The 54587-nt window shown below is 38.8% G+C and overlaps 8 protein-coding genes and 1 non-coding gene across 9 annotated transcripts; 5 read left to right on the top strand and 4 right to left on the bottom strand.

The window, feature by feature from the left end:
- The first annotated feature begins 2967 nt into the window (after positions 1-2967).
- Positions 2968-5756, top strand: LOC101302596 (WRKY transcription factor 6-like). Its single transcript, XM_004289130.1, has 6 exons — positions 2968-3067; positions 3122-3360; positions 3585-3683; positions 3806-4339; positions 4418-4531; positions 4649-5756. The coding sequence occupies exons 1-6, from the start codon at positions 2968-2970 to the stop codon at positions 5309-5311; spliced, it is 1749 nt and encodes a 582-aa protein (XP_004289178.1). The 3' UTR covers positions 5312-5756.
- Positions 5757-7078: 1322 nt separating this feature from the next.
- Positions 7079-11700, top strand: LOC101296033 (aspartic proteinase A1-like). The gene is made up of 13 exons (XM_004287910.1): positions 7079-7674; positions 7772-7832; positions 7977-8071; positions 8146-8258; positions 8480-8648; positions 8727-8766; positions 8898-8962; positions 9283-9396; positions 9545-9609; positions 9735-9897; positions 9974-10093; positions 11055-11143; positions 11464-11700. The coding sequence occupies exons 1-13, from the start codon at positions 7306-7308 to the stop codon at positions 11546-11548; spliced, it is 1548 nt and encodes a 515-aa protein (XP_004287958.1). The 5' UTR covers positions 7079-7305; the 3' UTR covers positions 11549-11700.
- An 8849-nt stretch (positions 11701-20549) lies between these two features.
- On the top strand, positions 20550-21845 carry LOC101302307 (mitogen-activated protein kinase kinase kinase A-like). The gene has a single exon (XM_004289129.1). The coding sequence runs from the start codon at positions 20598-20600 to the stop codon at positions 21843-21845; it is 1248 nt and encodes a 415-aa protein (XP_004289177.1). The 5' UTR covers positions 20550-20597.
- A 1407-nt stretch (positions 21846-23252) lies between these two features.
- LOC101302015 (disease resistance response protein 206-like) lies at positions 23253-23786 on the bottom strand. The gene has a single exon (XM_004289128.1). The coding sequence runs from the start codon at positions 23784-23786 to the stop codon at positions 23253-23255; it is 534 nt and encodes a 177-aa protein (XP_004289176.1).
- Positions 23787-24822: 1036 nt separating this feature from the next.
- LOC101295748 lies at positions 24823-26320 on the top strand. Its single transcript, XR_183715.1, has 4 exons — positions 24823-25155; positions 25366-25440; positions 25612-25686; positions 26023-26320. It is a non-coding gene; the product is annotated as an uncharacterized LOC101295748 (transcript).
- A 3484-nt stretch (positions 26321-29804) lies between these two features.
- On the bottom strand, positions 29805-30239 carry LOC101301726 (disease resistance response protein 206-like). Its single transcript, XM_004289127.1, has one exon. It carries the CDS (start codon positions 30237-30239, stop codon positions 29805-29807), a length of 435 nt encoding a protein of 144 aa, XP_004289175.1.
- A 4521-nt stretch (positions 30240-34760) lies between these two features.
- On the bottom strand, positions 34761-37009 carry LOC101295452. The gene is made up of 2 exons (XM_004287909.1): positions 36592-37009; positions 34761-35363 (listed from the first exon to the last, which is right to left on the bottom strand). Exons 1-2 carry the CDS (start codon positions 36872-36874, stop codon positions 34990-34992), a joined length of 657 nt encoding a protein of 218 aa, XP_004287957.1. The 5' UTR covers positions 36875-37009; the 3' UTR covers positions 34761-34989.
- A 1816-nt stretch (positions 37010-38825) lies between these two features.
- Positions 38826-43763, top strand: LOC101295165 (dihydrolipoyllysine-residue succinyltransferase component of 2-oxoglutarate dehydrogenase complex 2, mitochondrial-like). Its single transcript, XM_004287908.1, has 15 exons — positions 38826-38920; positions 39297-39359; positions 39554-39631; positions 39754-39814; positions 39900-39924; positions 40679-40746; positions 40853-40927; positions 41101-41156; positions 41284-41328; positions 41455-41730; positions 41809-41903; positions 42303-42393; positions 42557-42667; positions 42957-43151; positions 43254-43763. Exons 2-15 carry the CDS (start codon positions 39324-39326, stop codon positions 43443-43445), a joined length of 1404 nt encoding a protein of 467 aa, XP_004287956.1. The 5' UTR covers positions 38826-38920; positions 39297-39323; the 3' UTR covers positions 43446-43763.
- Positions 43764-44037: 274 nt separating this feature from the next.
- On the bottom strand, positions 44038-48754 carry LOC101301435 (ATP-dependent helicase rhp16-like). The gene is made up of 15 exons (XM_004289126.1): positions 48740-48754; positions 47670-48611; positions 47366-47488; positions 47209-47282; positions 46939-47002; positions 46679-46825; positions 46513-46598; positions 46159-46228; positions 45953-46078; positions 45250-45480; positions 44956-45060; positions 44727-44879; positions 44522-44610; positions 44354-44434; positions 44038-44273 (listed from the first exon to the last, which is right to left on the bottom strand). Exons 1-15 carry the CDS (start codon positions 48752-48754, stop codon positions 44201-44203), a joined length of 2379 nt encoding a protein of 792 aa, XP_004289174.1. The 3' UTR covers positions 44038-44200.
- Positions 48755-54587: the final 5833 nt, after the last annotated feature.

Raw genomic sequence — 54587 nt, 5'->3', positions numbered from 1 at the left:
GAGAGAGAGAGGGAGAGAAAGAGAATTGGTGTAAAGGAGAGGAGGGCATTTTAGGTACATCGTAAAAGTAAAATAACAGATTTAGCCTTAAAAGTGGACTTATATGAGTAAAACTGTTATGGTGGACTTATGTAGGAGAAAATGTTCAGAATGTGACTTATATGAAATTTTCTATAAAAACAAAGATCATTATATTAAACAAGAAAATAAATAAACAAAAAAATTAAAACATAAAGATGATTGAGGAGAACTAAACTAAAATTAACCTCTCAGGTTTCTTTACAGTTGACGGTGATCTCGTGCAATTGTTCGGGTAAATGGCTAGTGTTAATTAAACGATAAAACATAAACTATGATGTGGCGCGCACCCAGCATTAAAGAGTGTACCAGCTTTTCAAATAACTTTTCTTTTCTTTTTCTTCTCTCTTCTTATTTGAATAACTTTCCTTAGGTTTCATGGTTTTTCTTTTTCGGCGAAGAGAAAAAGCTTTTGAAGGAAAAAGAAAATTACAGCCTCCAATCAGTCACTAAGGTGTCCTCAACCGTTTCTTATTTATGTTTCAACCTTTCGCATGCACACCTACTATTGATGATGACAATTGTACACACGATTTTTTTTTTTTTGCACGGACTCACCCAAGACCAAGAGAGTTGCTTAATACCTTACCATCTCGACCACTTCAGCTCTTGGTGTTTGGGTTAAAGAAGAAGGCAATTAGATAGAACTATGGTTTTTTTTTTTTTTAATTTTTTTTTATAAAAGAGAAATGCATTTATAACCAATTTAGATACAATTACATGATATAAGTATGGGAAAGTCAAAATGACAATTCACAACCTATGCAAAAGGCAGGGAACAAAAAAACGACTCACTGCTAACCAGCTATGTTACATGTACGGATGTACCTTTCACGACAATTCATACTTATAACAAGAAATGGAAGATTAACTATGTTAAGGGGAAAAATGAGAAACTAAGGAGCAATTACCGCTAATGAATATGCAATATAGATCAAAATGAAAACGACATGTACTAAGAAAGGCGTCCATTTCGTAACTTAATCCGTTTAACTCGATTTTGTTCCAATAAGTTGAACAAAACAAAACAACTTTCTTTAAATTTTACTAGTGCAAAAGAAGATTGCTCTACTTAGATGGTTGCAGGGACTATTTGATTTCTTTTCATTATTTCGATTCATCATATGAGAACATTGGGACATTTGAAAGAAATGTGAAGGGTTTACTAATACAAATCTCCGAAGACATACAAATCTTTTATTGGCCAGCTCCGAAGACATACAAATCTCCTTGTTGTTTACCTGTTTCGGTTTAAACTCCAGCTAATCTAAATTTGATCTCCAAAAATCAATTTAAAGTTTTTATTTGTCCGTTTCTTCGACCTCCATCCTCTTTCAACCACCATGGAGATCTGAGATTTTTTCTTCTTCTTTTTGGTAAGGAGATGATGAACCCTAGATTTGAGTTTTTTTTTATTATATTTTTTTTTTATCTTGTTTGGTTTTACTTAATTCATTTTTTTTAAGTTGGATTTACTTAAGTTAAATACAGTAATTGTTTTACCCTATTATGACATGTTAAAAAATACTACATGCCAACTTCCTATTGGCCAAGGAGGACCACTAGACATGATGATGTGGTCCTCCTGGAGGACAGAAAAATTTCTCGTACGCTTACATAGGTCTTTAAAGAGAACGTCCTCAGTTATAGGAGGAGTCTCGATCTTCATTCAAAAATCATCAATTTGTGCATAAGTAGCAAGGTAGCTAGACGATGAGCCACACAGTTTGCTTTCCTAACAAAAGAGTTTCTAGAATGTTTATTGTACTAAGCGAGTGATCTTAATTTAGTGAACTACCATGGAGATCTAATTTTTTTTCTTTTCAGTAAGGAGATGAGATGAACCCCCTATATCTTTTGTTTTTTTTTTTCCGTTTGATCTTGTTTGGTTTTACTTTAGTTTTTTTAAAGAAAAAGTTGGATTTACTTAAGTTAAATACAGTAATTGACTAATTGTTTTATCTTATTATGACATGTCAAAAAATACTACATGACGACTTCCTATTGGCCAAGGAAGACCACTAGAGATGTTGATGTGGTCCTCCTGGAGGACAGAAAAATTTCTCGTAAGCATACTCGAGATAATTGTTATGCACCCCTCGTATAATATCATCAACAAATAAAAGTCCTATATTTTAGTAAAACAATGAAACAATGGTTGAATTTCTTTCCATTTTCTGATACAACACGTCAAATCCCAAATTAATAATTAAAAGTATCACAAATAAACTTCAAATTTGTTTTGAATTTTCAAATACTATGATCCTGCTCTAAATTCCAATTTAAGTATTCACCATTCTCATTCATAATATTTATTTATTTTTTGATAAATTCTCATTCATAATATAAATTCCCAGCAAAGTCTTTTAGGATATATACTCTTGGACCAAACCAAATATAGCCCCATTTTGAAATTTTTCACCATGAAGATAACTTGTGATAGCTCAAGGATCACTCATTTATAGTCATCACTCATGTGATTCCTCTTAGAAAGCAAATATCCAACTTGCTTGCTACCCATTAATACCTCTCCTAACTTCCCCTCATCTTTATCATTTTCCATTTCTCTTTTGTTTCTCTCTAGCTTAATCCAATACAATATTCAACACACCATACACAACTAGTCATGAAGCAAGAAACTACAACATAGTAGTAGTAGTCTCTTGCTGATCCTGACTGAAATTCTTTTTACTTTTTTGTTGGGTTTGGGTTTTTGTTTTTGTTTTTGTTTTTGGTTTGGGGTGGTCTTCTTCTCCAAAGTCCAACCTCCCTCTTTTATTGCCTAGTCATCTGCACTCTCTTTCTCAACACTCCCACAGACTCTTACACCTACACACATTCACCTCTTCATTCTTCTCTCTCTAGTCTTACTCCTTCCCCTATAATTTTATGGCCAAAGGAGGTGGACTCTCCATTGATTCAGATCCAATTGCCTACTTGTCTCTCCACAAACCCATAGTCCTCAACTCCTTCCAAGATCACTACCCTCGTCCCACCTCTACCACCTACCACCACCTCTCTTCTTCTTCCATGGACAACCCTCCTCCTCCTCCTCCGCCGCCGCCCCAGACTCTGCAACTCTCAGTCAACCTCAACTGCACCGACGACCGCGAAAACGACACCCTCCTCAGCTCGCCGCCGCAGTCGGACGACAACCAGCGCAAGGTCGTAGACGAGCGGGACTTCTTCGCCGATAACAACAACAAGGCTGCCGCCGAGGAAGCTTCCGCTGACAAAATGGACTTCGACGACGGCCCTTCCGGCATGGATTTCAACCTTAACGTGAGCCACCACCCTTTTTTTTTGGGCTCTAAACAAGTGGGGGCCATTGTTATGGACCCCCGAGCCTTTTAGCTTTCTGGGTTTTCTAAAGCCTGAAGCTTTTGGGTTTCTGAGACTAACCCCATTTGTTTATTTGTTTGATGAACATGCACATGTTTTTATATTATAATTTTTATATCACTGTATTGGTTTTAGCTGATTCATCTGTTTGTGAGGTTTTGCAGACTGGGTTGAATCTTCTTATAACAAACACCAGCAGTGATCAGTCGGTTGTGGATGATGGCATTTCGTCGAGCTTGGAGGATAAAAGAGCTAAAAGTGAGGTAAATACCAACGTGAAAAAAGACAAAGAAAAAACCTTTGAGTCTTTAATTTATGTCAATGGTGGATGAGAAATTCTGGGTTTTTGTTAATTTGCTAATTTTCGATTTCACTTTGTTTGCAGCTGGCGGTTCTTCAAGCTGAGCTGGAGAGGATGAACAGCGAGAATCAAAGGTTAAGAGGGATGCTTAGTCAGGTTACTACCAATTACAATGCTCTACAAGTGCATTTGCTGAGTTTGATGCAAAACCAGAAGGCTGACAACGGTGCGGAAGTGGAAGAAAAGAAGGTTAATACTGGCAATGGATCGCAGGTAGTGGTTCCGAGGCAGTTTATGGATCTTGGTTTGGCTGCAAATGGGGATGCCGAAGAGCCGTCACAGTCTTCGTCGGATGAGAGAAGCCGGGAACGGTCTGGATCAGGAGACGATGGGAAGACTGGTGCGGGGCATGTTGGTGATGAGGGGCATGCGTTTGATCAGGTGAAGAAGGAATTCGGTAGGGGGATTAGTGGGAGAGAGGAGAGTCCTGATCAACAAACGCAGAGTTGGGGACCTAACAAAGTTCCGAGGCTCAATTCTCCAAAGGAGGTTGATCAAGCTGAGGCTACAATGAGGAAGGCTCGGGTTTCTGTAAGAGCTCGATCAGAGGCGACCATGGTTAGTCTAATTTCGATTGAAATGTTAGCTTGATATTCAACCAAAATGTTTGTTAATGAAGAAATTTGTTGGTTTCAGATCACTGATGGATGTCAATGGCGCAAGTATGGGCAAAAGATGGCGAAAGGAAACCCATGTCCTCGAGCTTATTACAGATGCACCATGGCTGCTGGTTGCCCAGTTCGAAAGCAAGTAAGCACTTCTTTTTTTTTGTACTAACAAGGTTGTTTTTCTTGTTTGAGCTTATGATGATATGCTGTTACATTGCGAATTTATTAATTAAGTTGAATTACTATATTGATCAAACAGGTACAAAGATGTGCGGACGATAGGACAATCCTGGTCACAACATATGAAGGCAATCACAACCACCCATTGCCACCAGCCGCCATGGCAATGGCATCAACCACATCATCGGCAGCCCGGATGTTGCTCTCCGGGTCTATGCCAAGCGCCGATGGCCTAATGGACTCTAGCTTCCTCACAAGGACCATCCTCCCATGCTCCTCAAGCATGGCTACAATCTCAGCCTCAGCTCCATTTCCTACTGTCACATTGGACTTAACACAGTCTCCAAACCCGTTACAGTTCCCAAGGCCACCAGGTCAATTTAACATCCCATTCCCGAACCCGTCTCAGACCAACGGACCTGCCTCGTTGCTGCCCCAAATCTTCGGTCAGGCGCTCTACAACCAGTCTAAGTTCTCCGGCCTTCAAATGTCACAGGACATGGACCGTAATGCCCAACCCCAGCAAGCTCAGCAAGGACAGCAGCAGAACTCATTGGCAGATACTGTCAGTGCGGCCACTGCCGCTATCGCAGCTGATCCAACCTTCACTGCAGCTCTAGCAGCCGCCATCACCTCCATCCTTGGAAATGCTCATCCAAACGACATTGGTAACAATTCTACCAACAACAACACAAACAACAACAATAGCAATGGAAACAACAGCAGCAAATTGCAGCAGTAAGATTAGCAAATCCAGTTTTCCAAGGATCTAAAGAAAGCCACTTTTCTTTGTTCCTTTTAGGTTTTTCTTTCTCTTTGTTTTTTGGGGGAGGGGGGATGAAAAGAAAGTGAGAAATATACATGTTTTTTTTTTTTTTGGGATTGGAGGGGATAAATGTTAAACATGGGTTTCCAATCTTTTGTTATTCTAATAATATGTCCAAATTATATGTCATTACAAAGTGTTGAGGAAAAAAACAATGGAAGAGCTAAGAATGCAAGTTGGTTTTCCAGTTCTTGTTTGTATGCGGAAATGGAGGGGTTGGAGTTTTGGCAGCCATTGTTTATATATGTCAAGGTTCCATGTTTTCCTATAAAGAGCAAACAGGAGCCTTTAGATGGGAAAGAACAAAGGAAAAGATAAGGGAAAATAGGGATTTGGGGAAAAGAACAAAAGGGAATTAGGGTTTATATTCCTTCCTTTTGCTTGGAGTTATATGAATGGCGGTCAATCGAAGAGTCAACAAAAACGTCTGGGAGTGGGAGTGACCTCAAACAGGGATGGGATTAGTTTGACACGTTAAGAAGAAAGAAAGAAAAAGACTTCTTGGTTTTTGCTGGTCACAGTTTTTTCTTTTTTCGGTTTCTTTTCATGTCACGTTTGACATCATCTTTTGCCATTTTCGAGCACCTGAAAGGGTCTTTAGTTTCACAGATTTGGCGTCCCATTTTCGTAGTCACATCGTTCTGCATTGATGCACTGATGGCTCTGATATGAATGATTGGATTGTGAACGGTGTTTGGAGTTCAGAGTTGATGTTTGACAGTGAGAGATGGACACTGGCAGGAGTGGTTTGTTAGTTAAAATTATTGTAGCATTATTTGGAACACTAAGAAATCCAACCCCTAAATCTTGTTACGCATTTTCTTCAAAAATTTACTTGGTTCGTTGGGACATTATGTTGAACACATTATGTAGGTTTGTATCATCAAGATCACAAAATGTTCGACCTTGTCTAGTTATCTCATATGTGTGGTTTACATATGGAGTCTATGTAAATGTAGTTAGTTCCAGGCTATTTGATATGGCTTATACGGGTACTCTTATGTCGGCTAAGTTAGATTTCGGTTTCAGTTGGTAAATATCTTTATTATTTCTATCAAATAATCAAGAGATCCGAACTCAACATCTTCAAAGATCAACGTGATGCAAATCCAAACCCTAGTGCACAATTTTTTCTTCTTCTAATCCTTTCAACTCACTCACTTTTATATATGTCGGTGAGTCGTAACATGTACCTGTAACCCAACGGCACGATGAACACGATCCAGCAACTTATTTATGGGCCTGTTTCGTGGGCCTTTTATAACCTTTCAGACTCACATAAAGGCGCCAGTATCTAAGTTTCAAACTAGACTGGTAGGTGACACGGTGACGTGGGCCAGCGACGGGAACTCGCGGTTGCCTCCAACCCAACTCCCACACTCCCTAACCTAAAACCCAATAGAAACACGAAACGTCACCATCTCACATCTGCAACAAAATCTAAACCGTTCGATCAACTAGCTTTGACCACATCAGGAGTGTGACTACCTACACCGCAACGTAGAGGAACCTCCCTCGCTTCTATACTTGTCCTGTGACTTAAATTTTCCTCGTTATTTCAGTGTTCGTCTTCTCCCAGGAGCCCAACTCTGATCAACTCTGAATGTAAGTCAATTTCCTAATTCCAGTTTTGTCCAAATTTTACTTTTGTGTTTCAATTTCATGTCTTGTGGTTCTATTCATACACAAATTCCATGTGAATAGGTTACTTTTTGTTTTGTTTTTAGTAATTAGGGCAATCTAGGCTTGGTTGGGTTGCTGTGTAAATTGTGGAAAAGATTAAAGAACAGAAATTTGAAGCTTGATCATGTTATTGTTGAGACCCTTTTGAATTTTAAAAGTCAAAAACTTTGTTGGGTAATTTTAAGGAGTGATACAAATTTGGCTGGTTTGTTTTGCAGTGCTGAAAAATGGGTACCAAAATTAGGGTTTGTTTGGTGACTCTGTTTCAGTTTCTGCTACTGACCCATGTGGTGCTTTCCACATCCAATGATGGGTTGGTCAGAATTGGACTTAAAAAGGTGAAATTGGATCAGACATCTCAAATTCATAGGGATACTAATGCTCAGAATGCACAAGGAAGTGTTAGAGCTCCTTTGAAGGAGTATCGTCTCCGTGGGGATTATTCTGGGGACACTGATATTGTTGAACTGAAGAACTATATGGATGCTCAGTATTTTGGGGAGATTGGTATCGGCACACCTGTCCAGAAGTTTACTGTTATATTTGATACCGGAAGTTCTAACCTTTGGGTGCCCTCGGCAAAGTGTTACTTCTCGGTAATTTTATTGAGTGGTTATGTTGGATAGGAGTTGTATGTAATGTAACTTGTGAAAATGCAGTTTTGTTGAAATCAGTTTTGATTTGGAATTGCAGGTTGCTTGCTTTTTTCACTCCAAGTATAAGTCTAGTCAATCAAGTTCACACACAAAGAATGGTATGTTTTCCTGTTCCTCGGTCTACTGCATTCACATCCTGATGGTATTCACAAGGGATGGGGATGGCCAATCCCTTGAGTCGTTCAAATATCCATAGTACATTGCGAGTTTAGCACTAAATTCCACTATAATTTCTCGTGTAGGAACATCTGCGGCAATACAGTATGGAACTGGCGCAATTGCAGGTTTTTTCAGCCAGGACCATGTCACAGTTGGGAATCTTGTTGTTAAGGATCAAGTAAGTTTTGACAGAATTCACATCAGTGAGTTCCAGGGTTGGGGATTTAACCTTTGCTATTACTACTGGTTTAGGATTTTATTGAGGCAACCAAGGAGCCTGGCATCACATTTGTGGCAGCTAAGTTTGATGGCATACTTGGACTTGGATACCAAGAGATCTCAGTTGGAGGTGCTGTTCCCGTCTGGTAAGTCACTGATGCTTAGCTCTTAATAGAGCAAGTCAGTTGATTGAATCTCTAAACTCAAAGTCTTAAAATATGCCATTATTTTTCTTTTTAATAACTAAATACTTTATTAACATAACCAATTATGTCAAGCGTGAATGATCTTTTTACTGTTTTCCCTCCTCTTGCAAGCCCTCGATGCTAGTTTGTTGGTTGTTTGACAGTACTTTGCTTTATAACAGGTATAATATGGTCAGTCAAGGTCTTGTTAAAGAACCAGTATTTTCATTCTGGTTAAATCGCAACACTGAAGGGGAAGAAGGGGGTGAGATTGTATTTGGTGGGATGGATTCTAACCACTATGTGGGTGAGCATACATATGTCCCAGTGACTCAAAAAGGCTATTGGCAGGTAAAATATGACCGTTGATTCCACTTGATGTAATCTTTGTTTTTCTTCTGGTCACTAATCATTTCTTATTATTTGTAGTTTGATATGGGGGATGTGCTAATTGGTGGTGAATCATCTGGTATTGATACTCTCCTTATTTTTTTTTTTTTTTTTTTTGTGGTCAGAACGTTACCATGCTGAAACAATAGATAGTTTATATACTCTTAGCCTGCTTGTTATGTATTGAAAAATTGGCATGCCATTCCGCAGGACTTTGCGCTAGTGGTTGTTCAGCAATTGCTGATTCAGGAACTTCCTTATTGGCTGGGCCAACGGTATGTTGTTCAAAAAAATTACATCCATATTCGTTTTTCCTTCAGTAATTAGAATAAGGTAAGGAAGTTTTTACATTATCAAGAAGCATGACAGGAGACATACACAGATCATCTCTGACTTTCCAATGGGATGTGAATTTTCTGCCTGTCAGTTACATATGTACAAGTTACAAGGTTTATGGTTTCCATTTTCATAACTTTATAACCGTTTCAATTATGTAGTTATAACAATCTATTGGAAACCATTTTAAGTCTTATTTTACTTAGCCATATGTCTATAGAAATTCTTGATTAATGTCATTGTAACACCTCGTTTTCAGACCATTATCACTCAAATAAATCATGCAATTGGAGCATCTGGTATTGTAAGCCAAGAATGTAAGGCAATTGTTGACCAGTATGGGAAAATTATACTGGAAATGTTGCTGGCTCAGGTATATTACAATAATTCATATGAGTACTTAATTTTTATTCTCTTGTTTAAAAACCCAGTATTAATTTCTCATTTAAATATATAAGATCCAGTTTTCCATAAAACTCCTTGCAATTAATTTGATTTCTTCTATTGGGTACATGTTCTAGGTTAAACCCCAAAGAATCTGCTCTCAAATTGGTTTATGTACTTTTGACGGGACTCGTGGTGTGAGGTCAGATTCAGTTCAACCTATTTTCTTGATGTTGTTGTAGCGAAGATAGTAATAAAATATGACTATCATATCAACTTCGTCACTGCTCTTCTCATCTTTTTGTAAATGTGTCAATATCTTTACAGTATGGGCATCGAAACTGTGGTCGATCAGAATACAGAAACTAAATCTGATGGCGTGCATGATGCTGCATGTACTGCTTGTGAGATGGCAGTAGTATGGATACAGAATCAGCTAAGGCTAAATCTTAATCAGACAGAGGAGCAGATCTTGAACTATGCAAATGAGGTAATTAAACTCTTAATATAATCATGTTTCTGCGAGAAGTTCTTTATGGAAATTTCATGCTAATTTGCACTTGCAGCTCTGTGAACGACTGCCCAGTCCAAATGGTGAATCAGCTGTTCAATGTAACACTCTATCCTCCTTGCCCACTATATCATTTACCATTGGTGGTAAAGTATTTGACCTTGCTCCAGAGCAGGTACGGTGTCATGACCTTAACCATAAATAATTTAATCTTTCTTTGGAGTGCCTTGCTGATTACAGAAAAGATTTCCAGCTTTTCCTCTTTTTTCCTATATTTTATTGTTGGAGGTTCATTGCTGTAGTATCTGGAAATCTAGTATTCACATATCTAATCAGCTGTTGCAATCGATACATCCATATATGCTGCAAAATATGAACTTAGAGTCTTATAAAATCCCATCTGAGTTTTGGTCTTAATGAATATAGAACAGTATTGATGCTGAATTTACCAAAATGATCCCGAGATTGTGTGGAAATTGACACACACACACACACACATATTTCTGAGGATACGGATGATCAAATACATTGAAGTTATGATGGCTGCCCAACAAACTCGATACTAGTTGTAGAAGGTCAACTTGTGTTTTGCCATAAAGTGGCTTCTATTGAGCCTTAAAAGTTCATAGGGTCCATCTACCACCCAAGTTAGAATGAGCAGTAATAACTGCTTCAGTTAGGAATGAATGGTTATAGCTAAGGTTGCAGACTCAACAATTACTCCTTGCTGTTTTGGTATCAGAACAGACTTAACAATGAATTCACACCATGAAAAAACTTACTTTCTGGGAACTGTCTCAACTTTCAAGCTGTCACTTGTGATGATGACTTCTCTGCCTGTAATTTGTTATACACTATTTAATGTGACGTACATTTAGTTGCGATGTTTTACATTAAATTAGGGCCAGATTAGCTTCAAGTTGTTATATACTCCCTCTTGTTTTTTGTATGTATCTCTACAACGATGCGCTCAAGCTGAAGGAAATTCATACTACGATTATATTAACCTTTTAAAATTTAAAATTTTATTATATGCATCATTGCCCTTGTTGTCCTAATATTCACTCATTTAATTCACATATTACCACTCTGAGAATTTATTGTATATTTTTCTGAACGTTGGTTTTGTTGAACAGTATGTTCTCAAAATGGGTGAGGGAGCTGCAGCACAATGCCTTAGTGGATTTATAGCTCTAGATGTGGCTCCACCTCGAGGACCACTGTGGTATTTATCTCTGCCTACCTCTGCTTATAGCATCTTTTTGCTTTTATCTTCCAACTACATATGACATGGAAATAGTTTATGCAGTAACTGATATAAATCATTGTTGTTGCATAACTTGCTTTCATTATTTCTATATCAAGAAAAGTGGTTCTCACCCTTTATTGCATATATGATGATACAACTCAACATGGATGGAATATATTCCATTTAGTATATCACCAATGACAGTGGCGTTAAGGCCTTTTACTTTCAGAAGACTAGTATCACCTCTTCATCAAGATGATATGGGATGACCAACTAATATGGTGCTTATGTTGCAGGATTCTGGGAGATATTTTCATGGGTCAGTATCACACAGTGTTCGACTACGGGAACGCTAATGTTGGATTTGCAGTAGCAGCTTAGTTCTATATCTATCCTCTGTTTGCCTACCCTATGTAAAAAACCTGACATTACCAGAAAAAAAAAGCTTGATACAATGGAACTCAGTTAGTGTGATGAGCCGACGGCATGAGCCTTGTTATCTGTAAATAAATCAATCATGATTGTTAGCATCTTTACTAGAAAACTGGTTATTTGAATATCCGTTGCTTCATAATGTGATCAAAATCGACGCTTGGGGTGTTCTTATTCCAGTCACTATGACTTCTCCTACACTCTTTTGCATATCATTGTGTGAGCAATTGATATAATTGCCCCTGAAATTTGAGCACATAAACCAGCCTTTCTAGAAGCGATGTGATATGATTTCATTTTCAGTGAGGATTCGCCTACGTAGTAGAAAGAGTCGCATAAATAATGATGGCCTCTTTTAAGAGTCAAGTCTCTAACCAACAAGAGTTACAATTGACACCTTAACAAACGTGTTACGGGTGCTGAGGTTTTGTCTGTCTAATCACCACGAAGCACTTTCTATAACGGCACGTCCAAGCAAGCAAGGCGAACACAAGTACATCTCCATCCGTCTCTCTATTCTCTAGTCATTGAAATGCCGGCTAACAACCTTATCATGCTTAACCAAAGCAACACTCCATTTATTACTCAACAACCCTAAAACTAACTACAACCTACAATTCTTGTCAATGTTTCTTTTTTTTTGGCGGAGCGACTTATTAAAGAGTTGGCCGATTTTAGTTAAGGGGTTTCTCCGAATCAAATATTTCTTTTTCACGTTTCTTATAAAGACTCGGACTCTTTCCTAAGCAATCTATCTTCATCGTAGTTTATCATCATTGATCGAAACCGTTAATATTTTTGAATGAATAAACAAATTTGAAATCCTTTGGTCCTTTAACCATGTCATTACACAAAGAGAATTGTTCTTTTACTTTAAACTCATATTATTATGTGATCCATTGTGAAAGAAAGTGGGATGCTGCTTTTGTTAGTTCACTTCCCTACTCAAAATTCAAAATGCTTCCGAAGCCATTTTGCATGAGTGCGGCTTTGCTTCTTCACTCCTACTTTGCGTGAAACATGAGTGCATTAGATAAGTGGGATGGAAACTTTAAGAGCAATTTTCTTTCACTCAAAATATACAGTAGGCTAGTTAGATCCTTGGAAACTTCCATGCCGACCGACGCCAATCTTTAAAATCCATAAATTCTTTCAAGAGTTTAGAGCATCACAATTGGGCAATGGGGTATGAATTAAGATATAGTAATGGGACCAAACTTAACCAATGCAGTATACTGCAGACGAAAAATGGGAACAGATTCTTCAGTACCTTGTTGAGTACAGTTCAAATAAATTAGGAAAAGCTAGCCACCAAAACTGATGGAAGCTATATATAAATGAAGCAACGCACCTATATAGAGAATTGACATGTATGGCGTTTTCTTTTCTGGGTCTGAAAATGATATGCGATGATCATTAGGGTTCCAAGGAAGGAACTCGATCGAGGACCACGTATGTTACTCTTTTCTTTTAATTATTTCAGTTGCATCAAACGCACGTAACCCTTTTGCCACACTCGCAAACATGAAACATCCACATACAAAACGTGCATTTTTTATATACTGAGCTTCAGTAGTTCAAACAGTTCAACACCAACGTGTTCCATCTCCAATGGCTCATTTCAATCTTCTTTTGCTTCCATTTTTTTGAAGAAATTAAACACTTGCATTGATGGAAAGATTTTCCAGCGAAAGAAAATATCTTTGAAGTGACTTTTTGCATATTTTTATTTCATGATATCTAATTTAGTTATTTAAATGATTGTAGTCGTTTATTTTGTAGAACAAATCTGAAGTTATCATTTTGATAGTTTTAAATACAACAAACATGTTATAGTTTTCATGGTTTAGATGGGACACGTTATCTTGTGAATGACTAAGATTAAATGACATTAATACATATACATGGTACGTGGTCTCACTACTACCCATAAAGTTTCAACGTCATGACAAGTCATGACTAAGATTTTATTGCAGTTATTAAACGTCATTTCATGACGTTTAGAAAACGTCATGACAAGTCTCAAACACAACGTTTTTAAAACATCATAAATATATTTTTATTGACGTTTTCCAAACGTCATGGTCTCATTCATGACAATTATCAATCGTCATGGAAATACTTTTCATGACGTTTCGAAATCGTCATAAGATTGATAGATTGGATAAACGTCATAAAAAAGTAAGACGTACAATGACATTTGGTAAATGTCATAAACTTCAGACGAAATTTAGATTTATGATGTTTGCTTCCGAAAATGTCATAAAAAGAGTATACAATGACGTTTTCAGGCAAACGTCATGAATTTACTGTCATAGAAGCTTTTTTTGTAGCAGTATCTTCACATATAAATGATTATGAACTGCCAAAACTGCATCGTATACTTGCATTGCCGTGTATACAAGAATTTTTTAGTACAAGTTACCAAATGATGAACTTTTGTACATTTATTTATTTTTGCAAAGGGACTTTTGCAAATGTAATTGCATGAAACTAAAACACACCATTTTGAATTTTAAAACTTATCAAGTTATGGGTTGAATAAGTTCACTTGAACATTAGTTTTTTTGGGTTAGTTTTGTAGGTTTTTTGTTTCTTGCTTTTCTTTTTTGCAGCGTTTTTGATTGAGCAATGTATTGTAAATTGAGTTGTCCTCGGACATTATCCTAACTTGACCATGTACAATCGTTTGATTGAAATGAACGGAGCTTGACTCTATTTTTCGCTAAAAAAAAAACACTTATCAAGTTCTTAAGAGATATATTAAGAACATATCTAATGATTTATTAGGAAATATTTTACAAGCCACGCATAAGATTTGATTACCAACTAATCAAAATGTTCGAACAAATTCATCGACAAGAAGTAGAGGGAGGGCAAGTAAGTGGAACCCGGATCCTCTCCTCATGAGTTGGTCCTCATATTTCCTCATGAGAGGATTTTAGCCTTTTATTTTGAACCAATGGCTGAGATCTTCCTAGTTAATTTTAACCCCCTATTACCCAACTTACTCACTTACTCTCCCTCTTCTCCTCAAAATATCGGGCTGCTCGGGCTGCTCTCTCTCTCTCTGCCGTCGTCGCCCCGCACCCGCTGTAATATCCCACATCGGCCAAACAGAGAGGGGTTATGTGCTGTATATGTACATGCCCATCTCCAATTTAACACGAGGCCTTTTGGTGGCTCAACGGCTTCGGAGGGGATGGGTACTCCGAGGTTAAGCATGCTGATGCTAGAGCAATCCCAGGATGGGTGACCTACTGAGAAGCTGCTCATGAGCTGCCGGAAACAAAACCGTGAGGGCCGGTGGGCCCAAAGCGGACAATATCGTGTTACGGCGGAATGGGTCATGGGATGTGACAAATGGTATCAGAGCCACTCTGCTGTGTGGTGCGAGTGTGCCGACGAGGACGTCGGACTCCTAAGGGGGGTGGATTGTAATATCCCACATCGGCCAAACGGAGAGGGGTTATGTGCTGTATATGTACATGCCCACCTCCAATCTAACACGAGGTTTTTTGGTGGCTCAACGGCTTCGGAGGGGATGGGTACTCCGAGGTTAAGCATGCTGATGTTAGAGCAATCCCAGGATGGGTGACCTACTGGGAAGCTGCTCCTGAGCTGCCGGAAACAAAACCGTGAGGGCCGGTGGGCCCAAAGCGGACAATATCGTGTTACGGCGGAATGGGTCCTGGGATGTGACACCCGCCCTCTCTCTCGAATCCGCCGTCGCGAGCTCGGCCTCCTTCTGCAGTCGTCGCTCGCGATCTCTCTCTCTCTTCCGTCGTCGCTCGCGAGCCTCCCTCCGTCGGCGACGCTGGTGAACTTCCGGGGACCGAGGATTCCGGTCACGCGAGGCTGGTGTGGTGAGGTTCAGGCTTGATGGGTATTATTCGGAATTGGATAAGAAGTTGTGTATGATTGGGAAGAGTAGGTCCATGTATAATGCAGGTAACTTCGAGCCTAGTATTGTTCTTAAGCTTAATTATCCGAAATGGTCTAGTATTTATGACAGTTTGATCAGTGGGAGCTTAGAGAGTGTTGTTAGTGATAAGGATGATGGTGAGAATTATTTTGATGCTATTATGGTGTTGGCTTTTTCTGTGAAGCATAGTTATGGGTATACATTTGTTGGGGAAGATAGGATGAGTAGTTTTCCGAGTAGTGTTGAGAGTGGAGAGAGTATAGGTTTGAGTAATTTGAATGATTCGAACGGTGGTTTGTGTAGGTTGCTTGGTAACCGTCTCGAGAGATTTGAATTGGTGTATGTGAGTGAGTGTGGTTGGGGGTGTGAATTGTAATCCTCTTGGTGGGGATGTTGGATATGTACCGAGCTCGTTGGTTTTTTATGCGACTCGGTGTACAGAAGGGAGGAAAATGCAGATGCTGTTGGGGTTTTCAACTCTAGTGGAGATGAATACTTGAGATTTCCATTTGTACCTAGCACCACGTTGATTGCTGAAGATTGGACAGTACTTCAGTTTCTATGCCTAATATTCATGCAAAAGATGTAGTTAGTAGTCCTCTCTAGGGTCTGCAATAAAGATGTTTACCATTTCTTAATGACTATGATGCTCTTTGTAATGATTTTGATACTTCTTGCATGCCACCAAGTGTTTACTTTTCTTGCCTTGTTTAATTTGACAAGTTATCATGCTTGTGATGCTTGTAGTCTAAAACTTTGGGAGATAACGAGTCTGAACATACTGCTGAGTTCACTGGTGGGAATGTGAACCTCATCACCACCATAGAACAGTGGGATCGATGAACTTACTGTAAGTTGGTAACCAATTTGGTTAATTTAATAGAGTTGGTGCTATTGATGTTGATGGTTTGATGTGTCCAATACATTGATGCTGGTTTAGTGTCTATCATAAGTTGTTTAATGGTAGGTGATTCTAACATTCAGTTTTTATGGTGCAGGATTTCAGAACTTCATGGGATATCAAGGCCACTCCTACTTTCTTCTTCCTCCGAGATGGTCAGCAAGTTGACAAGCTTGTCGGAGCCAATAAGGTAGAGTTGCAAAAGAAGATAGTTGCCATTGTAGATTCAGCCCCATGTAAAAAATAACTACTATACTGGTCTATTAGTCATTCAAATATTAGTGAATCCAAGAAGATGTCAGATAGACTCATAGACCAATTTACTAGTGTTTCTGATCAAATATTATGTATTTTTTCAAATTTTCAATGAAGAAACCTTTCACAGTATGAATGATTGTGCTGCATTTTGATTGTTTCAGCTTTGAATTTATGAGAGAACTGATCAATAAAAAATATTGCAAGTAATGCAGGTAATTTAAAACTGAATAGAGATGGAGCAAAAACACAGAATGAGTTTTATTTCATCTGAAAATGACGCTATCATCTCAAATTTACCATTTTTCCCCTGTTGCACTAGATTGAACAAAATATTGTCATATGCTCATAGCCACTATACAAAATGTTGTCATAAGCTCATAGCTACTATACAAAATATACAAAATTTGCAAGACATAGACTCATAACTACTATACAAAATCTGCAAATTTGTCCCAACAGCTATACAAAATGCCACTACAAATCTGCCAATTTTCCCAACAGCTATACGAAATGACATTACAAATCTTGCCATATGTCCCAATATCTGCTCCCAAAATCTGCTTCAAAAGGCATCAAAGACATCTGGTTTGACATATTGGAATGATTCAGATGTAGTAATACCAGTAATATAATCAGATAACCAAAAAAAAAAGGTGGATATATATACAAACATGAAAGACGAAGGTCTCAGCACATCAAAAATTTTAGCAGATGAGCATGGCACCCCATCTATCGGCCAATCCATTCTAAAGAGAGAATTTGTTGCAGAATGTGCCCCAGACTCCACTGCACTTCTTGAAGATAAAAACAACAGCAGAAAAACAAACTTTCAGTTCTATCTGGGTTACCAATTTTAGATGAGTCGACCAATTTTAAATGGCGTAGCAAAAATGTATTCCAGAAGAGATATTTATTTCACAACCAAAAGTAAATTTTCAGAAACCTAAAAAGGAACTTAGTGTAAGATATCATAGACTAAATTAGGTAAAACAAGCAGGTTACAGGCTTCTGTAAAATATGAACAAAAGCAACACCAAGCATCCGATGAAAAAAAAATATAGTACCTGTAAGTGATATGAACATATGCGTTATAAAAGTTGAATGCGGCAATCTCAGAATCAAACTCCATGTAATATTTAGGTTTCAAATCTTCTTTTGATCTCTCCAAATTATTGTTGCTTTCTCCCACAAACTTTTCCATTCTTAAGACCTATATTCAACAATCACAAGAACATACACAAAAGTGAGATTCAATCTCAAAACTATAATTCCAATGCAATCAAATTAGATAAGAAACGCATAAACCCAGGCAACTGCAGATCGAACCTGAAACTCAGTATTGAAAAATTGAGAGCTTGGGATATGGTGGAGGACGTCGTGGAGAGAGAGAGGACTTGCTCGCGTAACCGGTGGAAGAGGTCGTCGCCGGCAGAGGGAGGCAGAGCGAGCGACGACGGAAGAGAGAGAGAGCGACGGCGGAGGGAGGCGGAGCGAGCGCCAGCGGAGGGAGGCAGAGTCGTCACCGGTGGAGGGAGGCTCGCTAGCGACGACGGAAGAGAGAGAGAGAGATCGCGAGCGACGACGGCGGAGGGAGGCCGAGCTCGCGACGGCGGATTCGAGAGAGAGGGAGGGTGCGGGGCGACGACGACAAAGAGAGAGAGAGAGAGTAGCCCGAGCAGCCCGATATTTTGAGGAGAAGAGAGAGAGTAAGTGAGTAAGTTGGGTAATAAGGGGTTAAAATTAACTAGGAAGATCTCAGCCATTGGTTCAAAATAAAAGGCTGAGATCCTCTCATGAGGAAATATGAGGACCAACTCATGAGGAGAGGATCCGGGTTCAAGTAATTGCAAGAACAACATCGTCGGGGGGGGGGGGCCTCTTAATTTGGGTTGTTGTTAGCCCTTTATATTTTAGAACAACAAAATCAACTAGCTAGCTAACTGAAAACCCCACCTTCATATTTAATTGGTGTAAATTTTTATTTTTCTACTTTTGGTCCATTTGGACTAAATTGGTTTCAACCTCTCTACCACTTGTTTTGCACTTTCCCTTTGAATTTTGATCCCTTTCCTCCAACTCTCCTTTGCAAGTTGCAACTCTGCAAGTCTTCTAGTTCCAAACCAAACCAAGTTTAGGTTCTATTATTTAGTTCATCAAGCTCATCTACCAGTTTTGGGTTCCCATCATTATGGATTATAATTAAGGACTAGTAGTGTACTTTGAGGCACGGTGGAGGTTGGAGAAGGATGGTTTAATTAAGCCCTTTAATAATTAAAGATGCAAATTATTAAGATATGAGGTTTGAAGCAACGAGACGTAGCATATATTGAAATCAAGCAATTGTGCTACGTGTGCTTTCTTAATGTTTAGTTTTAGTATCATATAGTCTCAACTAATTAAGTTGCATACAGTACCAACTTGAGTCCCTTAATTAGTTTTAGCTTTGGTAGACTTAATCAAATTCCCACACGTGCATGATATGCGTACACATCACAGTGTGGATCTTTAGTTTCTAATTCCTTGGTATACAATCAAACATGGAGCTCGGAGTGTGATTGTTTAAGACTACTTTTACTGTATACGATCGAGTAATCACGATTGCTTTGCTTAGGAGAAACACATTTCTGTTATATATACATGTAAATCCATCATAATCACTACATGCATATGTAGCTTCTTCTTTTTTTGCACTAGACAGTTTTACTTGGCATCAAAATTAGCAATAAACGAGTTTAACGATTGAACAATTTACTTGCACAACGTGTATGTAAGAATTTTGAGGAATGTATTATCAATATCTCATGATATTGAAAAAGTAAGATTATATATTTTATTATTTTCAATAAACTAACAAGCTCGATCTAGCTCGACAAATCAACAAAGAAATGAACTTCTCAACTAGTATATATGACCATGTAGGTAAATTATCGATAATGCGTATTTGGGTGAGTGTAATGACGAGAGTTACATTCCTGAATTTTAAAGTGTACTAGTCACTAATTTCAGCCAAAAGAATTAAAGAATGGTGGAGAAGCATTATCAATTCTATCTAGCGAGTCAATGAAAGTAAGTTGCTTAAACAAGGGTTTGGATTAATGAGAACAAATATCATTGCATTCTCATTACAAAAGTTCCACTGATCATACTGTTAGGACCCAAAGAGAAAAACCATTGATAGGTTGGTGTAAATTGACCAAAACCCAGGTACAAAACAGAGTTTAGTTTGACATCTTCTTCTTAACTTCGATAAAATTCCCATGTTGGCATATTCTGGTAGATATTCCATACTTGACATTCTAACTAAATACTTATCCTCCTACCAAAATGACTTCAATTTTGACAAGAATTTGGCCACATGCCTAAACTCAACCATATTACCAAAACTAAATCTGAAAGTGATACTAAATTTCAACCCCATTTTGGTGGTTCAACACACCCCCTACACCTATTCCCCCAATTCTATAATCTTCAAAACTCCCACCTTGCAAAACAAATCATAGAATCCCAATTGTGAAGAGAAGAGACTCTATCCAATCCAATCTACTCTACCAAACCAAAACCAAATATGGTGCTCCATTTGGAGCTTTGCCAACTCTTAAACCCTAATCCAAGTGTCCACGCACCCATTTTGCCAAGTCACCACGCCAATGCCGTCAAGTCCGGCCAAATCCTTACACGTGGTGGACTTGCGTTAAAGGAATTGTCAACCCAGTTGGCTGTAAATTGAAAGATGAGAGACCCAACCAACCAATAAAACTACTCTACCCTTTTAAAAAATGCCACCTTGTAATGGTTGCTCGTGAAAACAAAATATGAAATAAGCCAACTATATATAAAGGGCAAACCCCAATAGGCATCTTAACCAACACAAAATATATTTGTACATTCTATTCTTAGCTGTATCATCCCCCCTAATGGACTGGACTAGAGGCCAGACCATTGGCCGCGGCTCCTCTGCCGTCGTCTCCCTCGCCACCGGCTCCTGCTCAAAAGTCTTCGCGGTCAAGTCCGCCGAGCTTTCCCAATCCGAGTTCTTGCAAAGGGAGCAGAAGATACTATCTACTTTGAGCTGTCCTCATGTGGTAAGCTACCTTGGACATGACATTACTAGAGAGAACAACAAGCTCATGTACAACATATTCATGGAGTATGTGGCCGGCGGCACGATCATCGATGCCATTCGCAACTGTGGGGGGCAGCTCGAAGAGTCAGCAGTGCGGTTCTACACGAGGGAGATTGCCAAGGGGTTAGCGTACTTGCATTCAGTTGGATTAGTACATTGTGACATAAAAGGGAGAAATATCTTGGTTGGTGAAGAGGGTCTGAAAATTGCCGACTTTGGATGCGCCAGGTGGGCTGATCCTGCGGCGGAGGCGGTGCCAATTGGCGGCACGCCGATGTTTATGTCACCGGAGGTGGCGCGTGGGGAGGAGCAGGGGTTTCCTTGTGACGTTTGGGCTCTTGGCTGCACAGTTATCGAAATGGCTACCGGAGGATCAGTGCCGTGGCCTAATGCAGCTGACCCTGTAACTCTTCTTTACCGGATAGCATACTCCGGTGAGTCGCCGGAGATACCGAGTTTTCTTTCAGATCAAGCAAGGGATTTCTTGGGAAAGTGTTTCATGAGGGACCCAAAAGAGAGGTGGACGGTTACACAACTTCTAAAGCATCCGTTTCTTGCGGAAACGATGATCATCAATTCTGCTAGTACTACAAAGCAGGTTCAAGAATCCACTTCCACTTCATTTTCTCCAACAAGTATTCTTGATCAAGGAATATGGAATTCATTACAAGAATCACAAACTTTGGGCAATCTTGTTGATCACCCAAGTGTCGAAAACTCGTGCCCCGACGATAGGATCAGAAGGCTGTCCTTGTTTTCAGGGATGCCCAGGTGGAGTTCTGATGAGGGTTACTGGATCGCAGTTAGAGGGAATGATTGTGGGGAAAGCAATCCAATAGTGGATGATGGTGAAGCTGACGTGATTGATAGCATAATTAGTTGTGGAGATATTAATTTGAATAATTTAGGAGCCTGTAAAATTAGGAAAATTACAAGCAATAGCAGTAGCAGTAGCAGTAGTAGTTCAGTAGCTTTGAGCAATCTCATTTTTGAGAGGCACAAAGAGAATTTATTGTTTCCTTCAATACCAATTTTCTAGTAATCATGAAAAAAAAATTTCATCATCTTTTTTGTTTATAGTTTCTTACTTCTTACTTTCACTTTTATCAAGTTTTGGTGGGACTGTGAGATTCTTGGTAGAGAAGTTAAAATCGACAGTCCTAATGATCATATCATTATCCTCTTGTGCTAGCAGTTTCTCTGTTTGGTAGGTAAAGAGGGTGCCAAACTGAGTTGTTTTAAATTCAAATTTGCCAACTGCAGCTGAAGTTGGGTGTAAGTTCCTCAAATTCAAGTGGCTGAGAAATTATAACTTTAAAGATCCAATCTTTAGGCAACTGCCAGAACAGATGGGATGGGATAGTGGATAGTTAGCAAGTTAATTTGGTAAACCAGAAATTCCACAATTGCAACTGGATTCAGGTATATGTTCCCTAATGTTGGGATATTCATTAGGAATAACCAACTTGAAAACATTGGTCTCTAATAAGATCCACATAACACAAACACTAGTAGTTTCAGTGGCTCTAGTTCTTACAGGTGGAACTGTGCCTAAACTCTTTTCTTTTTGGCCGGCTTGCATCATGAGGAGTGATCTGAAATGTACCAGAACATTTCAATACATGCTGATTCACTATTGTTGATGCTAAAGTTTTTAGATCATTGTAGAGACTTGTAGCTCTAGAGGGAGTTACTTTTATACTTGAATTCTTATTTCAACTATGTTTTGAGGTCTTTTAGATAATTGAACTCTATCTGCATATAGACTAACTGACTTGCAGCAGGTAATGGAGATAGCATTTTAGTTGTGGGAAAATCTATTATTTTGTTGGTGACATAACTAGCTTGCATATATTTGGGCTAAGAGCAGGTCCACCAAAATATGTAAATATAAATTATACAAATCTTGTCTTTTAACGACATAAATCATTCAGTTTTGTAGAATATTATCGGTATACAATTAATGTTCAAGTTTACAGAAAATTTTGCTGTACAGATTTGCATGCTATGCATATCTGCCTTTTTAAGCAAATCTTCCAAAACCAACCACCCCATGCTGCACATGTTTCCGCTCTCTTTTAGTTGTATGTATAGCATACATATATGTATCACAGACAAATCCCAAGTTTACATGCATTAGTGACGTTTGAACCGATTATTAGCTATCTAACCAATCAGGCTACGACTCAATACTGACGAGATGACGATAAAAGAACTGATTGAGAATTCAAAACTTCAAAAGGCCTAGATAATAAAGTTGATATTGCATTAGTAAGACCAAAAAGGCCCGAATACACAGGGAGGTACGAAAGCCCAGAGGAAGCACAACGCACCAAGCCCAAACACTTGGATAGAACATAACAGATATAACATACTTAGCAAACCATGAGTAACATGCAGTCATGCATGACATATATAGAAACTATATATTAGGGAACTGGTTCGTTCAGGAGAGAATGATCCTAGTGGTGCAGCGAATGATCGAGTAGGAAGTTCTGTTGTCATAGTAAATGCTCTCCAAGGTAGCATAACCCCTCGCATATCTGAAAGTTCCGGTCCCTGAAACCACAGCTAGCTCCTTGTACCTCTCGAACTGACGGCTGGTGCCTTGTACCTCAAGGCTGCTACCATTGCTAAAAGCAAACGACAATGAAACATGGACGTTAGAGCCAGACAGTGAAGAGGCCACCATAATGCCTTGAGCTCGACCAATTTCGGTTGAGCTCTTGTCCGGGGTTACTGTGATTGGGTCGTCAAGGGCGAAAATGGTGCCGAATGAAGTGAAGGACAAAGGCCTGTTTCTTATGCCGGTGATAGGTTGAACGGTGGCATTTGAACCGGATGCCAAGTCTTGCAAGTAGAACTCGGTAATGGTTTCGGTAGGCCTTTGAGCCATGGCTAGAGATATGAGCATGAATACGAGAACTAGAAGCAGTGGTGAAGGTAAGGACATGAGTTTGATGGGTCCTGAAGACGCCATTGTTGAAGAAGGGAACAAATTGAGTAGCAAGGTAAAAGTTTAATTTGGAGATGTGCAATAGTATGGGTGAAATGGGGTTAATTTATATAAGGGGAAAGAGAGGGTTAAAGGCTTAAAATTTGTATCAGCCGTTAAAATAAATGTGGACTGAACACAAGATTGGTGCTGTTACTTTGAGACCTCTTTGAGACGTTTTCGTGATGATGAGTGTATCATGTGACAAGGTTGAACTTAAATCATGATGCCCTCAATGCTTGTTAACTTCTACCCTATGCAAAATGGATAGAGATTTCAATTTTGGGATGAACATTCAAACATAGATGATGATAGATGTGAAGCAAAGACATTGTGAAAACGATCCCCGGCCAGCTTCTCGTTCATTAGGGTATTATATATGTACAATTATCATTACGTTTTAAAAATTATACATAGAATGATTGTACTCCACATTTATAAACACAAGCTAGAGACATCAAGAAAGATGTCACCGTTATGCCTTGAACCCGTCCCATAATGGGAGACGTTAGCTAGGTTTTGGCCTTGGGTCATATGTAGTTGGTGACATAATTAACTTGTTCCGATTGAAGTGAAATTCCACAGTTTTCCGGCAATGCCTGCAACAGGTATGCCCGAAGTTTTTTAGACCTAGCCTGCAGTACGTGATGTTCTGGAAGTAGAAGATTAAGATCTCGATCTCTAGCTTCAGATAAACTTATGGCAAAAACCAAAAAGTAGTAGCGGTGGTAGGGATTGTTGAGTGAGCCAGATTCTACATGAAGTTGAATGCCATTTGTGGCTAGGTAAATTTACTATATATCTATTTGTTGATCACTGTTTATCTATAGTAATTTACTGTACATCTACAGTAAAAAAACAGTCTCGGGCCTGGGCCTTGGTGTTTTGCCTTGATATATCTCTCTCTCGATCTCTCCCGATCTTTCTCACCGCTTTGTATCTCTCTCGATCTCTCGCGACACCACCGAATCATCTCTGTCAAGTCTCAAGCACTCATTCCCTCTCTTTTGTCGCTTCCTTCATCTCTCGCTCGGCACCTCTGGAAGAACCCGGACTCCTCCTCCTCTCTCTCTTATCCTTCTCCTCTCTCTATTTTCTCTGTTTTGGTAAGACTGAAAGAGAGACAGAGACCAGAGACTGAAAGAGAGAGTTTGGGTACGACATGAAGAAATAACTGGATCCTGGAAATCAAACGTCAACCCCAAGATAAATGCGATTTTGGGTTATTGTTTCCGCTTTGATGTTCACTCAATTTCGAGATATATTCATCAATCGAAATGGGGTTTCGGCAAAAAGCGCATGTCTCTTTGATGAAGTCTGATCTTTTCTATTGCTTGCATTCTAGATTTGTAAAGTAAGATGTTTGTTCAATTTCAATGTATCGAATTCTATTGCAGCTTTTCTATTGAAAAGGTTTAATTTATATACCATGGTTAAATTGAGAAATATAAATGTTCTACTTTGGATTCCATGGAATTTGTGATATTTTATTATTTGTTTATTATTTGATTTTTAGGATGCTGTTCATGTTCATGGAAAATGTTCAATTTTTTTTTTTTGGCAGTGTGAATTGGATAGTGGTGCATGGAGCTATTATGGATATCAAAGATGATGATATGCTTTCAGGTTTGAGAAAAAGGTGGGTAGATAGTATTGTGAATTGCTTCCTACATGTATTTAAAGTGGTAACTCAGGGTCTTATTTGCCTTGCAGCATAACGAGTTGTTGTTGATTATGTTAATGCATGTGTTTAGATATACTCTTTAAATGAAGATGAAACTCATGCTATTTTATAGTCACATGTTTACAGATCCCTGAAGCTTTCCGATAGAGGGTTCCTCATCTCCAACACCTTTAGTGGGTTCTCTAAAGTCTAAATGCATCTGTGAGTGTCTATTCTGATTATTTTCTTTTTGAAAGTTTGCTTTCTGTCATTTGGTTGCTAATTAATTAGATATGCGATTTGAACCTAAACCCTAAACCCTAATGATGTACAAATCCTATTCGCAGCAATTATTGCCCCACTTTTGTTTTCCCATGTAATATAATGAATGGATTTGCACATATTATCTTTCATTTTCATATATGTTTGAGATGTGATTACGGGTTCTGGTTTAGAGTAAAACAAGTACATTATTGCATCTTTCTACATCACCCATATTCTGAAAATTTATAATAAGACAAAGGATGATATGACATCTCTTTCACTTTGTCCGTTTAGATTACCTTGAAATAGACTGAGCCGAATCACAGTGATTGTCAAAAATTTCCTAGCCCGCAGCAACGCGCAGGCGATTGACTAGTTGGGAAACGACTGGCTGGATACACACATACATGGAGTTTCAGATACGGAGGTCCGTTCTTTTTAAAAACTACGGATGGTCAATGTTACCCGTTGGATCTATTTAAATGATCTGCAACGGTCATGATTAAACAGGGAAAAATTGGTTGTTTGAGAGAGACTACGGGCCGGTTCAATCTTGGATTCGACCCATCGAGAATAATTACTGCCTGCAGAGAATAATGGCGAAGAGGAATTAAGGCACCCCAAGAACATTGATCCTCCTTAATCTTCAACCATGTCTCTTTTTGATGCTCCCTTGCAGTTTATGAAACCATTTTTGATGCACCAAACAGCTTCTGTCTCTCTCACTCTCTCAATGCCATAAGACTCTTCTCCTTTCTCTATCTGTGATTCATTTGCATTATCAATTGAGATACCCAATTCGATTTGATTTGATTTTGTGAGTGGTGCAGTCAAATTTTGTTGATTTTTATCTTTTTGGAGAAAATATGAATACCCAGTTGAAAATGGTTGTGACTATAATTCGATCTTGGTTTGAATTGAGGGAATTGTGGTTGATCTGTGTACCCGATAAAATAAGAGTGGGGAAGTGAAAAGTATTGTGCGAATTGGGGTGAGATTGTTCTAGGATATTTTATATATTTTATATATTCTAGATATTCTTTATGTGTGTCTTGATCTTATGTTAACAGGATATATAGTTTGATTAGATATACGTATTCTTATCCTTACCATATTGGTACTTTGTAATTCCTTATATAAAAGGCTTCTATCAATGAATAAGATGATGATTCTTTATTCTCTTACTATCTCTCTTTGTCTTTATATTTTATCCTTCGTCATAGATGAAATTATGGATTGGATTGTGGTTGGGTAGCTTTGTTTGGTCAAAGCTTGAATTCATATGATTTGGTGATTGGTGTCTGATTCAATTATGGGCAAGGTAGATATGAAGAAAGGAAGGGATGTGTGGTTGATTTTTCAATGAATCTTGAAGATTAGCGAAGCTGGCGACCACGGCTGGTAGGAGGTTTGTTGCCAACAAGGGCAGCTCCCTTGCGTCACATGATCTTGGGTGTTCCCAGTTTCCCACTCCTCTTCGTCATTGCTCTGCATAGTGTAGACGACGGCTTACATTCGACCCGGGTCAAATCCAAGATTGAACCCGCCCGTATTCTCTCTCAAACAACCCATTTTTCTCTGTTTTAATCATAGCCATTGCAAATCATCTAAACAGATCCTACGGTTAATATTGATCATCCGTAGTTTTTAAAAAGAACGGATCTCCGTATCTGAAACTCTCTGATAAAGAGCTTCTAAAGTTGCTGTGTGATTTGTACTCAAATTCGAGTCATGGTTTCGATTTATATTCAAAGTCAATTGATCAAGCTCGGGCACAACTGCTAAACTCCCCTGCCACTTCTTCTTTATACTTGTTATTGAAATAAATTCAAGCCTAATGCGCAGAAAGTCCACAACAGTAGAGTGGAACTAATATAATTATAGACCGTACGCGTAGAAGCTTAATACAAACCGAACATAATAACACTATGTTATACCGATACTCCACCCATACGGAGTGTCGGAGCACTCCGGACAAACCGATACCGATACAATACACCAAAAAGTGTGTCTGATACGCCACGTGGCGTGTCAAAAAAATTAACTTTTTGGACACGTTGACCGACACGCCACGTCAACGTTCGACAAGCCACATAAGCGTGTATTGACTAGAAAAAAAAAAAAAAACTAAAAGTCTAAAACCTAATCGAAGAGGAAGCTCACTTTAACGAAGCCGCATAGAAGAGGAACGACGAAAAAGGAAGCCGAGGAACGACGTTGCCATTCTCTGTCACTACGAGAACGACGTCGTTTTTCCCTGTCAGTGCGATTGTTCCTCCGTCGACTCCACTCTGCGAGAACGACGAGAACGGCATTGCCTTTCTCTATCACAACGACTCTTCTTCCGTTGACATTGCCTCTGCCGACGGCCTAAACCCTCTCTTTGGTTGTAAGGTCAGTCTTAATCTCAACTTTGAAATGTTTGGTGATTGTAGTCTCATTTGCAGTAACAGAAAAACATATAAGATTTTAATCATTTTATGATCATTCTGATACCACTTATAGATTTGTAAGGCAATGTGCTATTATTGAAGCATCTGCACTGTGATGTTAAGTGTCATGATATTGCTCAATTGCTGATAGGGTAGGATGGAGCTAGACATTTGAGACTTTGCAAAATTGAGTTTATACTTGCTAGTATTAGATCATCAATTAGTTTAGAGTTTGTAGGAGGTCAGGTTTTATACTTGGTGAGAAACATCGGCTCATCTGTATTTGTAAGGAAGATTTAAGCGAAAGGAGTTGTGTCTGGATTGCTTATTTGTTTATCTTTGCTCTGTTAATTGTTAATATGTTATGATATGCTGTTGTGTCTATGCTGATGTGTCTATGTTGTTGTCTTATGTTGTTTTGCTGAATTATTATGATTATGATGAGTTCAAGTGTGGCCTCTACTGAACCTAGTGTTGAATCAACTAAGCCTGAAAGATTAGATGCTCCTCTATGGAAGTATGTCACTATTACCAGCGGGTCAGACAAATCTGGAGGAAATGTTGCCTTTACATGCAATTTCTGTGGAGGGAATTTAACAAGTTAACATTCTAGAGTGAAAGCTCATTTGCTTAAAATCAAATGCACTGGGGTGAGGATCTGCCCCACAATCACTAGAGATCAAATGACAGAATTGCAAGCACTATTAGATCATTGTGACCAGCAGTTGAATGCAAAAGCTCAACACAAGGTTGGTGTGCCTTAGGTGGTAAATGCATATGAGTTGTTAGTGTGCCTACTGCCTCCTTTTTCAAAAAAATGCTAGGTGGTAAATGCATATGAGTTGTTGGTGTGTCTACTGCCTCCTTTTTCAAAGAATGCTACTGTCTCTTTTTTGGCTTTTTCAGAGAATTGTTATTGCCCAAAGTTGATGGATTGCTTCTTTTTAGCTTTTATGTTGTTAATTATGAACTTGAATCATTTTATCTATCAAGGATAAAAGATGATGTCAATGCATGCGTGCCTTGCTCTTCTGTATTTTGAATACCTCAGTTATGGAGTTTCAGGTAGTTGGTGTTGTTATGGGATTAGGAAAGTCGGATTTTCATTCAGTTTGATGAATGTGTTGAATTAGATAGAACTATTTGGTAATCATCCTTTAGATTAAATATTGACTCTCTTTTATGTTATTTGTTACAGTTATGCAATTGCTTAAATTTAGAACATTATTTAAGCAATGTGATGAATTTTTTCATATTTGAGCATTTTTTTATTAATTAGAAATATATAAATAAGTAATTATATTTGCTGTGTTCAAGCAGCTGTGTCAAAAATATAGTTTTTGAGTTTTTCCGTGTCGTCATGTCGGTACGTATCGTGTTGCCGTATCCGTGTCCGTGTCCATGCAACATACAATAACAGTATGTGGCGGCCGGTCACTAAACCCTATAGAATTCTCAGTTAAATTTCATCTCAAAGTAATTAAGTTTGTACTAATGTTGAACCTGGAATTGAAACTTACAAACAAAAGATCGATGTGATCGATCATACATTATAGATTAATATTCTTGTGTGGGATTTCATTGGTAGAGAAACACGGGCATATATAATTGAAGGTAAACAACGATGAAGTAGGATTTCATATGCTAGTAATGCTGCACTGTAACATTGCACCGTAATATGGAGTAGGCACTCGGAAGATCCACGAAGTACGTTTCAAAGGTAGCATATCCCCTAGCAAACCTGAATTTTCCGGTACCTGATACCACCGCAACCTCTCTAACTGGCTGGAACTGCTTACTGTTTCCTTGTATCTCTATAGTGCTGCCATTGTACTCCCTGTTTGTGAACACAAGCGATACCAAGACGAGGGCATTGCTCCCGTCTAGTGCCGCCGCCACAGTCACGCCTTGTGCGCGGCCAACTACGGCCGACTTTGGGCTTGGACCTTGGGTCATGGTGTCGTCAATGACGTAAACTGTTCCGAACTGAGTGAAGGTCCAAAGCTTTCCGGCAATCCCTGCAATTGGAATGCTAGTGGCATTCGGGCCTCCAGAGAAGTCTTGGAAGTACAAGACCATTCAGGTTTCTTTGAGATCACTGGCCTGGGATGAAAGCGCACTAGTACTCATGGCAAAAACCAAAAGAAGTACTAATGGGAATGGATCGGCGAGCTTTAGTATGAAGTGGGATGCCATTGAGAGACTAATGTAGCAAGTAGCAACCCAAAGAAGTAATTAAGGAGCTTTTAAAATTGCTTTGTGTAGTCTGGTAAGGGTCTTAGTTTCTATTTATAGAACCAACTGCAGTAATATTTGGTATGAAAGGGCTGCAGTAAGTACTGTACGTGGGTTCGGTTATGGTAAAAAAGTAGGATATTAGGGTTAAGAGAGAAGAGAAATGAGAGAGGCGAGAGTAATTAATCCAATCTTGTCCTAAATTGCCCCAAAATTAGCGGTCAACTTGTATAATGCACGTAAAGGGTACATTGTTAGGCCTTCTCCAGTAATAGAGGCTACAGAGCCAAATCCTAAATTTTACCCTAAAAGGGCCAAATGGCCAAGCTTAAGCAAAGTATGGTCCCAAATCAGATTAAAAACCTATAGTTTGCATGTGGGTTGATTGATAATGACCCAAATTATAACAATTGTCAACTTTCTATTAGATGATTTCATTCTCATTTTATTACAACGGGTAAATTCTCCCGACTCAAAATCAATGCTATGTAATTAATTAAATATGCAAAAATGGCTAATATCTTATTGTGTTAATATATATATATATATATTCACAAACAATGCAAAATATTTAATTTTGTTTCAAAAGTTTATTCAAGAATTAATGTGACGACATATTTGTTATAAAAGTAACAACATATTTGTAGTAAAAGTGACAACATATGTTAAAATATAATGTGAAACCATAAAATATTAGAAATGACTAAAATTTGGCCCTCTTCACCGGAGGGTTTAGAGTTTAGGGATGATTTAGTAGTCTATAAATAAAAAATAATATTTTTTTAGGCTAAATTATAACCCGGACCTTAATATAGCCCTCTTCTACTAGAGATGGCCTTAATGTCCTCTAAATGTTGCTTGTTTCTTTCAATACAAGAAAGAAAATCGGGTTAATCTAAATTGGTGGCTTGCAAACTCCATCACTTCTTATTGATTGAAATCAATTGTCAATGTTTTCAGTTTGGGTTTTGCTATGAATATTCCAAGCTGTGAGGATGCAGCTTACATCAGTCATGGTTGAAAACATGCTAGTCATGAGTCATAGCAAATTTTTCGTTATCTTTTGGCCTAACTAATTGATTAATCCAAGATCACCCAAGTTCCTTCCGCATATTTCTGTATATGTTTTGGTTACTTATTAAAAGGATTAACAAAAACCGAAAATAGCTTTAACTCAAAAAAAAAAAAATGATGTAAATATGACTTTCAAATGCATGGGGACCAAAAGCCCAGACAAAGAAAACAAGAAACAGCTACGATCCTAACTTTAGTAGGAAATTTTTTATTTTCACAATCGAACGCTTACATACACACCAGTTTTACAAACGATCAAGAACAACCGATCTTTATTTATTTATTTATTTTTATACATTTAATGATTATAATCGCTTACCATTTGTAGTAGGATCCTTTGTAGTACTTAGGTTGCGGTCACAATTGCAATGACGACTGGTGCAGTCGCATTCGCGGCTTGGGCAACGGCAACACCTGTACTTAGAATAAGTCCCGCAAGAAACTAGCTAGCAATTGCGCCAACGTCCTGATGAGTAACCACCTGACCTGTCACCTGAGTACCTAATAATGACCTCCCCACAAGCATTCCAGATAGGTCGCTGCAGTTAAAGACTCCTTGAACCGCAAATGGTTGCAAATCACCGGAGCCATCCAACACCGACGTCTTCGGCGTAATCATTCCCATAACAAGGGCCATGTTGCTTTCCCAATCACCAGCTTGCGGTGTTAGCAAGACATCCCATCTGGCCACTACGCCTGAGTATCCGTTTGGGGTTTTGGTCAAGTAGAATGTCTTGGAAATAGTCGACGATCCATTGGGGCGAGGGTACAAGGGATTCTGGATGTAGCCTCTCAGAGTATAGGTGACTGCAGCTTGGTGAGCTTGGGCAGAAGCTACGAAAATAGTCACGACCAACAAAACAAGTAAAAGATGGGTGAGCTTAATTATTGGGTGACAAGCTTGAAGCCATTTCGATCTGGATGAGTGACTTGCCAACCTATATTTTGAATTGCTTTGTGGATATTCATTTTTGCATGCCTTTCCTATTTATAATGGTGATCAACAACGCAAACTAGTTTAAGCTTGCATCAAAATTAATGACCAAGTAACTGATGGAAAAAGACAGTACAAAAAAAGTAACGTATTATGTTTGGCGATTTTTATTTTTGACGCGACAATTTCCTTTTTGTTTGAGTTTTGGTTCTAAATTGGATCAAATTTTACGGTTTTGACAGTTTCGTTCATACATCAGTAATAGCAAAATATACAGTGACTAGAGTCAGCGGATGTAATTTCTTAGATCTGTATGGCAAGTAAAGTGATGATAATATTAAGCTAACATCAAAGTTGATGATCGAGTACCTAATGAAATAGACCGTACAAACTGGGGTAACGTAAATGACAGAAGCAAAGCAAGCAAGAGTACGTACTGACTAAGAGCATACATACATACACACACGTACGTATTACATACGGTAATTTTATTTTCCTTTTTGTGTGAGTTTTGCTACTTGGATCAAGTTTTACAGTTCCACAATTTGGTCCATACATCACTACTACGTACTTATTGTAGTCAGTCGGTATTACTAGCCCATAATAGTTACTCATACCTGTATGGGAAGCCGATAACCATCCTACACTCACATATTTAAGTTTGTGGCATTTGAGAAGGGTTACTTGTGATTTTTCCCCACTACATTTATTCTTACACAACCCTAACTCTGCATATCTGCTATGAAAAGCTTTAGGCCTAGATACAATCATGGTGTACCTCTCTACGCATCACAACAATAAACAGCCTCAAATCAGTATCATGCATGTTGAGTCTAACACAGACATCATCTTAGTAGTTTTCTACTTGTGTTCAACTGTACCGTTGAATTGTACCACCGCGTATCCAATCGAACTGTCCACAGAATATGTTTCGCACGTAGCGTACCCTCTAGCAAACCGAAACTTTCCAGTACCGGATACCACTGAAAGCTCTCTAACCGTCTCCCGTAAGATACTTGTATCTCTAGTGTGCTGCCATTGTACTCCTTGTTTGTGAACCTGACTGAAACACAATAAGGGCATTAAGACCGTCCAGTGCTGCAGCCACGAAAACACCTTGGGCTCGGCCAACTGATGGTGAGTGTAGGCTGGGGCCTTCGGTGAGAGGGTTGTCAGTTACATAAATTGTTCCAAATTGCCTGAAGCTCCAAAGCTTTCCGGCGACACCCGCAACTGGTATGTCTGTGACATTTGGACCGGCAATGAAGTCCTGAAGGTACATAGACATGCAAGTTTCTTTGAACTCTTCACTGCTACTGGCGATGCCGGAAAATGTAGTCATGGATAGAACCAAAACCAACACTAGCGTTTGATTAGTAAACTTGGATAGCAAGTTTAATGCCATTAATTGGTATATGAAATAGAAAAAGATTACTGTATACTTGGAAGGAATTAAGATCCTAAAGCTAAGGTATTACAGCAATGTCGACAATTCAAGGAATTAAGGATCGTAAAGCAATTGATAAAACTGATAGCAACTAGAGGAAACCAAAGAAGTAGGGCTACTGAGATAGGTATTATGATAGATGAGAAATTGAGAGTTGTTTAAGCTTGTTTAAGCTCCAAGTCTAATAGGTGTTCTGAATATTGAAGTAGCCAAGTAGCAGCAAACCCTTAAAAATAGATTTGTGTAAAGACCTTCTGGATACAGATCATGCACTAAAAAAGAACAAACCCTAAACTAGAAATGTTGTACTGTTTATAACTGAATAAATAACCAATAGGATTGTCTAGGAAATACGTCTCATTGGTTTCAAACATAGCAATACCCTCTAGCAAATCGAATTTTTTTCGATTCCTGATAGTCTGATACGACTGCTATCCTTCTATGTTTGCTGAACCGCTTACTGATTCCTTGTATCTTAATGGTGCTCCTGGTTTGCGCATACAATTGAAGACAGAGACATTACGTACGTTCATTAAGATCTGATGTCATAAACAAGCCTTGATGATGGCCAACTGTTGTGAGTTTGGCTCTGGACTATGGTTGTTCGAGCTAAAGGGTGTTGCGAACTGAATGAGCACCAATCCATTCCGGCAATACCCGCAATAGGAATGGCTGCGGCATTCGGACCAGCACAGATGTTCTGTAGGTACAATGGCTATTGGCTAGTTGAGTTTTCTTAAACTCGGTACTGATTCAGCCTGAACAGTCATGGTATCAATATGGTTACTATCTAGAAGTCTACGACTCTAGCAAACCATTGTTTTTTTTACTAAAAAAGAAAATGACCCTGCAGTATCATTATATAGTCAACTTGTAGATACGACCCAAATGAAAAAACAAAAGTCGAAATATGCAGAAAACTACTACTCTGAGAAATATGTATCTGATAACACTGAAAATCAACTACATTGTTGCATCATTTGACTACCATTGGCACCCCATTATATATCCATATGGGTCACATTGGGTAAGTGCACTCAGTTTACTTTCTGCCTGAATCCAGATCTACAGTACCCTCATAGAGGTAGATATTGACAAAAGTTGTTCAAGTTGTTTGACAAGTACCGAGTTACACTGTCCTACGTCTTCTTTTTGTCATCAGAGTGTGACATGCTCCGATCAATTGATTTCAACTGGTCCCGAAGATGTTGGTTCTCTTCCAGCAGGCGATCATATTCCAGAAGGAGTCCCTCAGATTGCTTCTTTAGGGCCTGTACCTCAGCTCCTGTTGCCTTTGCCTTCTTTTCTTTGGTCTCATGTTCAGATTCCAGATTCTTAACTTTTGCCCTCAATGTCTCATTTTCTTGCACCAAGGTCTTGTGGCCTTCGCTTTTCTCTTCTTGAGTAGGCTGGTTTTGTTTCTTTGCAGCCTCCATTGCCTTCCTCAGAAATCGAAGTTCTCTTATGTAATGGTGCAATCTATCAATCATCAGGGAAAGAAACAGAAAAAACCCTGCATTCCATAGTATGAAAGTTGTTAGACAAATAAACTAATCAAAAGATGTCAGATATTCCCATCACTTCTACAAACTCAAATGAACTACATATTATACATATCAGCACATATATGTTGGGAGGCCCCAGCCCCTGTCATAAGATGGTCAAAGATTTTGCCTAACAAAAAGGAAGGAGAGTACTTTCGTAAAACAAAAATCAGGTGGTATATAGACAATTAATATTAAGGGTCTGAAACAAAGAGGTAGTATTGGAAATATTAAAAGTACTGACATCTAAGGAAATTGTAAGAACATGTAAGAGTGAAATCAACTACAATATACAAAAAGTTTTATCAGGAGTGTGTTATGTCCAATGACATCCAGGAGCATGTTATATCTAACACCAGCAATCAACAAAGAAAAGAAAATTTGAGCAAGCTTAAGGATATTATGAAAATTCAGACATTGACAAGCAGCATTTATAATATTAGTTAAGCAGCGCAGACATGCAACCAATTAACTCTTCGGTCAGAAACCCAAACCAACTTCTTAGTAAAGGTGATATGTTTCATGCCGATGGAATTGAAAAACAAAAGGGAAACACAAAGGGCAAGAAGGAAGAGATATCTACACACTTCTTAATTCCCATGCTAGATATGAACTCTCCCTATGTTTAATCACTCCATTTCTGCGTATGTAATCACATATGAGCTCAAACTGCTAAACTAATCGACTCCTGCAAAACCTTAACCACTTCAAGAGACTGCAAAGAAACAAAACCGGACTACTCAAGAGGAGAATAACGAGGGCCGTTGGTTAAAGATATTTAGCATCACCAAACCGATAGCAAATGAACCTAAAACACATTCAATATACTGAACTAGGACAACACAGTCCATGAGTTCAGCACACTAAATCCATATGAACTTGTACAAGTTACTCTTTAAGCATCTGAAGACAAACAGCACACACAAAATTCAACAAAGCAGAACAATCTGTGATTCCACTATGCTCATATGTGTTCAACTGATACAGAAGTAACCTAGATAAACCATCCCTTTTCGGCACACTGCAAAAATGTTTCACTATCTTTTTCACTCATCCTTCCATCTTAATTCTCAACAACCACATACTTAGTCCTTTACCATTTATATTAACACAAAATTACCATAAATTACCGAATTCAATTAAGCTCAATTAAGATCGAAAGAGAGAGAGAGAGAGGTGTATAGTATAGTATAGTACCCATGAGAGAAATCTCGAGCAATTTCATGGACATGAGGACCTCGTCGGTAGGGTTGAGCATGCCGGCCTCGTTGGTGCGGCTCTTGAGCTCGTTGAGATTGTAGATGTTGGCACAGAGCACAGCGGCGACGGTGCCCCCAACAGTCTTGACGACGACTGGGCCTTTGCCTCGCTTGAGCTTGTCGAGGCCCAATATCACCAGCTTCCTCAGCGGCGACTTGAACAGCAGCGTCAGTATCAGCGCCATTTGGCTGAAGATCGCCGTGTACAGTAGCTGCATCATCTTTCAGTCTCCGCCGGCCCCCTAGATCTGAGAGAAACAAAAAAAGAAGAAGAAGAAGAAGAAGAAGAGAGAAGGGTGGATTTGAATTGCTTTTGGGTCTCTTGACTCGACCTCTGTGTAGGTGTGGGTTGGTGCTTGGTGGCCTTTTTGGGTTGCTGGGAGATAGGCACGTGACCTGCGCGTGAGTGGTTGGGTTGTAATTAAAGATTGGAGTCATCATCTATTATCTTTTTTTTATTATGTGTCATCATCTATTTATTTATTGTTGAACCCGATCTGCCTGACAAGGGCTCGTCAGGTCAAGCCGACAACGGCCGATGCAAAACGGACACGTATCCGTTTTAAAAAATTTGACTGCTATTTGGGGGCATATTAGAGGGGGTTACGTGTAAACCTCGCAACGGGCGGGACCCGTGTGAGTTTTTATCAGGCGGGTTGTTGCTAAACGGGTTTAACTGTATCGGCCTGATAGGTTTACGGCTTTCCATTGGAACCCGTTAAGTTTGTGATCTAACTTTTTTTTCGTAGAAATAAGCGCGAAACTGAAGTGGACAACAATTAGATTTTGTACGGTTTTTAAAAGTTTTTACCTAACGGGTTTCAACAAGTCTCAACAGGTTCAGCCTACACAACTTATTAACTAACAGGTTTTTGGCATGCGGACTTTTCTAAGCCCGTTTAGTAAACAGGTATGTTTCGAGCGAGTTCGCGGGCTGTGGGCCAAATTGCCAGGCCTATTATGGGTATTTAGCATATTTCTTTATTAATCTTTTGAACATATGTCCAACTCTCATTAGCTGTGGTCAACTACAGCTCACCAGCCCTTGTCGGATAAGTTTTTTCCTTTATTATTGACTGATTTGATTCATAAGGGTTTGGTTTGGAATTGTTTTAATAAGTGTGGGATTTTTTGTTTAATATAGATTCCAAGTGGCTTTTGATTCGATTTTGTCTTTCAAATCAGCATATCTCACCTTATTGATGATGTTTAAGCAGCGTCATTCTAAATTGGCTTTTCTATTGATATTTCAGTTGTTTTCAAGTGACTGAAGTGAGTTTTGATTTACGCAGTTTTCAGTTGTAAAAATAATATGGTAGCCGAATTTGAAGAAGCACGATAATGTACACACGAGGTGATTGTAAAAGCTAGGAAAAAATAAAATTAAGACAAACCATGAATGTTTGTTGTAGAAAATAGGTTATTTATGAAAGCAAATCTAGTGATGACAACCATATATCATAAGGTCTAAAACACAAATAAGAACAACAAGTCAATAACTATAAGTCAACTAATATACTGGATCACTTAAATAGTGAAGGTGGTTTTACTATATGCCAACATAATTTATTTAGGGGATTCAATTTATCAATTTACAAATTATGTGAGATTGTTCACAATGAGGTGCCTTCATGGCTTCATTTCACCCCAATATGATTCAGCATTTCAGCTTCAACAATCGAAGCCCAATAGTGTATAAGTTGGGCTTGCTCATCTGCCTTGTTCTCTTGATTTGGGCCTCCTTCCCTGGGCCACAGTCCCTTCTTTTTTCTTTCAAGTAATGGGACGAGTTTTGAAGATTAACTGATTTACTTATAAAAACTTCAATATCGACCAATTTTAGCCTTCGATTTTCAAAATCAATTCATGTTTAAATGAAGAACTGAACAAATTAAAATGACAAAAAGGTAGAAAATTAGCTAATTTTAAAAACATAAGGTAACAAATTGGCATAATTAATAGTTAGAATAGCAAATTGGTTGAAATGAAACCTAGAGCAGCAAATTGACATCAAGACGAAAGATATGATAACAATTCGGCTAAAAAGAAAAAAAAGAAAAAAATCCGGCCAAAATCACGAAAAGTCGAGGAAATAAGAGGCAAAAATAAAAGAAAAAAGGAAAAAAAGAAAAAGAAAAATAGAAGGATGAGTACGCACGTTAGATGGTCGGCGTGAAAGTCGCTAGAAGCTCATATTCTTCTTCTTCTTCCTTTGTGTATTTTGCGGCACACACATTTGGATCCCTACTCATTTTTCCGTCTACCAGGTAAACCCTCCCTCCCTCTTCTCTTCTCTATTCAATTTTGCCCTAGTGATACCTTTTCCATTATTTTCAGCTACGCATTCGCCTCTTCTTCTTCATCTAGGTCGTTTACTATTCCCATAACTCCGGGCTTAATCTATTCACACGAATACTTAAAAATCTTCAATCGCAATCTTATTCTCCATTTCGACCTAGATCGATGAAAAGTCGTATTCTAGTGTTTGCTCAGAGCTATGCAGACGGTGATTTGATATTTCTTTCGGTTTAAATTTGAAATTGAGTCGTGATTTTTCTGAGTTATTACTACTGGTGCTGGTTTGAGACGTGGTGATATGATTTTTCTTTTTGTTGATTTTCTTTTTTTATTTTTGTTTTTCAGGTCAGGTTGCTGAAGAATTGAAGAGAAATGATTTGGGGGACTATACGCCGGAAAGTTTCTTCGGTACTGTTTCAGACCTCCATTTGATTTTTTTTTTCTGTATTCATTGTTATATTTTGATCCTAATCGACATGCTTTGTGTAGTTTTCGTGTCACAATTACTGAACGAAATAGCTTCACTCTGTGTTTTATGATTTAAGTAATAATTGTGAATCCGTGCCGTGGTTTTGTACTAATGCCTATGTTTCGGTGTACAGTCTCAGGTGTTGGGACAAGCGTGGAAGGTTAGGTCTGCAGCCTCTGCGCAGAACTGTTACAGCACTGCACCGAAAAAGGTATTTGGAATTGATTTTTCTGTTGCTCTTGTGCTTTTGTTTCGATTGAAAAGTTATAAACGTATTTATGTTGCTATTATGTTCTGTTTGTCATCTGATCCTTTTAACGTCATGTCATGCAGGCTTTATTCAATGGGAGAGGATTTGAGTGTATTCAGAGGTCAAGCTATCACATTGCCTCCGGTAAGTTTAAGATCATTTAAGCAAAAGTTGTGTTTGTTATGGCTTCGTACTAATTTATTTATATCCCTACTTTTGACTTCTGCAGGTAGTTATGCTTCGAAGTCAAGCAGGTACTGTGCTCCGATCTTTTGTATTGATGATATATTTATATTCCCTGTCACTCTGTTTTTTAAAGGATTCCCTATCAAAGTTACAATCTTTTATCACCTCCTGCGAGCTTTGCATGAAACAGCACCTCTGTTGTAGCTCTTTTAGTGTTGATTATTCCTTTGAGTTCCAAACTACATCATCTCAAAAACTTTCTCCTCTTGTCTACGTGACCAAGGTTCTTTATATCCGATCCGTGGTTTTGTCTGAACCTTCATTTTTCTGTTACCAAATTCCTTTTTACAATACAAATTTATGTACTTTATACACTTCAAGTTGAAGACATGGAATCATATAGGAAAGTGCCTTCAATAATGGTTTCACTCGTTCTTGTATCTTTCCTTTTAGATTCCTATTCCCATCTCTTTCTGGGAGTTAGAACTTGAGTTGAGTACTACTCAACAATTTGATATTTTGAGATAGAGTATTATCTCTTTGTCATGGACTTTTACTTGCACTGTGGTGCTGTGCTTATACAAAAGTCAGAATACGCTTCAAAAGTCTTGCTGACTTGACCTTTTACAAGAGCTATGAGATGTCTTGATGTGTTTTAAGACCTTAATCTAGGGTGAGAATCAGAATGTGTCACCGAAGCCTGCACCTAGATTGACTGGAAGAAAGATAATTATTATTATTGTTATTTTTTCAGAAATTGCAGTTGATTTATTTCTGGATTGTGTAAGTCTGACGTTATATTTTATTTTTTCTTGGTTGCAGGGTAGTTACTTCACTAATGCAAACAGAATCTTTTATCAAATTCCAGAATAGATCATTTTCTTCAGATGGTAAGTAATGAAATATGCCAACCCAATATTATCTAATGGCTCTTGATATATTTACATGTTTTTGGGCATGTCAGAGTGATCAACTCTCAACTGATGAATATTGCAGGAGACTTGGTTGAAGCTGTGGTTCCTTTCATGGGTGAATCTATTACTGATGGCACTTTGGCCACATTCCTAAAGAGTACGTTGATGGTTTTACTTAATGTTTCTATCCAATCCCCGTTTGTGTCTGTGTTTACAGATAAGTTTTAGACTGATGCTGATGACATTTTTTTGTGCAGTATCTTTGTATGTCTGGTGTGGATATATATGTATTTGATTGTTTTGTAACTCATGCTTATGACACATTTGCAGAACCTGGTGACAAAGTTGCAATTGACGAGCCGATAGCACAGATTGAAACTGACAAGGTATTTTTTTCTTTTCTTTGGTTGAAGGATGAGGTAGTTTTCTTGTATATTATATACTTTTCAAATGCAGTAGGCTTTCCACAAATTTAGGTATTGATTTACATGTACCTTTCCTGTTTACTACTAGGTGACAATTGATGTTGTTAGTCCTGAAGCTGGTGTTATTCAGAAGGTAACGTTTCAGCAACATCTCTACAGAAGATTCTTGAAGTAGCATGTCTATGATCAGTATTTACAATCACTTGTCCTGCGTGATACTGATGTTTTTGTTTTTATCTTGAACTGTTATGGTTAATAGTTCGTGGCAAAGGAAGGTGAGACTGTTGAGCCAGGTGTTAAGATTGCCATCATCTCAAAATCAGGTGAAGGTGTAGAGCAAGCTGCTCCATCAGAAAAGGCTTCTAGTCAGTCAGAACCTCCAAAAGAAAAGGAAAGTGCCCAAAAAGAAGTTCCCAAAGCAGAACCTGCTCCTGTCAAGGAGATATCACCCAAAAGTAGAGCACCTTCCTCGCAACCACCACCTAAACATATGGCTTCAGAACCGATACTTCCTCCCAAAGACAGGGAAAGACGGGTAAGTTTTAGTTTCCTTGTTCATATGAGAAAATGTATGAGTTCATTGATTAACACCGCTTAAATATCACATCTACAGGTTCCTATGACAAGACTAAGAAAGCGGGTAGCAATACGCTTGAAAGATTCTCAGAATACGTTTGCTTTGTTGACCACATTTAACGAGGTTGATATGTAAGTTCAGTAATCATATCATTCTGGTTAAATTTTGTCCCATTTCAGAATAGCTGTATCTTGCCTTCCTAGTTATACTGAAATTTTATGATTAATCAATCATTTATGCAATTACGCAATATCAATGATAGAATTCTCTGTTGACATCTTACTTAAGGATCTTGTTGAAGTTGTTTCCTGTAGTAGGAAAGAGAGTCAATTTGGTAAATATCGTATTTGGCTGGCTCTTGAAGCACTTTCTCGTGTCTTTTTGGTATAAATTTTGAGATGGGAAAGAAGCATGTGAAAGTTCTTGACTTTGAAAGTGAACAAAGAAGCCACGTAGTTTTAAGTTGGTTGATGACATTGTTATGCACTAGCTCTACTTTTCTTGTCATATTGATATTCTGTGTGGTGCAGGACTAACTTAATGAAGCTCCGTTCAGACTATAAGGATGCCTTTGTTGAAAAGCACGGGGTGAAATTGGGATTTATGTCGGGCTTTGTGAAAGTACGTGTGTTTTAGCATGTTGTGTATAAAGTACTGTTGTTCATTGTCAGATGAACATAGCAAGTACATAGTATATTCAATAGTATGTATATAAATTTTTAGTTTCTTTTTGCTACGATTAAGCATGTAGGCCATCAATAAGTATTACAATGATTTGTTTCAGGCTGCTGTTAGCGCACTCGAGCAACTGCCAGTTGTTAATGCTGTCATTGATGGTGATGATATCATATACAGGGATTACATTGATATCAGTATTGCAGTTGGGACACCAAAGGTATGCCACTGTTCTGTCTTATTTAAGAGAATTTAATTTGAATTCATTTGGATGGATGTGTACTATGTAGTAACAGATTGTTATATGTAATATCTTGTCAAATTCTGAGTTTAACCTGTTCTTTCAACATAATAAACTGTGCGGTAGTGGCAAGTTCGAGATGGTTTAGGTTCTCCTTCAACTTCATGATGTGAACATGCCTCATCACGTGGGAACTTTTTTTTTTTGGGGGGGGGGGGGTTCGTATTATCACATGAAAACTAACAAAATCAATTTCCTGTTATTGAAGGGTCTTGTTGTTCCAGTTGTCCGCAATGCTGGTGGTATGAACTTTGCTCAGGTAGAAAAGGAGATCAATACTCTGGCTAAAAAGGCGGCAGATGGTTCTATATCCATTGATGAGATGGCTGGAGGCACATTCACTATATCAAACGGTGGTGTATATGGAAGCCTTTTGAGTACACCAATTATCAACCCTCCACAGGTATTATCCTATACTCTGTAGAACATCACATTTAACTGTCTTGTCTATATAGTTCATCTATCTTTGTCTATATTGTTCATTTATCGTTGCTTCCTCTCGCAGTCTGCTATTTTGGGCATGCACTCCATAGTGAACCGTCCCATGGTCGTCGGGGGCAATGTTGTTTCCAGGCCAATGATGTACATTGCTTTGACTTATGATCATCGTCTCATTGATGGAAGAGAGGCTGTTTACTTCTTGCGCCGTATAAAAGATGTTGTGGAAGACCCTCGCAGACTTCTCCTTGACGTGTAAAGGATTTAGTGGTTTGCAAACTATAGGCTATGGACGGCAAAGCGTGTTTGTCGATGTCTTTTTGGTTGGAAGAGTTGGAATGCTCTATAGGACAAGGGGATGAATAATCCTGAAAGCATTTTTCTTAATACTCGTTACTTTGATGTTATTGAGAGGGAGTTTTAATAAAAAAGCAAATCTTGTTTATCAACCCAAGGAATCTGGGATTTGGCTATCTCCATATGCTAACAATGTTAATGAGTAAACACACACATATGTAAGTACGGGATCCAAGGGAGATTACTTTGAGGATTGTAGATGATGCATTTGGTTATGCTGCTTTGCTGCTTGTCAATGTTGAAGTTTTCACATATGCTTTCGTCAATGGGAACCAAAGAAACGAACTTTCCTTTGAACCGATTGCCCAATTATCTTACCATCGAAGTGCATCAAGCAAGGATTTCCTACCACCCTCGTAAATTGATGCAAAAAGGAACTAGGAACTCAGACACAGTTTCACTGAGGCTGTCAAACTGAGGCCGCGCAAAATTTTCATTCCTTGATTTTCAGCTGTAACTATTTGACATCCTCTCAAACCGAGGCCTTGCAAAATTTTCATTCCTTGATTTTCAGCTGTAACTATTTTACATCTCAGGAACCTATACCACCGCAAAATCAAGGCTCGGCGGAGGCCCTAGAGGCATTTGAGCACTAATTTGGTACAGATAATAACTTGATATACTATAAATTCTGCACTTCATCTTTGGGTCATGTGCTTAGGTGACGAACAAGAATTTCAAGTCAGCTTCAGTCAATTTCCCGAGAGCCTCACTAGAACCACCAATGGTGCTGTAGAAAGCAAAAAGGAAGGTTTTAGATCCTGAATCAGGTAGATGTAGACGAAAGAAAGCCAGTAAAATCATACTTACCCCTCAAACACTAGCTCCTTCTTCTCCTGTAGCTTCAAAATCCTCTCCTCAATTGTGTTCTCAATGACGAATCTCACAATTCTGAAACATACAGAAAACTTAGAATCCCAACCTTCCAAAATTATAGGATCTGCAGAAATAAACAAAGAAGCAAGCAAAATTTTGAACCTGATTGGTTTGTACTGCCCTATCCGGTGGATTCTATCTTGTGCTTGTCGCTCCACAGCTGGATTCCACCATGGGTCCATCAAGAAAACCTAGAGTTCCGACGCATCAAATTCATGTGTACTTGAAATAGAATTTCTAATAATGCCTCCCGATCCTTAATTATATAGCATAATTCCAAGCAACTTAAAACACAGAAAATACTCACATGTGATGCAACTGTAAGATTAAGAGCAACACCTCCGGCTTTCAAACTCATTAAGAAAATTCTGCAATCTGGATCCTCAGTGAATTTCTTTATAGCATTATCCCTTGCTGACATGGTCATGCTTCCAACCAACTGAACGCAGTTGACGCCCGACTGCAAAAGTTCTTTAAATCACAATATGTACTTTATTACTGCAAAATCCAAAATTCTGTGTATAATTTAGATTTACCTTTTGCAAGGAGTAGTGAATGAGATCTAAGAATGATGTGAACTGGCTAAAAACAATTCCCTTTGCGGAACCATCTCTTTCAACCATGAATCTGATTTCTTCTTTCTGGAGATGTATGATCCGGTCAGAGTTAACGAAAAAGTTACAGGAAAGTCAGGAATGCAGTATACGACATAAAGTGAAAAAATGCCAACATGTACCAGTGCTCAAATATAAGGGCAATTTCAATGGCCTTCACAACAATATAGAAAGGAAGAATAAATAAATAAAATGGCCCTTCACATCAATACGTACCAAAGCTTCTATTTTTGTGCTAGTCTGAAAATTCTCAAGCTGAATCCTGTTCAAAATGCTCGAGGATCTGAACCCCTTAATGGTAGTTTTAGTAGTCTGATTACCAGCACCTACACTTGTTGTCAGATCCACAGTGAGCAATTTCGAGCATGAAGGGCATGAAACTTGTCCCAGGGAAGCAGAAAAATCTATTAAGCATGCCTTGCAGAAGACATGTTCACAAGCAGTAACCTGGAACATCAAAGGAAATAACATAAAAGGAACTCAATATCAGAGTACAGGTTTAGGAAAAAAAAAAAAAAAAAAGGACAGCAAATTACCAGAGGTAAAGTAACTGATGCACAAACCAAGAAAATCAGTTCAATCCAAAAAAATGTCTACTTTTGGTAAATCAGTTCACTAATCAATACCAGAGGTAAAGTAACTGATGCACAAACCGGCAAGGTAAAAATCCAGAGTATACATGCTAACATACATCAAGAGCAAAATCCCATTCCTACTTCCCAACAACCAATTTAAAGCGCTATATTTCCAGTTACGAGTTTGTCAATCTGCCAGATTCTACTATCATAGAAGATATAGTAGAACCACCCTTTCATAATCATTAGTGACCATATTTAACATCACAGTCATGAAGGGGAAAAAAAATAAAAAATCAACTTTACATAACCAAGCTATTAGCTTAAAGAAAGGATCAACTAACCACTTGATCTTCAGCTGGATCATGACAAATGCCACATATTTTCTCACTGTTATCAATATTAGCCTTGTTTTCAATTCTTAATGCAGCAGTTGCAGAATACACGACAAGGTAAGGATGATCAACAGCCTAAAGCAGGTAAAAGAAAAATGAGAAATGAATAATCATGAACGCATAAAATATACTTTTACATTTCAGCAATTGTCTACCTGCCGCAAGCGTGTGAGAAGATCAAAGATGTGAGCATAATTATTCATCAGAGTTCCCGCATCAACATATCTGTAAGGAACAAAGCACATTACATAATCCAAGCCAAAGGATTCGGTAGGAAAATTCAAGGCTATCATCAAAGGCCAGTAGCCTTAAGAACCAAGATAATTTATAGGCCAACAGAGGCAATTGCCCATACTAATAAACCCAATCCTCCTTTTCTTTTTGATGGACTAAACTAGAACACAATTCAAGCAATTTTCTGGAACTAGAACTTCCAACGAACATAAAAACAAACTTACATAACATGAGATATTCCAAAAAAGAAAAAAAAGATAAAAGAGTTGACTTACGTGTTAAATAATGCCTGACTATCAGTATATAATGACTCATAATAATCTTGTTCTTTGATATCCAAGGTATCCTTCCTCAATGAAACCTACGAACAGTACCAATGGTAAACATTAGAAAATCTAGACTTCAGGATTTAAAACATGAGCTTATTGCAATAAAACTTACTATTCGAGGAGGAAGTGCAAGGTCAGCAGCCCTTCCCTTTTTAGTTCGTCGCAGCACTATGTTCTTTAAGATCTTGTGTTTTAGTAATATCATGGCTCTTTTTCCACTATATGTATTTCCAAATAATTGTATTGGTGTGGCCACATTCTTGCAAGGATCAACAGTCACAATGCATGTAAGCACATAAGCATTTCGGTGAATATCTATCAAACGATGCAAAAATAACCAGAAGAAAGAAGGATAATGAACTGCAGACTCACTTTATTCCACCAACAAAAATGTCTGACAGAACTATGAGGGCAATTTGAACACTGTGATGTGGAACTGCAAATAGACCCCAACAATTAAATGAACATTTAGGCCAAATGGTGATTCAAATAAAAGTATAGATATGATTATGACAATGTCCTTGTCCTGTATGTCAAACAGAATGTGTCCAACAACTTAAGCATGCAAGTTATAGTAGCATCGTTCTTAAGACGTACAACTTAAGCATGCAAGTTATAGTAACATTCATTCCTGAGACGTACCTATGATCAAGAGTTCTGCAGTCACAGTCCTTACACAGGTAATATGAGTATGGCACTAATTGCAAGAAGCGGACCTGTGTAAATCAAATTCAAATATGTTAATAGATGACCATGAAACCCTGATTATAGTCAATATATCCAAGTATAGTCGACTTACCAATGAGTAAAGTTCTCCAACACGGTTCTGAAGGGGCGTGCCGCTTAGAGCCCATTTATACGTAGACTCTAAAGCAAGAACAGCTTTTGCAGTATTGCAACGCCTAGATTTTATATAATGTGCCTATGTTGATACATGATGTCAGGCTCAGAACATCTTAACAGAACATAACATGGATATGAATTAAAGGAAATAGATGAACAAATCAAATTAACGGATGCAGTTTCCATCCACAATTGACTTATTGATGCAGGTTATTCTTCCTGTTATTTGAAGATAATCAATACTTTAATTTATGACGCACCTCATCCAAAATGATCCGGTTCCACTTCACAGCATGCAAAACCGAATTCCCTTTATTCATGTTCAGTGCAACATCTTCTGAATCCATATCATCGTCTTTGTGCAGCTTCGATTTTCTTTTGTGAGCTCCTTTCTTTGTGCCCGAACTTCCACTGATCTTTTCATTAGAAGACTCTAACGTCTTCTTTGATGGCAGATGTGTTTTCCTTTGTTGCTTAGACTGCTTCTCAGTTCTGATCGCATTAGGCCCACAAAAGTATTTCAAGTGAACAGTCATTTTTGTCTCATAAAACAACTTCCCACAATATGGGCACTTTTCTTTTGGAGGCATCACATGCTTCCTATAATCAGCCTCAACAATAGAGTATGTCGTAATGACGAAATCATAATCCAGGAACTGTTTGGAACTCTTCTCTCTATTGGCTCCATGATAAACCAGGATCTTTGTACTTCCTTTGGAAGTAAACCGCTCTATCTCACTTACCCACTGGCTTACAGCAACCACAGGACAAACTACAAGGGTTCCTTTAATGTGACGCAAGCCTGTAGAGGGTTGGGGTTCATTTAATGTCCAGTTGATCTCCCGTTTAGCCAGTACAAGTGCAATCGCTTGAATAGTCTTCCCCATTCCCATCTCATCTGCTAGGATTCCTCCTCTAGTTTGAGACTCTTCCTGTCTTAGAGCCCAGGCCAACCACTCCTTCTGATACCTCAGCAAAGGCATAATCAAATCAGACGGTGACTCAACAACTTCATTTACCACATTATTCTGAGCATCGAGATCAAAATCCTCAGAGAAATTCTCATCGATCCATTTATTATGCTCATCTTCCCAGATGTTCCACATAAGAATTGGCTTTCGCCGACCAGATTTTGACTTCCTTCTCTTGCTTTTCGTTGTCAAGCCAAGAAAGTCGATTTCGAGTGCTTGTTGAGGAATAAGCTGCAATTCATTAAAATTATGATCATCAAAAATGTCATAATCCACCACTTCCTCATCTGAACTTGGTTGTCCTCTTTTCTTCTTTTGCTTGACCTCCCCCTTCCCTCGCAAAGGCTCCTTCAATTTGCCTTTTGGTCTATCATTTAAGTTAATAACCGTCTCCACATCAAATAGGTTATCTTCACCTACACAGAAGTTCAATGCAAGTCAGTAACAGATACCACCCACAAACAGAACAAACTCCAACCTTACATCAAACAGCCATTACAATTCTTAGCTAGCACCTAATAGGCTGAACCTGTTACTAACAATTTACAAAAATTTATCCAACAAAACAAAAGCCATCGTAAAACCAAACTAAAACCTCTATCGAAACAGTGATTACATAACTAAAAATCCAAAATCACATCCAACAAAAATGAACTCTTTCCGCAACTTCACACTCATCACCTGTCACTTAACACTAACTTCACCTTCATAACTTTGCTACATTTTCATCTCAATCAATTTACCAGCCAAATCAAAACAAAAAAATACCTTCACTATCAGAACCCGAACCCAAACCCGAATCAGACGAATAGGCTTCCACCTCAGACAAAGAGACTCCACCACTCTCGCTACCCCCAACCTCCTCCTCCTCCTCCACACGTTGCTCAATTCCTGCTTCCACAATTCAAAATTCCACACACATTTTTTTAGGGCAAAACTTTATACAAAAAAGATTGCAACTTTATCATCTACAACACAAAACCCAGTTCCAAAACCCCCAAAATTACTCCCAACATTCACAAATTCGAATGCTTTTCAGTAAAACCCGAAAATTCCCAAATTTTTACAGCGAAAAAAAGCAGACGATGATGTAATGGGTGTCTGGGAGTGGAGAGAGACTTACCATCGGTATCGGCGCCGGAGAGCCTCTTGCGAGAACGGAGCTCCATTACAGAATTAGGGTTTTGCGATCACAATTTCTCAGAGGGTGGGTTTTTGATTTCGGCGAGTTCGGAGAAGACCACCAAAAAATCGTCAAAGGATCGGCGGGAAAGTGCTATTATTATATTGTTATGGGGAGCAGCGGGAACTTAATACACGTCGCCAGTGTGGGAGGCTAGGATCGGGTGGGGGTGCGGTAGGGGGTGGAGCAATCCGGGCGGTTGGTTGTGGGGACTTGAGGGGGATTGACGGTTGGATTGCGACACGTTTGTGTATTTGGAGAGACGCAACCCTTTGGGAACTTGGTTCTTTGGAATAGGCTTCCATGGATTTTATTATTATTAATCAAAACGTTTTGGTCTTCTTTTTTGTTTGGTTGCCTTTTGTGTCGTTTTGGAGAGGAAAAATAGGGATGTCAAGCGTCCTATGCAAGCTTCTTCTTGTCTTCAAAATTCCTTTGTAAGCTTTGTTATTAAAAAACAAAACAAAAAAAGTCTTTTGCAAGCTTTGTTTTTACATTAGTTTCAGATTAGAAACTAGAGTCGGGCCGGTCGGAGCATAGTACGAATTTGACGATTACTTAATTTAAAACCGACATAGTTTAGTTTTGACAATGTAAGAGACTAACGTTTAGTTTAATGACAATGCATCATTTTTAATATAAACAAAATTTTATGGTATGAATTTTTTACAAAATGTGAGGATTATGTTTAATGATTTTGATAGCATATCCAGCAGTGTAACTAAAACAATAGTTAAATTTAGCAATAATTATGAGATTTAGCTATTGATATTAGAATTTAGTTCCAGCAGTTATTGCTATATGTAAGTTAAATAATATTTTTAACGAATTATAAACTGACACGTGGAGAAAAAAAATGAGGGAAAATATATGTATTCCTTTAGCAATTTAGCAATTCATGGCTTAATTGACAAATTTATCAATTTTGTTTAGCAATCCTTAAATTTAACAATCATTTAGGTATACTGTTAGAGCTCCTATTCATCCGAAAAATTAATAAATTTCAAAAAAAATTTTAATTTAGCAATACTGCTGAGATGCTCTTATGTCCTATTCTCAACCCAACTAGTATTACTAGTAGTTTTGGTCTATGAGTCTCATTTCTCTACCAACTCTAAGTCACTTTCTAATAAGAAATGGATGATACCAAAATAGAAAATAACACACTTTGGCCTGCATTCGTCAGGTGTCATTTAGAATGTCTCCACAATTTGTATCAGATTTCCCAAACAAGTGAAACAATATTGCAAGAGTACTACTGGATGTGTTGAAGTGGAAGAAGAAGCTTCATTGGCGAGTGCTTCCTAGTTCCTATGATCTATGGCCTAAATGCAGGGAGTTGAGCCACATGAAGTCATTTGTCTTGGAGATTTTAGTGCATAGACAAAGTGTAACGGATTAAACAAACTACATGCACTGAAAATACATTTTACTAAATTGCAGGCCATTCTTAGGAAAAGTATTGCATTGATATTTGATAATACAGTTTTGATTTCTGATCATTTGGAGCCTCAATGTGGATGTAGCAACTTCACTAAATAAACTCACTTCAAAGATTTAACTTTAAAGCATGTAGTTGTTTCTAAATCAAACAAGTCTTAATGTCCACCACCTCCACCGGATCCACTCCCACTGCCAACTCCTTGACCAGAACCAGCACCACTTCCCACTCCAATGCCAATCCCAATTCCAATTCCAAATCCTCCTCCGTGGCCACCGCCAGCTCCGCCACCTACACCGCCGCCATGGCCTAAACCACCACCAACGCCTCCACCAGCTCCACCGCCTGCGCCCGCCCCGGCACCAAAACCTCCTCCTTGGCCAGAACCTCCACCCACACCACCACCGCCTCCAGATCCTCCGCCACCTCCTCCTCCAAGACCTCCACCTCCACCAGCTCCACCGCCTACTCCACCACCGGCACCAAAACCTCCTCCATGTCCAGAACCTCCACCTACACCACCACCGCCTCCAGACCCTCCGCCCCTCGCCTGCTCCCGCTNACNCGCGCAACCAAACCTCCNCTTGACCAGAACCACCACCCACACCACCACCGCCTCCTGATCCACCCCCACCACCTCCTCCTAGACCTCCGCCTCCTCCAGCTCCACCACCTACGCCGCCCCAGCTCCAAAGCCTCCTCCTTGCCCAGAACCACCGCCAACCCCACCACCACCTCCGCTACCACCGCCTCCACCAACACCACCTCCTAAACCTCCACCAGCTCCACCTCCTACACCTCCTCCAGCTCCAAACCCTCCACCATGACCTGCCCCACCTCCAACACCACCTCCTCCACCAGCCCCACCACCACCACCTATACCACCTCCAGCTCCTCCACCGCCACCAATACCACCTCCAGCTCCTCCTCCACGACCTCCACCGCCACCAAATCCTCCTCCTCCTCCAATGCCACCACCCCTACCACGACCAAAGCGACCACCACAGCGGCGACCCCATCCACAGTCATCACCCCGAAATCTAGCTTTGTCAACCTTGTCATCACCCTGAGCGAGCATTGCACTCAACTGGAAGACAATGCAGAGCACAAGAAGACTCGAAGACAGCCATTTCCGAGAGACACCCATGTCTTCTTCTCTCTCAAGGTAATTCAAGTCTCAGCTAGCTATGGCTGAACTAGCTTGCTCTGCTCTGTTCGATCAAAGGCCATCTCCTTAATTTATATAGGGCTTCACTTCACCAGTAAATCATACACGCACTGATCGATAACACCAAACAGCCTTTAATGTCTGCATGTTCAAGCCTTCATTGGACGCGTCGGAACCGTTGGGGGATTGGCGGGAACAATAAATATGAAACTAGTCAAACTAGACGATGACATGGATATTCATACATATCTATATATCCAAATCAAAACCACCATTTGACTTAAGCTTAATTAAGTCTCACCCTGAATCTTATTTCCAGTACTCGAACTGATGAAGGCTATTGATTCAAACAGTTGGGGACCTAATGTTCGATCTCTTTCTTCAAATCCATTTGATGAAAATGATCGTATGCTCAGACACCTAACTACTTACTTGGTGGGAGGCCACAGGCCAGAGAGAGTGATGACTTGAAGTCAACTCTAGCTAAGCCAGCCACCGACGCTGGACCATTATTGAGGGGTTGATCATCTTTAGCACAGATTTGAATGGAGTTAATGAACACTAGCTACCTTCCCCTTCTACAAATTGCAAACCCAAGTGGTTTCGTCCTGTGGGATCTCGACTGTGTTCCGTCGACAAGTGAAAATGGATGAACATGGTTCCTGACTTCCTGACGTGGATATCTATGGCTACAGTGGCTAGTGTGCAGTGGCATAATATTATGCAATGTTACGAGTCGGACACTTTTTTTTTTTTTAATTTCTTTTATATGAATATCTTAAGACAAGACATCCTTTGACACATACATTTTTCTCATACAAGTTATCTTTAAGTCACATTTTGTGTTAATCATGACTTACGAGTTGTTTAAGAAGTGGTACCTTGAATGATGGATGATGGATGAAAGTGGCAATTTTATAGAGTTCTCAATATATATGTCATACCATACGTACCATGCTTGTAAAGAACATCACCCACAATTATCAATTCCAATATCATTGTAATGATTTTATGCAAAATTAATATTCGTAATAGACCAAGTCATATCCTTTCTTATCAATTTAGGCCAATATCTAGTTCTGCATCCATGAGATGCAGACATTGAGACAATCGGCCATGGGTTCCTCAACTGCTCATAGTGAACTCACCAATCACGGAGGTACAATATGCTTGTGCCCTTCTACCTTTAACGTTTGGTTGAAAGTTCAAACTGTTGTTTCACAGTTTCAGGTAATACTTTTACCAGCATTTTGAAGTCAATCAAACTGTAATCTACAATAATTTGGTACAACTGTACTTTTGAAACAAGCGGCTTTAGCTGTGGGATTCAGATATGAAGTAAAGTTATCAAGTCTTTGATGCATTGTTTTCTAATAGTGGTGTGAGTTTACTAAGCAAAACAAAGAAGACGAATATGAACACGCAATCATGGGGATTAGGGGGTTTTGATTTGGGAGATAGATTGAAAATAGTCGACATTGTAGTCCCTCTCATTCCTTCACTGCCATCATATTCGAACTTAATTACTAGATTCTATGAAACTTGTCTGATAATGCAGTAGCTTTGGGTGGTTTACATGTTCATCCTAAGATGTTTATACTTTATAGTGTGCTTATGTTCATAATGGCTTGCGAAATTTTGGTTATATGCTAGTGCTGTAACAAAACGCTTGCTCTGGCCGGAACGGTATTCCCGGTAACCTCTTCTGCTAGCCAAAGAGGTGTACTATATTTCAGGTTTGTGGACATTCTCAATTTCTCAGATTAGTTTGGAGCTTGGCCATAACAGTAACATAAATTGTTTTTTTCTTTTTCTTTTTCCAATGCTGTAAAGTACGACAGTATATATCCAACAGCTCTTAACGTTCTCAGAGGAACAAAGTTGGGCTAAATATTTGTTCTTGATTAAAAACTGTGGAAAAATCTGCTATTAATAAAACCAGAAGGAAAGTTTGACTTTGTCAAAGGTTAAATTTTTGAACTCCCCAAAAAACCCAAGTTTTATTAATCTACAGCTATGTGTAAAAATCATTGCAAGGATACAATTGTAACTTTGCAAAACAGAGCTGGAAGAGAACAATACGGGAAGATAGGAAGAGAGAAAAAAGGAGAGAGGATATGCGGAAGAGAGGAAGGAGAGAGAAAAAAAGGAAGAGAGGAAGAAAGAAAGAGGGAGTATTCTACGGAGAGGAGGAGAGAAAAAAGGAAGAAGAAAAAAACAAGAAGCAGACGGACCAATGCATTCGCTCCGTCTCCCAACTTGAAAAGAACTGCCAGCAGAACTACCACGCCACGATCTCCACATAGACGGAAACCGCCACAACAACGTTAGGTACAAATATATTTGAACTATCTATAATATCCTTGATTGATTAAAACTTTAACATATGTCTTATAACAGATGAAAGACAAATTA

This window comes from Fragaria vesca, linkage group LG1, assembly GCF_000184155.1.
Source record: "Fragaria vesca subsp. vesca linkage group LG1, FraVesHawaii_1.0, whole genome shotgun sequence".
Classification (NCBI taxonomy): Eukaryota; Viridiplantae; Streptophyta; class Magnoliopsida; order Rosales; family Rosaceae; genus Fragaria; species Fragaria vesca.
This window is presented reverse-complemented; position numbering and strand designations above follow the sequence as displayed.

Coding starts and splice junctions, on each gene's coding strand:
- LOC101302307 (XM_004289129.1), top strand. CDS start 20,598: ATGGACTGGACTAGAGGCCAGACCATTGGCCGCGGCTCCTCTGCCGTC.
- LOC101295165 (XM_004287908.1), top strand. CDS start 39,324: ATGATTTGGGGGACTATACGCCGGAAAGTTTCTTCG. Junction 41,731..41,808: donor CCAAAGACAGGGAAAGACGG/GTAAGTTTTAGT, acceptor TCACATCTACAG/GTTCCTATGACAAGACTAAG. Junction 42,394..42,556: donor TTATGTCGGGCTTTGTGAAA/GTACGTGTGTTT, acceptor GATTTGTTTCAG/GCTGCTGTTAGCGCACTCGA.
- LOC101302596 (XM_004289130.1), top strand. CDS start 2,968: ATGGCCAAAGGAGGTGGACTCTCCATTGATTCAGATCCAATTGCCTAC. Junction 3,068..3,121: donor CTTCCAAGATCACTACCCTC/GTCCCACCTCTA, acceptor TGGACAACCCTC/CTCCTCCTCCTCCGCCGCCG. Junction 3,361..3,584: donor GCATGGATTTCAACCTTAAC/GTGAGCCACCAC, acceptor GAGGTTTTGCAG/ACTGGGTTGAATCTTCTTAT.
- LOC101301726 (XM_004289127.1), bottom strand. CDS start 30,239: ATGGTCTTGTACTTCCAAGACTTCTCTGGAGGCCCGAATGCCACTAGC.
- LOC101302015 (XM_004289128.1), bottom strand. CDS start 23,786: ATGGCGTCTTCAGGACCCATCAAACTCATGTCCTTACCTTCACCACTG.
- LOC101301435 (XM_004289126.1), bottom strand. Junction 47,283..47,365: donor TTGGAGAACTTTACTCATTG/GTAAGTCGACTA, acceptor TGATTTACACAG/GTCCGCTTCTTGCAATTAGT. Junction 45,481..45,952: donor ATCCAGCTGAAGATCAAGTG/GTTAGTTGATCC, acceptor TTGATGTTCCAG/GTTACTGCTTGTGAACATGT.
- LOC101295452 (XM_004287909.1), bottom strand. CDS start 36,874: ATGATGCAGCTACTGTACACGGCGATCTTCAGCCAAATGGCGCTGATA. Junction 35,364..36,591: donor GCTCGAGATTTCTCTCATGG/GTACTATACTAT, acceptor TATGGAATGCAG/GGTTTTTTCTGTTTCTTTCC.
- LOC101296033 (XM_004287910.1), top strand. CDS start 7,306: ATGGGTACCAAAATTAGGGTTTGTTTGGTGACTCTGTTTCAGTTTCTG. Junction 7,833..7,976: donor AAGTTCACACACAAAGAATG/GTATGTTTTCCT, acceptor TTTCTCGTGTAG/GAACATCTGCGGCAATACAG. Junction 9,898..9,973: donor TCTTGAACTATGCAAATGAG/GTAATTAAACTC, acceptor TTGCACTTGCAG/CTCTGTGAACGACTGCCCAG.